This window comes from Salmo trutta, chromosome 25 (genome assembly GCF_901001165.1).
Source record: "Salmo trutta chromosome 25, fSalTru1.1, whole genome shotgun sequence".
NCBI lineage: Eukaryota > Metazoa > Chordata > Actinopteri > Salmoniformes > Salmonidae > Salmo > Salmo trutta.
Genome location: NC_042981.1, coordinates 6,960,123 through 7,032,211, shown reverse-complemented (window position 1 = coordinate 7,032,211; position 72,089 = coordinate 6,960,123). Strand labels below are relative to the sequence as shown.

Sequence of the window (72,089 nt, the reverse complement as noted above, 5' to 3'; positions counted from 1 at the left end):
AAACATAGCATTTAATGATTTCACAATCTATTAAACCAATTCCCATATGAAAGTAACAATTTGTATTTTTCATAGCCTATCATATTTATTTCGTTTATTTCGAAAGCTGTTGATTTCATAATTTATTTAGTTATGTTGAATAACTTAATAGGCTACATTTAAGTTTATAGAAATAAGCCTTCATTAAAAATTCCAAGTGGACAGACAAAAATGGCTTCCCAAATAGAAAGAATTCAAGAATTAGTTTCTATGTGTTGCAGAGAACAGGGCCTTTTCCTGACAACCATCTTTAACTCATTTAAAAGCTCTGCTGAAATGAGAGCCCGGAAAAATCCCAATAGTGAACTAGATGGTAACTTTACAAGTAAAGTTGTGGGGCTTGGAAGTTTAACAAGTTTTATGGTAACACTTTACTTGACACCCAGCATCATAACACATTATGACATGGTCATAACCATAACTTGTCATAACCTGTCATAATATGGTCATATTACTGTTATGACCCTTATATTTACACCTTCATTCAAATGTGTTTTTTCCCTGCCAAGAAGTTTCCTTCCATTTGAAAGTTTGTTTCTTAAGTCCTTTGTTGCAGTTGTAATTAATTCTTTACAGTCATGTTTTTTTTTCAGCATATTTTAAGTAACTTGCAGAAAATACACTTTATGACACTGTCATGAAGCATTATGACCAACCAGTGTCACTTTACTTGGACTAAGATAATACACTTTATGACTGTGAAGAATTATTATGACATCATCAACAAATAAGCCAAAAAGGCAGATCAAGTACATGTTCTTATGTAAATCATCAGTCTAAAAGAGGGTGTCTTGTCCTGCTCCTGAAATCTGCTTCTGCATTCAACCCAGTATTCAGCAACAGAGCATTGGGGTGGGTGCATGTCTGACATCAATTTGTGCGCAATAACAATAATAATTTAACATGGTCAATTTCAGAAACTGTTATATAACATAAACATACCGTTCACTTGTAAGTTACGGTGTAATGGAATGTTTTGCCTTGTGTGGAAGGTTGTGTGGGTTTCGTCATCTTATGTAGGTGTCATAACCAGCCATAAAATAATGCTATATATGTTACAACAGATAAAAATATGTGTCATCATGACAGTGTTATGACCATAATACGACAGTTTATGACAAGTTAAGTCAGCCGTTATGACATGGTTATGACTTTGTCTTAAGGTGTTATGACACTGTTTGTCAAGTAAAGTGTTACCAGTTTTACTTTAATTATATTTTTTGAATAGTGAAATAATTTCAAATGCCCATCCATAGTCATTAGTGGTCAATAGTTTTTGGTCAGTAGCTGTGGTCAGTAGTTGTGTGCTTGTGGTTCAGTAGTTTTGTGGTCAGTAGTTGTGGTTCAGTAGTGTTGTGGTCAGTACTTGTGGTTCAGTACTTGTGGTTCGGTAGTTTTGTGGTTGTGGTCAGTAGTTGTGTGGTCAGTTGTTGTGGTTCAGTAGTTATGGTTCAGTAGTTATGGTTCAGTAGTTGTGGTCAGTAGTTGTGGTCCAGTAGTTGTATGGTCAGTACTTGTGGTTCAGTAGTTGTGGTTCAGTAGTTGTGGTTCAGTAGTTGTGGTTCAGTAGTATTGTGGTCAGTAGTATTGTGGTCAGTAGTGTTGTGGTCAGTACTTGTGGTTCAGTACTTGTGGTTCAGTACTTGTGGTTCGGTAGTTTTGTGGTTGTGGTCAGTAGTTGTGGTTAGTAGTTGTGTGGTCAGTAGTTGTGGTCAGTAGTTGTGGTTCAGTAGTTGTGGCCATTACTTGTGTGGTAAGTACTTATGGTTCAGTAGTTGTGTGGTCAGTAGTTGTGGTTCAGTAGTTGTATGGTCAGTCGTTGTGGTTCAGTAGTTATGGTTCAGTAGTTGTGGTCAGTAGTTCTGGTCCAGTAGTTGTGTGGTTGTGGTCAGTCGTTGTGTGGTCAGTAGTTATGGTTCAGTAGTTATGGTTCAGTAGTTATGGTTCAATAGTTATGGTTCAGTAGTTGTGGCCATTACTTGTGTGGTAAGTACTTGTGGTTCAGTAGTTGTATGGTCAGTCGTTGTGGTTCAGTACTTGTGGTTCAGTAGTTGTGTGGTTGTGGTCAGTCGTTTTGTGGTCAGTACTTGTGGTTCAGTAGCTTTGTGGCCAGTACTTGTGGATCAGTAGTTGTGGTTCAGTAGTTGTGTGGTCAGTAGTTGTGGTCAGTAGTTGTCATCAGTAGTTGTGTGGTTGTTGTCAGTAGTTGTGTGGTTGTTGTCAGTAGTTGTGTGGTTCAGTAGTCATGGTCAGTAATTGTGTGGCTTTTGTCAGTAGTTGTGGTCTGTAGTTGTGTGATTGTGTTTCAGTAGTTGTGTTCAGAACTTGTGTGAATGTGGTTCAGTAGTTGTGGTCAGTAGTTGTGTGGTTGTGGTTCGGTAGTTTTGGTTCAGTAGTTTTGTGGTCAGTAGTTGTGGTCTTTAGTTGTGGTCAGTAGTTGTTGTTAGTAGTTGTGGTCAGTCATTGTGTGGTTGTGGGAGGTAGTTGTAGTCAGTAGTTGTGTGGTTCAGTAGTTTTGTGGTCAGTAGTTGAGGTCAGTAGTTGTCATCAGTAGTTGTGTGGGTGTAGTCACTACTTGTGTGGTTCAGTAGTCGTGGTCAGTAATTCTTTGGTTTTTATCAGTAGTTGTGGTCAATAGTGTTCAGTAGTTGTGTGATTGTTGTAGGTAGTTGTGGTCAGTAGGGGTGTGGTTGTGGTTCAGTAGTTGTGGTTCAGTAGTTGTGGCTTAGTAGTTGTGCGGCTCAGTAGTTGTGCGGCTCAGTAGTTGTGGTCAGTAGTTGTGTAGTTGTAGTCAGTAATTGTGTGGTTCAGTAGTCGTGGTCAGTAATTGTGTGGTTGTTTTCAGTAGTTGTGTGGTTCAGTAGTCGTGTTCCCTCCAATTAGTACGATATGCATTAGCTATCTTGTTGTGCATTTTATGTTATTGTTATGTGTCTATGGTTTATGGCTATGGGTTAAGGTTAAAGGGTTAAGGTTAGGGGAAGGGTTAGCTAACATGCTAAGTAGCTCAAAAGTAGTACGTAGTTGAAAAGTTGCTAAAATGCTAAAGTTGTCCATGATGAGATTCAAACCCCCAACCTTTGGTTTGCTAGACGTTCACGTTATATGCACACCCACCCACCCCGACCAACCACCCTCTTTTTTTGTTGCCTTATTAAGTAACCGTCTGTCTTACGTAACCATACCAAACGTATCATTTCATACTAATTTCAGTGTCCCGGATTTACGTTTACTATGTTACGTCTAGTCTATGAGACCAGGCTGCATACACAGGCCCGATTGCTTCTGCCAAATATAAGGCCCTGCCTGAAACCCAAAATAACTTCCTCAGTTAGTAAATCCATTAGCTGCTCCTCTCTGTCTGTAACTGGATCGCTTCCGCATACACTCTGCTCATGGCGACTCTGAGCGTGTGAGTGTCCATAGCAACGGCTCGACATGAGAGAGCAGTTAGCCGTTAGCTACTTTTCGTCACTCTAAACTCCGACAAAACTCAAGGAACGTTATTATTTTCTGTGAAATAATCTCTCCTCTTACATTTGACGAGGCTGAAGCACTTCTGACTTCGTGTTTTGATCTTAGTCAGATATAACTGTACTGCGTAGCAGTGCACCAGAAATTTACTGAGATTCAAAATGTCAGCGGTCAATTTAGTGATACCCAAGCCGTACCATAGTTACTGATGTGGTCAAAGTTGCTGATTTGTTTCAAAAGTTGGATTATTGAATTTACAGTGAATGGATTGTTGGAAGCGATGTCAAAATGGGGAGCTTTAGAATGCCATGAAAGTGAATAAATATTGACTTAAAGAAGGACAAAAAAAATTACAACTTAAAAAGTATAAAATATGTCAAAAAAGATGAATACAAGTGTAACAGTGTAGGTTGCGTCCCTCTCTTCGCCCCAACCCGGGCTCGAACCAGGGACCCTTGCACACATCAACAACTGACACCCCACGAAGCATCGTTACCCATCGCGCCACAAACGCCGCGGCCCTTGCAACGCAAGGGGAAACCCTACTTCAGGTCTCAGAGCGAGTGACGTCACCGATTGAAACACTATTAGCGCGAATCACCGCTAACTAACTAGCCATTTCACATCGGTTACACAAGCAAACCAAACCAGATCAGTCTACATGTTTTAAAGTTTGAACGGCGTTTCTAGCTTAAACGGTGTAGAAGGAGTTGAGTGCTAAGTAATTATAATAGAAGGAGGTAGGTTGAACATTTACGTGGGTGTTTTTTTTGCTTCGCAAGCCCCCATCATTTCTAAAAAGATAAAGGCAGGGTGCTAGGAAGTTCATGGGTCAGGTTGTGTGTGTACAGGATGGGGCCATATTTTTATGCGATTGTGGCGGGCTACTGATGGAATCTCAGCCAATCTCACCACTCTCAGCCAATGTAACCCTGTTTTTGCCCTTGGCAGACAGAGGGGCATTTCTTTTTTGTTATCAGTATAACTGATTTGAACCAAACATTGACAGATGTTCAAGATGTCTGTACATGATTGTGTTCTATAATGTTAGTGGTATTAGCTATCTTGTTGTGCGTATTATGTTTTTGTCATGTGTCTATGGTTTTATATAGTGGAGAAAAGTAAATGCAGACATTTGATATGATTCCCATATGGAATATTATTTATAATAATATTTTGAAGTATCTACCCACCGGGCACAAGCTGGTTGAATCAACGTTGTTTGAATGTTATTTGTCAACGTAGGCCGATTGTGACGTTGAATCTACGTTTTAAACACATTTGGATTTGCAAAAAGTTACCAGTACTGTTTTCATATAATTTCAACCAGCTTTGCAAACACTGCAATGAGGGTAAAACTTCAATACAATGACTTAACCTGTCTAACAGGGTTTTACAATATTCTATTAAACAAATATATAAACGTAAAGTGTTAGTCCCATGTTTCATGTGCTGAAATAAAAGATCCCAGAAAAGTTCAATATGCAAGAAAAGCTTGTTTCTATCAAATGTTGTGCACAAATTTGTTTACATCCCTTTTAGTGAACATTTCTCTTTTTCCAAAATAATCCACCCACCGGACAGGTGTGGCATATCAAGACGCTAATTAAACAGCATGTTCATTACACAGGTGCGCCTTGTGCTAGGATAATAAAATGCCACTCTAAAAGACCCAGGTGGTGATCCGTGATTGACTGTAGACCCTGCCACATACGTCTCGTGTCTGAGCCTTTGAATTGTGACCCTACTTTGTCTCTATACTGACGCTTAGCTTGTTTGATTGCCTTGTGGAGGGAACAGCTACACTGTTTGTATTCGGTCACGTTTCCGGTCACCTTGCCATGATTTAAAACAGTGGTTCACGCTTTCAGTTTTGGGTGAATGCTGCCATCAATCCACGGTTCCAGGTTGGGGAAGGTTTTAATAGTCACTGTGGGTACAACATCACCGATGCACTTGCTAATAAACTCGCTCACCGAATCAGCGTATACATCAATGTTGTTGTCTGAGGCTATCCGGAACATATCCCAGTCCACGTGATCTAAGCAATCTTGAAGCGTGGAATCCAATTGGTCGGACCAGCGTTGAACCGATCTGAGCATGGGCGTTTCCTGTTTAAGTTTCTGTCTATAGGCTGGGAGCAACAAAATGGAGTTGTGGTCAGATTTGCCGAAAGGAGGGTGAGGGAGGTCTTTGTACGCGTCGCGGAAGTTAGAGTAGCAATGATCCAGAATACTGCCAGCCCGGGTCGCGCATTCGATATGCTGATAACAAGGCTCCCTAAATTTTTTCAGATTAGCTTTGTTAAAATCCCCAGCTACAATAAATCCAGCCTCAGGATATACGGATTCCAGTTTACATAGAGTCCAATGAAGTTCTATCAGGGCAGTCGAGGTGTCTGCTTGGGGGGGGGGGGCTGTGATACACGGCTGTGATTATAATCAAAGAAAATTCTCTTCGTAGATAATGCGGTCGGCATTTGATTGTAAGGAATTCTAGGTCAGGTGAACAAAAGGACTTGAGTTCCTGTATGTTGTTATGATCACACCACGACTCGTTAATCATAAGGCATACACCCCCGCCCTTCTTCTTACCAGAGAGATGTTTGTTTCTGTCAGCGTGATGCGTGAAGAAACCGGGTGGCTGTACCAACTCTGATAACGTATCCCGAGTGAGCCATGTTTCCGTGAAACAGAGAATGTTTCAATTTCTGTTGTCTCTCTGGAAGGCAACCCTTGCTCGAATTTCGTCTACCTTGTTGTCAAGAGACTGGACATTGGCGAGTAGTATACTCGGGAGCGGTGAGCGATGTGCCCGTCTACGGAGCCTGACTAGAAGACCACTCCGTCTGCCCCTTCTGCGGCGCCGTTGTTTTGGGTTGCCTACTGGGGTCCGATCCATTGTCCTGGGTGGTGGTCCAAGCAGAGGATCGCTTCAGGAAAATTGTATTCCTGGTCGTAATGTTGGTAAATTGACGTTGCTAGTTCTTCCTGGCTGTATGTAATAAGACTTGAGATTTTCTGGGCTACCAATGTAAGAAATAATACATAAAAATACAAAATACTGCATAGTTTTCTAAGAATGCGAAACGAGGCGGTTTGGCTATTCTCTGTTGGCACTGTCATAACACTAGTAATGGCTGCAGTTTTCGCTTTGGCTATTTGTTTCAAGTGTATTATTCTATAAATAAATCTCTTTGCCAAAATTAGTCATCTATCCCATGTCTTATTCGACTAGTAGTTGTTCTGAAATGTTTATATCTTGCCTACATTTTACTCCCTCCTCTATGTTTAATATAACACATACATTAATTATTCGGCTGCCTATCCTGACATGACGTTTGTTCTATAGAAACTATTTGACTCTGACGTGTGCCACAGAAAGTATTTGACTCCAGCCACTAATTAAGGAAATTAGAAGGGGGGGGGGGATTTCGGGCAAGGCCATTTTCTTGCCTGCTGGGCAGGAATTCTTTAGGGCTGGACTGTAAATGACATGTGATCATCTGGGATTATCTAACATCTGAGAATGGGCAGGAATTCTTTAGGGCTGGACTGTAAATGACATGTGATCATCTGAGATGATCTAACATCTGAGAATGGGCAGGCATTCCCTCGGATGAAGAGCATCTCCGTCTTCCTGATTATGTGCTGTCATCCAGCTGGAAATGTCACCTGCAATGTAGGAAAAGAGATAAATTGAGTGTCCTGTGAATACGTTTATGTACGTGTGTGTGTGTGTGCGTGCATATATATATCTTGGTATATATATTTTTTATTTTAATTTCAATTATTTTCATTATTGTGTTTTGTGGTTGAGGGGTGTGGGGAGGTTGATAGGGATGGTAGAGGTGCTGGGGGTGTCCTATTGAGGGAGAAGGGACCTATTGGGGAGGGGATTCTTCATGGAGGCACATTCAGTCATAGTTTTGTTTATTATATTATTATACGTCTTTTTTTTCTTAATTTTTACAATTATTATAACAGTTTACTTGGTTATGGATGTGCACTCATGTTGACTTATATATTTGAACTTTCTTTCACATTTTTTATTTATATTATTATAATTTTAATTATATTATTACTACTGTACCTACATTCTTAAAAACTAAAACAGAAAAAGTGTAAAAAAAAAAATGTAGGAAAAGCCATGAGGGAAAAGCACGATGGGCAGAAAATGGCCTTGCCGACATCCTCCCCCCTTCTAATTTCCTTAATGTTGTGGCTAGAGTCAAATACTTTCTGTGGCACATACTACTGGCCAACATGAGCTACCAAAATGATTATGAAGTGCGCCAAAACACCGGTACACTTATTCATACACCCAGAGAGTATAACAGTACTGAGAAATGTGAGGGTAACTATGCATATGATGGTGTTCGGCAGAGTATATAGTACCCCATTCATATACGCTAACTACTTTAGAGACTATTGAAGATATTATCTTCTGACCGATGGCAGTTTTGTTAGGACCCCCGACGCTTGCTCTAAACATGAACACTCATCGCTTGAGGTACTGTTGGAGAAACATTAGGAATGTTTTTTTAAAACATTTTTTTAATATCAGCGAGAAATAATAATACAAAAAAAGCTAATTACTACACAACCTTTTTATAGGGTTACTGTTTCCACCCGTCCAAATTTCCATGGTACACGGTGACAGTAAGTAACATTATATATATTTTTTTAGATTCTTTCTCGCTGACATGAAAGATGACATGAACGATCAGTATCGAAAGCGATTATTGACATCTCTAAATGTTAAAACACCGCGTCGAAATTGTAGTTTACGCAGAGCCAAATGTGGATGAATGTAATGGCTGAAAACCCTTCATACGGAGAAGGGCTCTCAAAAGCTAGGTATAGCAAAGACTGGTTGAGCATCCAGATTTCATTGAGGATTCAATAGATTTGAAAATCAACGTTGATGGTGTTCCTCTCCAAATCATCTAGCTGCCAACTTATTTAGCTTTCATTTTTCTGTTTCTATTTATTATGGATCCCCATTAGCTGCTGCCAAGGCACTCTTCCCGGGATCCAGCAAAATTAAAGCAGTTTATACAATTTAAAAAACATTACAATACATTCACAGATTTCACAATAAACTGCGTGCCCTCAGGCCCCTACTCCACCACTACCACATAACTACAGTACTAAATCCATGCGTACGTGTGTATAGTGCGTATGTTATTGTGTGTGTATGCATGTGTCGGTGCCTATGTTTGTGTTGCTTCTCAGTCCCTGCTGTTCCATAAGTTGTTTTTTAATCTTAATTTTACTGCTTACATGATTTCCATCCATTTTGTTTCCTTATTCTCTGGAGAGACTAAACCAGTGGCTGTGGATAAATACTTGAGTGATGTCCTGTCTGAGTCATGTCCTGTCTGTGTTGAAGGTGCTCCTGGATTCATGTCCTGAAACATGCAGACTGTCTTCCTCTCAGAAAACCAAGGTGTCGGCGGCTCTGATCTCCTTTCTAGGCTTATTGCCAAAATAATTATCCCAAATTCAGTTGGCGCTTAAAGGATGTAGCTGTTTGAACACCATTTTCTCTAGAATTTTGGTTTAACAATGGAAGGTTGGAGATTGGCCAAAAATTGCCAAGAGCTGAAGAATCTAGATTACTTCTCTTCAGAAGGGGTTTTTAGTGCAGTGGGGAAAATACCTGTGTGTGATTAACAATAGCTTGCACTTCTTCAAATATGCAGTTAAAAACTGTTTTGAAGAAGGTGGTGGGGATAGGATCGAGAAGGCAGGTAGAAGGCTTAAGTTGTAATATCACTTTCCTGAGCATGTCTGTGTCAACCATGGAAAATAACTCCGTAGTGCGTGGTAGGCTAGGGCACATATCATAAAACTTGTCATCAGTTCTTGCTTGACTGATACTTATCTCTGAAATATGCTTTAAACTCATCACATTTAGATGTAGAGGAAAGTTCACATATGTTTGCGGGGGCGGGATTTATCAGGTCATCAATGGTCGAGAATAGCACTCTCGAATTATTCTGATTTAATAGTGATCAAGGTATAAAAATGTATTTGTTATTTATGCCAAGTTGCTCTCTCAGAATATCATAATGGACCTGCAACTTTGACTTTCTCCACTTCCGCTCTGCATTTCTGCAATTTCTCTTTAATTGAGTTAGTTTCCTCACTCATCCAAGGGCCTCTCCGTTTGGATGTCCTTTTTCAACTTTACTAGAGCTATGGCATTAATGGTTGCCCTTAATTTACTGTTAAAGTTATTAAGTAAACCATCACAAGAGGAAGGCAGAATAGGTGGTGGAGTATTGTTCATACATTTAATAAAATCTGTAGCAACTTCAGAGGCATTGCGTTCAGTATTACCCTGTGCTATGGGTATTAACCAGGTCCAGAGTATGGCTGTGGTTATGGGTGGGCCCAGTAGAAAGCCCCTTGGTAATAACCAGGTCTAGAGTATGGCTGTGGTTATGGCTGGGCCCAGTAGAAAGTCCCTTGGTAATAACTAGGTCCAGAGTATGGCTGCGGTTATGGGTGGGCCCAGTAGAAAGCCCCTTGGTAATAACCAGGTCCAGAGGATGGCTGTGGTTATGGGTGGGCCCAGTAGAAAGCCCCTTGGTAATAACCAGGTTCAGAGGATGGCCACAGTTATGGGTGGGCCCAGTAGAAAGCCCTTTGGCAATAACCAGGTTCAGAGGATGGCCACAGTTATGGGTGGGCCCAGTAGAAAGCCCTTTGGTAACCAGGTTCAGAGGATGGCCACAGTTATGGGTGGGCCCAGTAGAAAGCCCTTTGGTAATAACCAGGTTCAGAGGATGGCCACAGTTATGGGTGGGCCCAGTAACATGTTGGATGAAGTCCATAGAGATCAAAAGATTCATAAATTCAATGGCCTTGGAGTCAGTCTGTTTGACAACACAGATATTAAAATTGTTCTCATGGACAATAGACAATAGTTCAGATAAATCAGTAAAGTGCATGAAATCTCCAAGTAAAACAGAACGAGAACTACATTCAAATAGTGTATAATCGGTATGTTTAATAAACACAGTTTGTACAGTTTGTGTACATTCAATTTACTTTCCATGATTGTATTCTGTATATTGTGTGTTTAGAATCGCTGGAGGAATGTAGTCTCCCACCTCCAGCTACTACTGCCTCCAAGTTACAGTATGTAAGTATGGTAGCCCGCAATGATAACTAATCAGGCCCTTGTCCCTGAACCCTAGCCACTGAACAACCACCTTGCCTTTTAATAGACTGGGAGGACCTTGTACAATATTACTTCAACTGATCCTTTCAAATCTACAAGTATATGGCTAGTGGGGAGGTAGACTCAACCCAGTCCATTGTTAGTGTAGTGAAACGTGGAACTGAGCCGAAATCTGTCTGGATTTCTCGGGGTAGAGGCTTGGGAGGCATGTTGTAGAATTTTGGTTTAAAGTTTGGTAATGTTTTTAGTTTAACTTTTTAAAAGTCTTCCACTTCAGTAACATTTAAACACTTGACAAATGTGTGTAACTGTAGAATAAGACTGGATGTTATTTTATATATATTTTCTACCCAAGTCCCCAACAAAACATGCCCTGACGCACCAGAAAACCTGTGCCACTGCTACCAAGAAGCAAAACGCAAAAACGCAGCACAAGCCACCACGTAACGATGGTGAGGACGACCCTTCACAACATACTCCAACCCCTTTCTCTTGATCAAAGGTAGTCTAACTGTAAAAACAATAGGCATGATGTCCTGTGTTTTATTGCAGAGAATTATCTTGGTCTCACATGGCTTAATTAACGCTGTAGCATGAGGGCTTGAGTTGTCCTTCAGTTTCTTAATTGAGGGATCTGACCCCCCCCCCCACACACCAAATTTATGCAAAGGATCAGACACTTTTCCTGTGACAGATGCAAGTACGAAACTCTCCATTTAGAAACGGCGAAGGGGAAACGGCGAGGGGAAACGGAGAACTAAAACGCCCTGCAAGCCACCAAGTATTGATGTTGAGGGGAAACGGCAAACTAAAACGCCCTGCAAGCCGCCAAGTATTGATGGTGAGGGGAAACGGCAAACTAAAACGCCCTGCAAGCCACCAAGTATTGATGTTGAGGGGAAACGGCAAACTAAAACGCCCTGCAAGCCACCAAGTATTGATGGTGAGGGGAAACGGCAAACTAAAACGCCCTGCAAGCCACCGAGTATTGATGTTGAGGGGAAACGGCAAACTAAAACGCCCTGCAAGCCACCGAGTATTACAGGGGAGGGGAAACGGCAAACTAAAACGCCCTGCAAGCCACCGAGTATTACAAGGGAGGGGAAACGGCAAACTAAAACGCCCTGCAAGCCACCGAGTATTACAGGGGAGGGGAAACGGCGAACTAAAACGCCCTGCAAGCCACCGAGTATTACAGGGGAGGGGAAACGGCGAACTAAAACGCCCTGCAAGCCACCGAGTATTACAGGGGAGGGGAAACGGCGAACTAAAACGCCCTGCAAGCCACCGAGTATTACAGGGGAGGGGAAACGGCGAACTAAAACGCCCTGCACGCCACCGAGTATTACAGGGGAGGGGAAACGGCGAACTAAAACGCCCTGCACGCCACCGAGTATTACAGGGGAGGGGAAACGGCGAACTAAAACGCCCTGCAAGCCACCGAGTATTACAGGGGAGGGGAAACGGCGAACTAAAACGCCCTGCAAGCCACCGAGTATTACAGGGGAGGGGAAACGGCGAACTAAAACGCCCTGCAAGCCACCGAGTATTACAGGGGAGGGGAAACGGCGAACTAAAACGCCCTGCAAGCCACCGAGTATTACAGGGGAGGGGAAACGGCGAACTAAAACGCCCTGCAAGCCACCGAGTATTACAGGGGAGGGGAAACGGCAAACTAAAACGCCCTGCAAGCCACCGAGTATTACAGGGGAGGTATTACAGGGGAGGTATTACAGGGGAGGTATTACAGGGGAGGTATTATAGGGGAGGTATTACAGGGGAGGTATTACAGGGGAGGTATTACAGGGGAGGTATTACAGGGGAGGTATTACAGGGGAGGTATTACAGGGGAGGTATTACAGGGGAGGACCCATCGCTACGTAAGCCAACCCCTTGTTCTCCATCTTGATCGATGTACAGTATTTGGGAAAGGTATTCTAATTGTACCAAGATTGTTGGTACAATTGTTGTCCAATATTTGAACGCAGACAATCTTGAGCTTACAAGCTCCAGGGATAGGTCATGTGGGAGACGGAGATCTCCTTCTGCCTGTTCAGATGAGGAAGCCCCTTCACCAAAACGCTGCAAAAAAAGTCACATCCTTTTCCTATGCTGGAAGCAACTATGACACTTTTTTTTCACAACCATTTTAAATAATATTGAAATTAGGGCGTTTATTTGGAAGTGAACACATGTAAAACTACTTTGTTTCAGAAAAGTGTCCTAGATCTCCTTTAGAAGATCCGTGACCTTCTAAAGGAGTCCGGTTGAGGTATTTTGACTTCAACCTAAACGAGACAAAGGAGGATTTAATAAAAATGGAAGAGCAGATAATAGAGAATGAAATGTAATGTTTCATTGGTATGAGTTGAATAACATTATATTGCCATATCAGGAATCAAGGTAAGACCCAAGAGCAGACTGTGTGAAGTAACAATGTTTATTGTAACCACAGGGGCAGGCAAACGACAGGTCAAGGCAGGCAGGGGTCAATAATCCAGAGTAGAGGCCAAGGTACAGGACGGCAGGCGGGCTCAGGGTCAGGCGTGCGGGTAAAGGGTCAGGACAGGCAAACGTCAAAAACCAGGCGGACGAGAAAAAGAGAGACTAGGGAAAACCAGGAGCTGAGACAAAACACTGGTAGGCTTGAACAAACAAGACAAACTGGCAACATACAGACAGAAAACACGGGTATAAATACACAGGGGATAATGGGGAAGATGGACGACACCTGGATGGGGGTGGAGATAAGCACAAGGACAGGTGAATCAGATCAGGGTGTGACATGTCGTACTGGATGGACAAATCCTGTACATGTGTAATGCATTAATTGTCCTTTTGTAAAATACAGATATCTCAAAGCTTGGGGGGGGTGGACATATTTTGTGTTCTTTACAGAACCCTGACAAACGGCCTTGTGTTCTTTACAGAACCCTGACAAACGGCCTTGAGTTCTATTCAGAAGCCTGACAAAGGCCTCATGTCAACGATGAAATTTGAAAGGAAACAAAAGGAAGAGGGTCTTTGAGGACTCCAACCTTTGCAGCATCATTATAGATACAGTCAGAAACATGACCTTCTACATGCCAGTTGAATTCCTTCTCTAGCTAATATTTGTTTCCCCCCCCCCTTTTACAGCAGGTGTGAGTCTTGGCGAATCAAAAACTACAGGCAGAAATACTACAGGCAATGTCAACCTGCCTGAAACGTGCAACAGACTGCAAGGGGGCAGTGGGGGGTTCAATGAGCAACGGGAATGAAAGAGGTTTTAAGAAGTTAAAAGCATCAAAGCCTTTTGTTGGTTTATTGTATATCTGTGTCTTTACTGAAGCCTGTGACAGAAATGCATGTTTTTGTCTTGTACATCTAGCTTGTGGTACAATAAAGGTGTACATTTAATTGCATATCAGCTTTTACAAGGACAGAGGTTTACACAATGCTGTTCCACGATCCAGCTCTAATTGTGTTACACATCGTGACAGTAGCTGACATTAGTACAGACCCGTTGTCAGGAAGATACATGTTGCACCTTGGCTAGAATGGTATTATGCATATCGGGGTTCTTTTCAAGTGTGGGCAACATCAAAGGTCCTGGTTGATAATTTTGGTCATGTAGTGTATGTGGACACCTGCTCGTGGAACATCTCATTCCAAAATCATGGCATTAATATGGAGTTAGTCCCCCCTTTGCTGCAATAACAGCTTCCACTCTTCTGGGAAGGCTTTCCACTAGATGTTGGAACATCGCTGCAGGGACTTGCTTCCATTCAGCCACAAGAGCATTAGTGGGGTTGGGCACTGATGTTTGGCGATTAGGCCTGGCTCGCAGTCGGCGTTACAATTCACTCCAAAGGTGTTCGATGAGGTTGAGGTCAGCGTTCTGTGCAGGCCAGTCAAGTTCTTCCACACCTATCTCAACAAACCATTTCTGTAGGGACCTCCTTTGTGCATGGAGCCATTGTCATTCTAAAACAGGAAAGGGCCTTCCCCAAACTGTTGCCACAAAGTTGGAAGTACAGAATTGTCTAGAATGTCATTGTATGTGGTAGCATTAAGATTTCCCTTCACGGGAACTAAGGGGCCTAGCCTGAACCATGAACCGACCCAGACCATTATTCCTCCTCCACCAAACTTTACAGTTGGCACTATGCATTCTGGCAGGTAGCGTTCTCCTGGCATCCTCAAACCCAGATTCATCCTTCAGACTGCCAGACGGTGAAGCGTGATTCATCACTCCAGACAATGCATTTCCACTGCTCCAGAGTCTAATGGCGGTGAGCTTTACACCACTCCAGCCGGTGCTTGGCATTGAGCATGGTGATTTTAGGCTCGTGTGCGGCTGCTCGGCCTTGGAAAGTGAAGTTCGTGAGGAACAGTTCTTGTGTTGACGTTGCTTCCAGAGGCAGTTTGGAATGGACAGATGATTTTTACGTGTTACACCTGTGGTGGTTTATTTCTTTACTATCAAATGAGGAGAGACAAACTTATCACACAAGTCAGAGTTATACTTAAACTAAATCTTTAATAATGAGAGCTTTGCAATAGCAATGACTTGTCAACGATTCACCACCATTTCTAATGATCCGTTGAGAGTGGCAAGACAAAAGTACAAAGGTCTTTTATAGCCAAGATACACACCTTTCAACCTACATGACGAACAACAGATACATAGAATGTGTCACAAGGTTAAGACTCCAAACTAGAACCATCTCTCCCTTGTATGGTATAGAGCAGAAAAATTAACTCATGTTCTCTGGAATGCTCTTTAGGTTTTATCACCCAAAGACATCGTAAATCCCCTCTGTCAGTGTTCTCATAGAGGCCCATCCTCAGTAGAACACACACACAATAGTTAACAGAATACTCTATTCTGTCGAATAAAACAACCATTATAATGCAATACAAGCATTATAACATAATCTTGCAATTTCCATGACACACCACACGGCGGTCCCATTCTGTGAGCTTGTGTGGCCTACCACTTCGTGGCTAAACCGTTGTTGCTCCTAGACGTTTCCACTTCACAATAACAGCACTTATAGTTGACCGGGGCAGCTCTAGCAGGGTAGAAATTTGAAGAAATGACTTGATTGAAAGATGGCATCCTGTGATGGTTTGTCTATGGAGATTGCATGGCTGTGTGCTCGATTTTACACACATGTCAGCAACCTGAAATAGCTGAATCCACTATTTTGAAGGGGTGTCCACATACTTTTATATATATATATAGAGTAGTTTGTTCATCCTTATTTAACATAAAGAAGCTTACATCACAAAATGGCAACTACCTCCATGGATTGGTGTTTTTTTTTTTTACCTTTTACAAGGCACGTCAGTTAAGAACAAATTCTTATTTACAATGACAGCCTAGGAACAGTGGGTTAACTGCCTTGTTCAAGGGTAGAAAGACAGACTTTCACCTTGTCAGCTTGGGGATTCGATCTAGCAGCCTTTCAGTTACTGGCCCAACGCTCTAACCACTAGGCTACCTGCTGCCCCAAAATAATGATAATCCCTGTTGAATTCATGGATTGGTGATAATCCCTGTTAAGTTAAATAGAGTTGATTATTAGTCGAGTATAGTTTTCAAACTGGATATTACAGAGTCGGTTAATTAAGGTTAATCTCATTGATCAATGTCTCAACCAAATATTACTCACATTTCCACATTGAATTGACGTGGTGTGCACAGTGGGAGTAACCTTGGGTGGGGTCAGTGAATTGTTCTTTACTTCCTATGGTATGTAGATAAATGTGGCTGCATAGACCACTTCCTGTGTTTGTTTAAAGATAGGAAGCTCCAAAACACAGGAAATCGTGCAAGAGGCCCCTCTAGCCACTGGCCCTCTCCGGCTCCGCAGTCCAATGAATCGGTCTAATATTTTTATTTTAGCACGTATGAATATGATGTCACTGCCTGGAGACAGTCCACATCCATTACAAATGTTCTGTAAAAATACTCTTATTATCACAAGGCTAACAATCAACCCACATTTAAAGATGCAAATGGAGGGTTTAGTTGCTAATATGTCAAAGTTTTAGTTGAATGTTGACTGTATGGTTCAGACATTAAATTATATATTTATCTTTTCTCTTATAGATGTCTTACTATGAAATGAAACTGCACAGATAAACCCAGTTTTAGGCAAACAATGTTTTTGCTCATGGATTTGGGAAGGTGTGCACATTTTGTGGTACCAGAATTTCTCCCTCCTTTGCCCAGCCCTGATAGAGAGCTCCTGGCCAAGGTAACAGTTTGTATTAATATGGCGTGGCAGTGCCCTCTGCTGGTACAACAGGAGTCCCCAGAGACACTGAGCCAATCCCAAATCATCCCTCATGCCTAAACTGGTATACAGCAAGCAATATGGTGAAACTTCAACCTAGCCTATCAGAGGGCAAGGTGGAGCCATTACCAGACTGTTTACACCAATCAAATCCTCTCATATTGCCACAGGTACATAGGGAACAGCCCCCCCCCCCCATCCCTCCCATCCTGTGAATACTAAAGTAAATAATTTTTGAAGAAATTAGCAAACATTTCTAAAACCAGGTTTTCCCCTTGTCATTATGGGGTACTGTGTGTAGATGTGTGGAAAAAGTACAATTTAATATATTTAGAATTCAAGCTGTAACAACAAATGGGGAATAAATCAAGGGGTGTGAATACTTTCTGACGGCTCTGTAAGAGTGGTTGAGTGGGAGTCGGTGCAGAAAGTCTCTTGAGAAGCAAGTGTGAAGAGCCAGTGAACACAGTCTCTAAGGTGCAGGTGATTGTCTGTGGTCTATTGAACAGATGTTCTGGGTAGGGCTGTGGTGGACATGGACAGTTGCTCCAGTTTAACTCCCCATAAGAGCACTTGCCCCTTCTTCCCCTGGTCTGCTGATACAATCAGGTCCTCAACAATGAGGGGAGCGCCAGGGTTGGGAGGTTATTTATAAATAATTATCTGGCTCTGTCTCCACATCAGAAGAGTTATTTTGACCAACTGACTAAAGCCTGAGAAATTACAGGAGACTAAGTTATTCTGCCCAATAAACAAATGGTCTGGAACACTGGAATCCCAAAACTAAAAAACTAAACACTACAATCTCACTTTTCACAACTCAGTCTCAACTTTTCAAAACTCAGTACTGTATTTAAATGTATGGATTGGTTTACATTTAGAAACAAACCTGTCTCAGGCGACACAGCCTTCTCTTTTTTATGTCCCGTTCCTTTGCTCTGTCAGGGGTGTCCAGCGACTTATGGCTCTGTCTTTCAGTCCAATACCGATGTGCATCTGCATCTGAGGAGTCAGTGTGGTGTATTAGCTATGGTTCTATGTTACAGTCAGTGTGGTGTATCAGCAATGGTTCTATGTTACAGTCAGCGGTGGTGTATCAGCAATGGTTCTATGTTACAGTCAGCGGTGGTGTATCAGCAATGGTTCTATGTTACAGTCAGTGTGGTGTATCAGCTATGGTTCTATGTTACAGTCAGTGTGGTGTATTAGCAATGGTTCTATGTTACAGTCAGTGGTGGTGTATCAGCTATGGTTCTATGTTACAGTCAGTGGTGGCGACCCGTCATTCAGGGCCCCCACCTGTTTAGCATGTTATTTTGGCATTAATACGTGTCAGATATCAGTTTGCAAACAAAGCAAAGAATGTAAACAATGTAAACAAACATTGAGTTAATAAAGCTGCATACAAACTTGGTCTCTTTTTTGCTTTCTTGAGTAAGGCAGCTCCAACATGCAGGTGTTTCAGCCTAGCTCAGTGCTTTCTGTGGTGGTGGGGCAGCCAGCGGAAAATACAGAGCATAGGGGTTTGTAATGTTCTCTACTTGCGGCATGAATGGCTCAGTGTTCTGTCACTCATGGGGATATTCCGTCACCGCAAAATCTACGGGTAGAGCTTGAAAATTGAAGTCCCATGGGTGACGCCATAGAGTTACATTATAAGTGCCCATCCAAGAAGGCTCAATGTCATTGGCCACAGATAAAATTATGTCAAATCACGTTATATCTACCGTAGCTTTGATTGGACTGATCAACATCATACTTTCAAAATCTTAGCTAGCAAGCTAGTAGTAATCATCATGAATCAAGTCGACAATCTACTGGCAAATCCTTTTCAATCCTTGTCATATGAATAGAAAAATTAAGATAAATTAAAGATAAAATGTATCGGTGCTCATCGGCCGTTGGACATAAACATTACACAACAAGTTAGAAATTACAAATTCAACAATGAGTGGTTTGAAAGGAATCAGTGGCTGGGTGTGGGTGTGTGGGTGTGTGGTCACAGTCTGGGTGTAAGGGTCTCTTTTCCAAGCTTAAAAGGATAAACATTCAACATTGGCCATGCTGTCAATCCAGCATGACTTCTGCCACGCTCAAAACAACTGGAAACTGGAATATCTCAGAATTCAGTGAGGTCAAAACAACTGGAAACTGGGATATCTCAGAATTCATTGAGGTCAAAACAACTGGAAACTGGGATCTCTCAGAATTCAGTGAGGTCAAAACAACTGGAAACTGGAAAATCTCAGAATTCAGTGAGGTCAAAACAACTGGAAACTGGAAACTGGGATATCTCAGAATTCAGTGAGGTCAAGACAACTGGGAACTCTGAAAAAAAACTAGCTCCGACTGGGAAAATACGTTTTGAACGGTCATCCAACTTGGAATTGCAAGCTGGGAACTCTGGCCTCTTTCTAGAGCTCTGACCTGAAGATCACTGATGTCATCATGATTTCACCTTGTTTTTTCCCAGTTGTCTTGAAAACACCATAAATCCAGAGAATACCAGACTTATGACAAAGTTTGATGACCAAATTTGCCCAAGACGGACCGTCGCGCCACCTTCCTGTTCAAGTGGGCACAGCACAGTCCGAAAATGTATTGCATCATGCTGCATACATTTTTGTAATACGCCAGAAAGATATGTACACTGTAGCTACGATAGTAATACTAAGTGTATGTTGTGTAGTAAACTGTTAGTAGCCCATGTGCCTCACCCTAATAATTTGGTCCCTTTTCCCCTCATAATTTAGCCTACTGTTCTGACTTGGTATTTAGTATTTTATTAGGATCTTTTATTTCATTTTATTAGGATTAGCTGTTGAAAAAGCAGCAGCTACTATTCCTGGGGTCCACGCAAAGCGTGAAACATGACATTTCTAAGGCACATGTAGCATACAGTACATATCAATACATACACAAACTATCTACGTCAAATAGGGGAGAGGCGTTGTGCCATGAGCTTTTACTTGATCTGTTTTTTGAAACCAGGTTTGCTGTTTATTGGAGCAATATGAGATGGAATAATGTTCCATGCAATAATGGCTCTATATAATACTGTACGCTTTCTTGAATTTGTTCTGGATTTGGGGACTGAAAAGACCCCTGGTGGCATGTCTGGTGGGGTAAGTGTGTGTGTGTCAGAGCTGTGTTTAAATTGACTATGCAAACAATTTGGGATTTTCAACACATTGTTTCTTATAATAAGAAGTGATGCAGTCAGTCTATCATTAACTCTTAGCCAAGAGAGACTGGCATGCATAGTATTTATATCAGCCCTCTGTTTACAATAAAGAGCAAGATGTGCCGCTCTGTTCTGGGCCAGCTGCAGCTAAACTAGGTATTTCCTTGCAGCACTCACCTGCACGACAGGACAACAATCAAGATTAGACAAAACTAGAGCCTGCAGAACTTGCTTTTTGGAGTGTGGTGTCAAAAAAAGAGCATCTCTTAATTACGGACATATCTTTCCCCATCTTTATAACCATTGAATCTATATGTTTTGACCATGACAGTTCACAATCTAGGGTAATGTAAAGTAATTTAGTCTCCTCAAATTGTTCAATATCCACACCATTCCTATCCAGATTCAGCTGAGGTCTAGAACTTAGGGAATGATTTGTACCAAATACAATGCTCTTAGTTTTAGAGAGGTTCAGGACAAGTTTATCTACTGGCCACCCATTTCAAAACAGACTGAAACTCTTTGTTATGGGTTTCAGTGACTTCACTAGCTGTGGTTGCTGATGCGTACATTTGAAGTCGGAAGTTTACATACACCTTAGCCAAATACATTTAAACTAATCCTAGTAAAAATTCCCTGTCTTAGATCAGTTAGGATCACCACTTCATTTTTCCATGCTTTCCACCTGGCTACCCCTACCCCGGTCAACTGCCCGGCACCCTCCACAGCCCCAGCATTTCTCCTTCACCCAAATCCAGATAGCTGATGTTCTGAAAGAGCTGCAAAATCTGGACCCATACAAATCAGCCGGGCTAGACAATCTGGACCCTCTCTTTCTAAAATTATCTGCCGAAATTGTTGCAACCCCTATTACTAGCCTGTTCAACCTCTCTTTCGTATCGTCTGAGATTCCCAAAGATTGGAAAGCTGCTACGGTCATCCCCCTCTTCAAAAGGGGGTGACACTCCAGACCCAAACTGCTACAGACCTATATCTATCCTACCCTGTCTTTCTAAGGTCTTCGAAAGCCAAGTTAACAAACAGATTACCGACTATTTTGAATCCCACCGTACCTTCTCCGCTATGCAATCTGGTTTCAGAGCTGGTCATGGGTGCACCTCAGCCACGCTCAAGGTCCTAAACGACATCATAACCGCCATCGATAAAAGCCTTGACTGTGCTGCCATATTCATCGACCTGGCCAAGACTTTCGACTCTGTCAATCACCACATTCTTATTGGCAGACTCGACAGCCTTGGTTTCTCAAATGATTGCCTCACCTGGTTCACAAACTACTTCTCTGATAGAGTTCAGTGTGTCAAATCGGAGGGCCTGGACCTCTGGCAGTCTCTATGGGGGTGCCACAGGGTTCAATTCTCGGGCCGACTCTCTTCTCTGTATACATCAATGATGTTGCTCTTGCTGCTGGTGATTCTCTGATCCACCTCTATGCAGACGACACCATTCTGTATACTTCTGGCCCCTCTTTGGACACTGTGTTAACTAACTTCCAGACGAGCTTCAATGCCATACAACTCTCCTTCCGTGGCCTCCAACTGCTCTTAAACGCAAGTAAAACTAAATGCATGCTATTCAATCGATCACTGCCCGCACCTGCTCGCCCGTCCAGCATCACTACTCTGGACGGCTCTGACTTAGAATACGTGGACAACTACAAATACCTGGGTGTCTGGTTAGACTGTAAACTCTCCTTCCAGACTCACATTAAGCATCTCCAATCCAAAATTCAATCTAAAATCGGCTTCCTATATCGCAACAAAGCATCCTTCACTCATGCTGCCAAACATACCCTCGTAAAACTGACCACCCTACCGATCCTCGACTTCGGTGATGTCATCTATAAAATAGCCTCCAACACTCTACTCAACAAACTGGATGCAGTCTGTCACAGTGCCATCCGTTTTGTCACCAAAGCCCCATACATTACCCACCATTGCGACCTGTACGCTCTCGTTGGTTGGCCCTCGTTTCATACTCATCGCCAAACCCACTGGCTACAGGTTATCTGCAAGTCTCTGCTAGGTAAAGCCCCGCCTTATCTCAGCTCACTGGTCAACATAACAGCACCCACTCGTAGCACGCACTCCAGCAGGTATATCTCACTGGTCACCCCCAAAGCCAATGCCTCCTTTGGTTGTCTTTCCTTCCAGTTCTCTGCTGCCAATGACTGGAACGAACTGCAAAAATCTCTGAAGCTGGAGACTCATATCTCCCTCACTAGCTTTAAAACCTGTTTGGGATAGGGGGCAGTATTTTCACGTTCGGATGAAAAGCGTGCCCAAAGTAAACTGCCTGCTACTCGGGCCCAGAGTAAAATATTTGCATATTATTAGTAGATTTGGATAGAAAACACTCTGAAGTTAGTAAAACTGTTTGAATGATGTCTGTGAATATAACAGAACCCAAATGGCAGGCAAAAACCTGAGAAAAATCCAACCAGGAAGTGGGAAATCTGAGGTTTGTAGTTTTTCAAGTGATTGCCTATCCAAACTACAGTGTCTGTGGGGTCATTTTGCACTTCCTAAGGCTTCCACTAGATGTCAATAGTTCTTTAGAACCTTGTTTCATGCTTCTACTGTTACTGGGGAGAGAATAAGAGCCCATTCAACCAGTGGACTGCCTGAGACCAAGGAGTTGATTACTGCGCGGTCACGCAGGCGCGCCGTTCCTTCTTTTTCCTCTGTAATAAATACGCTATTGTCCGGTTGGAATATTATCAAATATTTATGATAAAAAGACCCTAAGGATTGATTGTAAACATTGTTTGACATGTTTCTCCGAACGGTAATGGAAATGTTTGACTTTGTCTCTGGTTATGCGCTCGCGCGTTATGCCTTTGGAATAGGGATCTGAACGCGTGAACAAAAGGAGGTATTTGGTTTATCGAACAAAATGAACATTTCTTGTGGAAGTGGGAGTCCTGGGAGTGCATTCCGACGAAGATCATCAAAGGTAAGTGAAGATTTATAATACTATTTCTGAGTTTTGTTGACTCCAGAACTTGGCGGGTAACTGTATAGCTTGCTTTGATGGCTGAGCTCTGTACTCAGAATATTGAACAATGCGCTCTCGCTGTAAAGCTATTTTGAAATCTGACAGCGGTTGCATTAAGGAGAAGTGTATCTATAATTCTTTCAATAACTGTTGTAAATTTTATCAATGTTTATGATGAGTATTTTTGTAAATTGATGTGCTAAATATAAATATGAACTTTATCGAACAAAACATACATGTATTGTGTAACATTGAGTCCTGGGAGTGTCATCTGATGAAGATCGTCAAAGGTTAGTGATTCATTTTAGCTGTATTTCTGGTTGTGATGACTCTCCTTGCTTGGAAAATGGCTGTGTAGTTTCTCTTGTCAAGGTGATGTCCTAACATAATCTAATGTTATGCTTTCGCCGTAAAGCCTTTTTGAAATCGGACAATGTGGTTGGATTAACGAGAAGTTTCTTTAAAATGGTGTAAAATAGTTGATTGTTTGAGAAATTTGAAGTATGAGATTTTTGTTGTTTTGTATTTCGCGTCCTGCTATTCCATTGGCTGTTGGCGAGGGGTCCCGCTGGCGGAACGGGGTCCCGCTGGCGGAACGGGGTTCCGCTAGCGGAACGTCTGTCCTCAACAGGTTTTAAGCACCAGCTGTCAGAGCAGCTCACAGATCACTGCACCTGTACATAGATGGGCTGTTTACAGATGGGCTATCTACCTACCTCATTTTGGCCCATTCCCCCTGACAGAGCTTGTGTAACTGAGTCAGGTTTGTAGGCCTCCTTGCTCGCACACGCTTTTTGAGTTCTGCCCACACATTTTCTATGGGATTGAGGTCAGGGCTTTGTGATGGCCACTCCAATACCTTGACTTTGTTGTCCTTAAGCCATTTTGCCACAACTTTGGAAGTATGCTTGGGGTCATTGTCCATTTGGAAGACGCATTTGCGACCAAGCTTTAACTTCTTGGCTGATGTCTTGACTGATTTCTTTTGATCTTCCCATGATGTCAAGCAAAGAGGCACTGAGTTTGAAGGTAGGCCTTGAAATACATCCACATGTACACCTCCAATTGACACAAATGTCAATTAGCCTATCAGAATTTTCTAAGCTGTTTTTGATCTTGGGAAATCAATGGGAAAACAAATAAAGAGCAAATAGCCATTTGTCTCCTTTGCTGTATTTTACTAGGTTTGGTTAGCTAGCTAGCTACCAAGCTATCTGTTCTTCCACCAAAGTTGGGTAGCTAACATTAGCCAATTATTTTTTGGTAGCCAGTTAGTTTGTGTTAGCCATCTTTGACCTACATAGTTTGTGTGTATGCATTGATATGTAGCCGATGTGTGCCTTTTTTAAATGTATGTAGTTCTGTCCTTGAGCTGTTCTTGTCTGTTGATGTTCTGTATTATGTCATTCTGTATTATGTTTCATGTGGATCACAGGAAGAGTAGCTGCTGATTTTGCAACAGATAATGGGGATCCTAATAAAATACCAAAATCTTCACAGGAACATTAGCTAGCTAACTATCATGTTTGGTCAAAAGAGCAAATTGCAATTTCTTAATCCTACAACTAAAATCCAAGTAACATGATCGTGGTAACTACAACATTTGTTAGCTAGCTAGCTAGTAACTCTAGTTATTGATTACTTTGGCTGTAGTAATTTGCTAATTGCTAACGTTACATCTGCTACTGTGCTAACTAGCAGAGATGGCTAAGTATGCTAGCTAGATTGCTTTGTTGACAAATAATAGGACTGTTCTTGATGTTTTTTTTTGGGGGGGGGGGGGAGTAAATCAGCTTTCATATTGCAGATGGGATGTGGCTTCCATCAATGTAATTGTCTGCATAATTTCCAATCCCCATATATATTTTTTATAAATATATATAGTACCAGTCAAAGGTTTGAACACGGCTTCTCAATCCAGGGTTTTTTATTTTTTACATTGTACAATAATAGTGAAGACATCAAAACTATGAAATAACACATGAATCATGTAGTAACCCAAAAAGTTTTAATCATTATCAAAATCTATTTATATTTGACATTCTTCAAAGCAGCTACTCTTTGCCTTGATGACAGCTTTGCAGACTCTGCTAAGTGGTTCGGCACTGACAGACAGACGGTCCATTCAACCGGATGCAGAGCTAACCCCATGCATCGTTACAGTCTTTGTCTTGTTATGTGCTAGTTGGAAAACATGCATTTCTCATGTCATGGTTGTGTAAATTGGTTCCAGAAACAATCAACATAATTTCAAGCCCGCTGTTGAGGTTTGGGGCAAGGCATTGCAATCTGTATCAGAGGCACAGTTTATTCCAGTTCAGAGAATTATGGTAGTGGTAGTACCAATTTGGTAGTACCAATTTTTAAGCAGGGCTGCTTTTTGGAGGTGAAACCAACGAGCATTGGGAATTTGAGAGCAAAGATACAATTTATTTCTTAAATTGTAGCGGTAAATTTATTTTTATTATTCAAATTTGTGTGTTTATTTTATAAAAATGTATCATTCTTTTTATATGTTTTATTATCCCTTTTTTATATGGAACTTTGCATTGTACTATGAAACTGCTTAATTTAAAGTGATTAAATCTCATTCGTCAACCATCCTTTTTAGCTTTGCCTTTAATCAATGAAGCCTTTGTTTTATTGATATGCTTGTTTTTCCCCTCATTTTATTGTTTAAGTGTGTTGAGGGGATGGCTGCCGTTTTACAGGCTCTAACCAATTGCACTATTTTGTGTGTTTTTTACAAGGTTTGTAACTTATTTTGTACATATTGTTAATGCTACTGTCTTTTATGACCGAAAATATCTTCTGGATATCAGAACAGCGATTACTCTCCTCAAACTGGAGGAAGATTTCTCTTTATGTAAGGGGTGCGTAACTGGTGGCAGGGAAGTCAGACGCAGGAGAGCAGTACTGCTTAATAACCGGAGCAGTTTAATTATCAAAACCAACGGCATCCAGAAATACAAAGTATGGGTACAAAACCCATCGCACACCAGTCAAAATGTGCACAAGCACTTACAAACAATTTCACACACAGACATGGGGGGAACAGAGGGTTAAATACACGACAAGCAATGAGAGAAATGTAAACCAGGTGTGTGGGAAAACAAGACAAAACAAATGGAAAATGAAAGGTGGATCGGCGATGGCTAGAAGACCGGTGACATCGACCGCCGAACGCCGCCCGAACAAGGAGATGAACCGATTTCGGCGGAAGTCGTGACACTTTAGTAAGTCTGCCGCAAAGGATATAATGTTGCTCCCAGACAAGGCCCAAATCCCAGTCATTCGCTTGAAGAAAATCAGGAAAAACAGGGGCCGGAGATCAGGGTGCCTGGTGAGAATTTGTCATCAAGTGGGTAACCCGCCTCTACCATCTGTTCTATTGGCCAAAGCGCAATCACTGGAGAATAAACTGGATGAGCTCCGTTCGAGACTATCCTACCAATTGGACATTAAAAACTGCAATATCTTATGTTTCAATGAGTCGTGGCTTAATGACAACAGATATAATATATACAGTGCTTTGCAAAAGTATTCACCCCCTTGGAATTTTTCCTATTTTGTTGCCTTATAACCTGGAATTAAAATAGATTTTTGGGGAATTTGTATCATTTCATTTACACAACATGCCTTCCACTTTGAAGAAGCAAAATATTTATGAAACAAACAAGAACTAAGACAAAAAAACGGAAAACTTGAGCGTGCATAACTATTCACCCCCCAAAGTCAATACTTTGTAGAGCCACCTTTTGCAGCAATTACAGCTGCAAATATCTTGGGATATTTCTCTATAAGCTTGGCACATCTAGCCACTAGGAGTTTAGCCATTCTTCAAGGCAAACCTGCTCCAACTCCAAGTTGGATGGGTTCCTGCTGGTGTACAGCAATATTTAAGTCATACCACAGATTCTCAATTGGATTGAGGTCTGGATTTTGACTAGGCCATTCCAAGACATTTAAATGTTTCCCCTTAAACCACTCGAGTGTTGCTTTAGCAGTAAGCTTAGGGTCATTGTCTTGCTGGAAGGTGAACCTCCGTCCCAGTCTCAAATATCTGGAAGACTGAAACAGGTTTCCCTCAAGAATTACCCTGTATTTAGCACCATCCATCATTCCTTCAATTCTGACCCGTTTCCCAATCCCTGTGGATGAAAAACATCAACACAGCATGATGCTGCCACCACCACGCTTCACTGTGGGGATAGTGTTCTCGGGCTGATGAGAGGTGTTGGGTTTGTGCCAGTGTTTTCCTTGATGGCCAAAAAGCTACATTTTAGTCTCATCTGACCAGAGTACCTTCTTCCATATATGTTTGGGGAGTCTACCACATGCCTTTTGGCGAACACCAAATGTGTTCGCTTATTTCTTTCTTTAAGCAATGGCTTTTTTTCTGGCCACTCTTCCGTAAAGCTCAGCTATGTGGAGTGTACGGTGTGGTCACTCCACAGTGTACGGAGTGGTCCCATGGACAGATTCTCCAATCTAAGCTGTGGAGCTTTGCAGCTGCTTCAGGGTCATCTTTGGTCTCTTTGTTGCCTCTCTGATTAACGCCCACCTTGCCTGGTCTGTGAGTTTTGGTTGGCGTTCCTCTTGGCAGGTTTGTGGTACCATATTCTTTCCATTTTTTAATAGTTCTCCGTGGGATGTTTAAAGTTTCAGATATTGTTTTATATTCCAACCCTGATCTGTACTTCACAACTTTGTCCCTGACCTGTTTGGAGAGCTCCTTGGTATTCATGGTACCCCTTACTTTGTGGTGTTGCAGACTCTGGGGCCTTTCAGAACAGGTGTATATACTGAGAGCATGTGACAGATCATGTGACACTTAGATTGCACACAGGTGGACTTTAAGTAAGTGACTTCTGAAGGTAATTGGTTGCACCAGATTTAGGGGCTTCATAGCATAGGGGTGAATACATATGCACTCACCACTTTTCCATTTATTTATGAATTATTTGAAACAAGTTATTTTTCACCAATTTGGACTGTTGTGTTAGTCCATTACATGAAATCCAAATAAAAATCAATTTACATTACAGGTTGTTATGCAACAAAATAGGAAAACTGACAGGTGGGGTGAATACTTTTGCAAGGCAGGGTATTTGTATTTAGTATGGATCCCCATTAGCTGCTGCCAAAGCAGCAGCTACTCTTCCTGGGGTCCAGCAAAATTTAGGCAGTTTATACAATTAAAAAAAATTACAATACATTCACAGAATTCACAACACTGTGTGCCCTCAGGCCCCTACTCCACCACATATCTACAGTACTAAATCCATGTGGATGTTGTCACAGGCCGGCTCATAGCCTGTGGCAAAACTGAGGGGACATGAACAGGTATAGGCCAATCAAAAGGTTCTTTATTGTAAACCAAACAACTATGAACTTTAAACAAAGAAAAAGGAATGAGGTGTGGAAATGTCATAATGTAGGTAAGGTGCATGGATGCATGAATCTGTGTGTGTGTGAACATGACTGAATGGAAACTAAGTAAACCTACAAAGGAACAAACAAAACAGGTTCATACCTGGAGGAGCAGGGAGAGAGAGAGAGAGAGAGGTTAGTGAAGCAGTTTTAAATACCCTGAGCCCAGGTGGCTCCAATCACTAACGACCCTCCTCTGCCTGCAGGAGGAACCGCCCCTGCACTGCAGAGGGGCCGTGACACCCCCCTCCTTAAAATGAGGGTCCCACCCTCAACCCAAATTACAACCCAACATATTCAAAACAATCCAAAATCCCCCCCCCCAAAAAAAAACAGATACCAGTCCCGGCTCCTAGCAGTAGCCCGTGTCCCCTAGCTGACTGTCCCCCCTCAAACTCAGCAGCCCTGGTACCTGGGAGCAATATAAGAGGAAAGAGGCGCAGACAGCCCGCAGGGGTCAGCAGAGAGAAAATACAAACTAGGTTAAAGGAGCACGGGACAGAGCATCAGCAATGATATTATCCTTACCACTAATGTGTCTAATATCGAGGTTGAATGGTTGCAAGAACAAAGCCCAACGCATCAGGCGCTGGTTGGGATTTTGCAGGGACTTCAGAAAAATAAGGCGGTTGGGGTCAGTGAACACAGTTAAAGGGGTCAAACCAGAACCAACATAGACTTCGAAGTGCTGTAAAGCCCAAATGAGACCTAAAGCCTCCTTTTCAATTACAGAATAGTTTTGCTGATACTTATTACATTTCCAGGAAAAGAAACTGACTGGACATTCACATTGTCATCATTTTCCTGGAGAAGCACAGCCCCAGCACAGATTTGACTGGCATCTACCTGCAATTTGAAAGGTTTCCCAAAATTTGGTGCTACCAACACCAGTGCCAAACACAACAGAGCCTTAACTGCATCAAATGCCTCTTGACACTGGGTGGACCAGAAATTCAGCCTTGGCCTTCAACAGAGTGGTCAGTGGGGACACAACTACCAAAAAGTTTAGAGAGCACGGTAGTACGCTGCCATTCCCAGGAAGCGCATCAGTTCTTTGTGGAGGGCTGTGGGAACTGCTTCACAGCCTGGACCTTGGCTTCCACGGGACAGACAACACCCTGACCAACAACCTTGCCTAGGTATGTGACTGTAGCTTTGGCAAACTCACACTTTTCCAAATTGACTGTCAACCGGCCCACACCAGTCTTTCGAACAGGGCCTGCACTCTACAGACATGCTCCTCCCAGGAGTCTGAGTAGACGACCACGTCGTCCAATTGCAGTCTCTTCTCAGATACACAATAAAATCTGTTTGATAGGCTTAGCATCTCCGATGTCCATGTCACGCTCAATTAAGTGGGTTTGCGATAGTGTCAGAAAACAAAACAGGGTAGTTTCTAATAAGAGCTACCAATTCATCACGTTTCTCAGAGTCTAAATGATGTACACAAAGCCCAAGGTTTTGCAAAGTCTGGGAGTTTTTCAACCGACCTTGTAAGACCTCATCCGAAACCCTAACTACCTCCTCTTCTACCCCCTCCAAAGTTAAAGCCACAAGATGCAGTGACTGGAGCAGCAGTCAACGCTGACCTCACCGCTGGAGTGCCTTCCACTGCTTAGATCACGGGAGTGATAACATTTTAACAGGTTCACATGGCTTACAACCTGGTTTGGCTTGCTTGTGCGCTGACACGTATGACAAGTTTTAATTAACTGAGCTACATCCCGCTTTAAACGTGGCCAGAAAAAAATAACGGAGTATGCGATCATAAGTTTTATGAACACCCATATGACCTGCTACATCACCATGTGAAGTTTGCAACACTTTATTTCACAAAGTAGTAGGTACAACTATTTGAAAGACTGGTTCTCCTAGACCCTGATCATTTTACATTTACATTTAAGTCATTTAGCAGACGCTCTTATCCAGAGCGACTTACAAATTGGTGCATTCACCTTCAGATATCCAGTGGAAAAACCACTTTACAATAGTGCATCTAAATCTTTTGGGGGGGGGGGGTAGAAGGATTACTTTATCCTATCCCAGGTATTCCTTAAAGAGGTGGGGTTTCAGGTGTCTCCGGAAGGTGGTGATTGACTCCGCTGTCCTGGCGTCGTGAGGGAGCTTGTTCCACCATTGGGGTGCCAGAGCAGCGAACAGTTTTGACTGGGCTGAGCGGGAGCTGTGCTTCCTCAGAGGTAGGGAGGCGAGCAGGCCAGAGGTGGATGAACGCAGTGCCCTTGTTTGGGTGTAGGGCCTGATCAGAGCCTGAAGGTACGGAGGTGCCGTTCCCCTCACAGCTCCGTAGGCAAGCACCATGGACTTGTAGCGGATGCGAGCTTCAACTGGAAGCCAGTGGAGAGAGCGGAGGAGCGGGGTGACGTGAGAGAACTTGGGAAGGTTGAACACCAGACGGGCTGCGGCGTTCTGGATGAGTTGTAGGGGTTTAATGGCACAGGCAGGGAGCCCAGCCAACAGCGAGTTGCAGTAATCCAGACGGGAGATGACAAGTGCCTGGACTAGGACCTGCGCCGCTTCCTGTGTGAGGCAGGGTCGTACTCTGCGAATGTTGTAGAGCATGAACCTACAGGATCGGGTCACCGCCTTGATGTTAGTGGAGAACGACAGGGTGTTGTCCAGGGTCACGCCAAGGTTCTTAGCACTCTGGGAGGAGGACACAAGGGAGTTGTCAACCGTGATGGCGAGATCATGGAACGGGCAGTCCTTCCCTGGGAGGAGGAGCAGCTCCGTCTTGCCGAGGTTCAGCTTGAGGTGGTGAGCCGTCATCCACACTGATATGTCTGCCAGACATGCAGAGATGCGATTCGCCACCTGGCGAATCGCATAGTGTGGAACCCATAGTGTGGAACCCATTTCCTGACCAACAGCCCATCAAGAAGAAAATAACACTGAGCACTATTCCTCACCACTGAATCAGGAACAACTTTCTCAAACAGATCAGCCAAGGTAGTATCGGCCTTTTGCTCAGCCATCAATGAATCTCTAGAACTAGTCAACTGTTCTGTCTGGAGTTTGACTGGCAACTCAAGACTTTCTGGCTTACTCTCAACCTTATTATGAGAGGCAGCGCGGGTAACAGCACAAACTGGAAATACCTCAAGAGACAGTTGCGATCTGGAGATACCCTTGCTGGGGACACTGAAGGTTGCTTCGTAAAGATGTTTAGTTTGCCATCTGCCCACACCTTACTACCCGCCAAGTCATTCCAAAATCATGTGGACTCCCTCTACTGGCAACTGGGGTCTTACCCCAACATCTACATCACACTCTACCAGACCACATTTTAGGGTAACTTCATGTAAAGGAGAAGAGAATGGAACTAAACCCATACCACGTACCATTACACATCTGCCAGTATCAGACTCCTTAGAGAACGGCAAAACAGATTCCAGAATAAAATAATCTAAAGCTCCAGTTTCTCTTAAGATCTTGATTGAAACATTTTGGTTGCTATCTACCAGGGACACTACACCATCTGAAATAAAGGCTGAAAAATCACAGTGGGAAGACTGAGAATCAAACTCAACTAGTGGCTGAAAAAGCTCACCCTGGTGGTCAGAGGCTGAAACAGGAGCTGCCATCACAGCAGGTTTAACTTGACCTGACTTTTTTGATTTAAGTAGAGGACAATCCTTCTTCCAATGTCCTTCAACTAAACAGTAGCGACAGGTATTAGCATTAACCGGTGCTTTAAGTCCTCCAGACCCAAACTTCTGCTGAGGCCTTTGGAAATAAGCTCCAAAAAAGTTGACCTACTATTCCTAGAAGTAAAAGTTATTTTTAATGATACATGTCACTGTTTGACTCAAAATGGCTTTTATGTGTTAGCCTGTACTCATCTGCAAGGACTGCTGCATCACTTGGAGACATTACATTCATGTATGTAGCAACCTGGTCAGACAGAATTTTTGAACTGTTCTAACATAATCAAATTAGACAGATCCTCAAAAGTACTAACTTCAGAAGCTGTACACCAATGATTAAATGCAGAAGTCAAATAACGAACAAACTAAGAATAGGTTTGTGAATCTAACTTTTTCCTGTAACGAAAATGTTGACGATATGCCTCTGGCACAAGCTCGTAGACCTTCAGAACTGCTGATTTAACTTTAGCATACACTTTACTGTCAGCTACACTCAGTGCTACAAAAGCCTCACGTGCTTTACCTATAAGTACACATTGCAACAACATAGTCATGTCCAAATCTGACCAAGCTCTAGCTTCCGCAATACGCTCAAATAAAGCAAAGTATGTGTTTGGATCTGACTGACTCATCAAATTTAGGCAACAAACGAAGATTCTGTGAAACATCAAACTGTGGTAGTCCTTCTGGTCTATTAGCATTTCTAAATCGCTTTATCTCCAACTGCATTTGCAACAACTCGCTCTGCTGCTCAAAAGTTAATGAAGGGCTAGACTGAACTTGTACCCTCACTACTAGCAGACTGACCCGAAAAAACACCTATTTCCATAAGACCCTGCTTTAATTTCGCTTTAACAGTCTAATTTCTTTATCAACAATCTCAATCTGATAATGTTCAGCAATTTCAATTAACTGCTCCTTAGTACACAACTCTAAGGCTATCTCTAAAGGAGCTTGAAACAAAACTACTCAGAATGGAAGACATTTTCCTCAACCAGGACAACTATTAAAAATACTCCAACAAAAAAAAACACAGCTCACCTGCTGTCAGTCTGGGTTCAAGGACAGGAGCCACACCCCACTATCCTCCAAAAACGACTAACTAACTGGCCCTGGTCTTCGTGCAGTCACGTGGTGGGATTTTATGCACACAAAACCAGTGGAGTGGAAAAGACAACCAGGACTGGCGCCCCCCATAACCACAGAGGTGCTCCCGAGCCGATGTAGGGGAAAAGGAAAGCTCTACCCACGTTCACTGCCACCTAAAACAAAAACACCACAAGCCTCCTATTGACAATCGCTGATAAGCCTGAACAGGAGAGGACTCCCACTTGAACAAAAACCCAGAGTGAATTGCTAGCCAAATTTAGCTACCAAGTTAACTGAACCCAAAAAAAAACACATGGCTCTCAACGCTCTCCCCAATAACATTCGCCCCAACCAAAACATCCCCTCAAAGAAAAAAATACTGGCAAACTAAACTAACCCAAGTTAATTATAAAACAAGTCAAATAAGCCAAATTACAAATAAACGTATCAATAATAAGGCAAAGACAATCTAGACAAAACCTTAACCAACTATGACAAAGTGTTACAGAAAACTAAAATAAGACTAAAGTACAATTAACTTTAAATTACAGACGAGCCCCCACTTGTCACAGGCCGGCTCATTGCCTGTGGCAAAACTGAGGGGACATGAACAACAGGTATAGGCCAATCAAAAGGTTCTTTATTGTCAACCAAAAAACTATTAACTTTAAACAAAGAAAAAGGAATGAGGTGTGGAAATGTCATAATGTAGGTAAGGTGCATGGATGCATGAATGTGTGTGTGTGAACATGACTGAATGGAAACTAAGTAACCCTACAAAAGAACCAACAGGTTCATACCTGGAGGAGCAGAGAGAGAGTGGTTAGTGAAGCAGTTTTAAATACCCTGAGCCCAGGTGGCTGCAATCACTAACGACCCTCCTCTGCCTGCAGGAGGAACCACCCCCTGCACTGCAGAGGAGGGGCCGTGACAATGTGTAGTGAGAATGTTATCGTATATATATATATATATATATATATATATATATATATATATATATATATATATATATATATATATATATATATATATACACACACACACATATATATACATACACATACATACATATATATATATACACACATATATGTGTGTGTGTGTGTGTGTGTGTGTGTGTGTGTGTGTGTGTGTGTGTGTGTGTCTGTGTGTGTGTGTGTATATATATATATATACATTTATATTTATATATATATATATATATATACACACATATATATATACACACATATGTGTGTGTGTGTGTGTGTCTGTGTGTCTGTGTGTGTGTGTGTGTGTGTGTGTGTGTGTGTGTGTGTGTGTGTGTGTGTGTGTGTGTGTGTGTGTGTGTGTGTGTGTGTGTGTGTGTGCCAATGTTTGTGTTGCTTCACAGTTCCAGCTGTTCCATAAGGTGTTTTTTAATCAGTTATTTAATCTAATTTTACTGCTTACATGATTTCCATCCATTTTGTTTCCTTATTCTTGCATCAGTTACTTGATGTGGAATAGAGTTCCATGTAGTACTGTGTGCCTCCCATAGTCTGTACTAGGTGGTGTCAGAGGAAGGCCCCAAAAATTGTCAAAGCCTCCATTCACCCAAGTCATAGACTGTTCTCTGTACCGGAGCGCCAAGTCTAGGTCCAAAAGGCTCCTTAACAGCTTCTACCCCCCAAGCCGTAAGACTGCTGAACAATTAATCAAGTGCATAGGACCCCACCCCCCCACAATTTGTTTTTACACTGCTGCTACTCACTGTTTATTATCTATGCATAGTCACTTTACCCCTACCTACATGTACAAATTACCTCGACTAACCTGTACCCCCACACATATAGCCTCATTATTGTTATTTTATTGTGTTATAATTTTTTTTTTTTACTTTAGTTTATTTTGTAAAGATTTTCTTTACTCTATTTTCTTAAAACTGCATTGCTGTTTAAGGGCTTGTAAGTAAGCATTTCACGATAAGGTCTACACCTTTTTGTATTCGGCAGATGTGACAAATACAATTTGATTTGTTTTTGATATTTTAAATGCACTTCAAATAAAGTTTGAATTGAAGTTTGATTTGATATTGAATCTTTAATTGATGATTGTGTGAATATATACCTCAGAGTCTATCATTCTCCTTAAGACATTTTAAAATGTATGAAAAACATGTTTGGAATAGATTGCTCTCCTTCCAGACTCACATTAAGCATCTCCAATCCAAAATTAAATCTAGAATCAGCTTCCCGTTTTGAAACATAGCCTCCTCCACTCATGCTGCCAAACATACCCTCGTAAAACTGACCGTCCTACCGATCCTCGACTTCGGCGATGTCATTTACAAAATAGCCTCCAACACTCTACTCAGCAAATTGAATGCAGTCTATCACAGTGCCATCCGTTTTGTCACCAAAGCCCCATATACTACCCACCACTGCGACCTGTATGCTCTCGTTGGCTGGCCCTCGCTTCATATTCGTCGCCAAACCCACTGGCTCTAGGTCATCTATAAGTCTTTGCTAGGTAAAGCCTAACACCTTGTCTAAAAATTAGACAAGGTGTTAGGGGCTATTAGCATGTGTAAAGATCCATGACCTTCCAGAGTCGACTAATCAAGACTGTTTTTATTCTGACTTCTCAATACTCTGTTTTTATTCTGATTTCTCAATATTGAGCTTCTACTTCTTGTCATTAAAGATATTCTGATTTACATGTACATACTCCAGAAACAGGCCATTTCATGCAGTGAAACGGATTAGATTGGTGGAGGTATAGGCGTGAGTGTCACGTCCTGGCCAGTATAAGGGTTAATTAGTATTGTAGTTTGGTCAGGACGTGGCAGAGGGTATTTGTTTTATGTGGTTCAGGGTGGTGTGTTTGTTAAAAGAGTGTTTGAATAAGTATTCCGGGGTTTTTGGGCACTGTTTGGTTTTCATGTATTTCTATGTTTAGTCTAGTGTGTGTGGTTCTATGTTGAGTTAATTGGGGTTGGACTTCCAATTGAAGGCAGCTGTTTGGTGTTGCCTTTGATTGGAAGTCCTATATTAGTTGGGTGTGTTTGTCTTGTATTTTGTGGGAGATTGTTCTGTGTTTAGCCTTGCGCCTTGCCAGACTGTTGGTTGCTCGTTCATTTTCTTGTTTTGGTATTCATTTTGGAAGTTAAATAAACGTCAAGATGAGCCTGCACATACCTGCTGCGTTTTGGTCCTCCTTAACCAACGACAACCGTGACAGAATCTCCCACCACCAAAGGACCAAGCAGCAGAGGAAGGAGCAGAGGGAATTTGGATTGGATACATGGAGCAAAGACCGTGAATGCTACCGAGGAACACGACTGGCGATTAAACCCGAGAGGCAACCCCAATAATTTTTTTTGGGGGGGCATATGGGTAGTTTGGCGGGGCAAGTTTGGAGCCCCAGGCCAAATCCCCGGACTGTTTCTCGGAGGCCAGTTAATGGACAGGTCTTATGCTTCGGGGTAATGGGTGTTATGGCGAGGCCAAGTGTTTTTAGGCCAGTACGCGCTATACCAGCGCCCCGCAGTTACCAGGGGGTAGTAGGCATTCAGCCAGAAAGGGCGATGCCAGGTTTAAGCTCGAGACCGCCAGTAAGCCTCCATGGTCCTATATATCCTGTTCCCGCTCCACGCACTAGCCTAGAGGTGCGTGTTCCCAAGCTGGCATATCCGGTACCAGCACCACGCACCAGGATTATAGTGCGTCAGCCCGCCAGTCAACAGTCACCAGATCTGCCCGCCAGTCAACAGTCGTCAGTGTTGCCCGCCAGTCAACAGTCACCAGATCTGCCCGCCAGTCAACAGTCGTCAGTGCTGCCCGCCAGTCAACAGTCGTCAGAGCTGCCCGCCAGTCAACAGTCGTCAGAGCTGCCCACCAGTCAACAGTCGTCAGAACTGCCTGCCAGTCAACAGTCGCCAGAGAGGCCAGACTGCCCCGAACTGCCGGAGAGGCCAGACTGCCCCGAACTGCCGGAGTGGCCAGACTGCCCCGAACTGCCGGAGTGGCCAGACTGCGCCGAACTGCCGGAGTGGCCAGACTGCGCCGAACGGCCGGAGTGGCCAGACTGCGCCGAACGGCCGGAGTGGCCAGACTGCGCCGAACGGCCGGAGTGGCCAGACTGCGCCGGACTGCCGGAGTGGCCAGACTGCGCCGGACTGCCGGAGTGGCCAGACTGCCCCGGACTGCCGGAGTGGCCAGACTGCCCCGGACTGCCGGAGTGGCCAGACTGCCCCGGACTGCCGGAGTGGCCAGACTGCCCCGGACTGCCCAGACTGCCCCGAACTGCCGGACTGCCCAGACTGTCCCGAACTGCCAGACTGCCCAGACTGTCCCGAGCTGCCAGACTGTCCCGAGCTGCCAGACTGCCCCGAGCTGCCAGACTGCCCCGAGCTGCCACACTGGCCAGACTGCCCCGAACTGCCAGAGTGGCCCGACTGCCCGGCACGGCCAGAACCGGAGCCACCTCCTGATATAGGTGGGTTGGGGAGGGGGGGTGTAGCACAGTGCCGTCGTTGACGGCAGCCACCCTCCCTTCCCTCCCTTTTAGTAGAGGGGAAATTTGTTTTGTTGTTTGGGGTTGTTGTTTTTTTGTTTTTTGTTAGCACCTTTTAAGGGGGGGGGTACTGTCACGTCCTGGCCAGTATAAGGGTTAATTAGTATTGTAGTTTGGTCAGGACGTGGCAGAGGGTATTTGTTTTATGTGGTTCAGGGTGGTGTGTTTGTTAAAAGGGTGTTTGAATAAGTATTCCGGGGTTTTTGGGCACTGTTTGGTTTTCATGTATTTTTCTATGTTTAGTCTAGTGTGTGTGGTTCTATGTTGAGTTAATTGGGGTTGGACTTCCAATTGAAGGCAGCTGTTTGGTGTTGCCTTTGATTGGATGTCCTATATTAGTTGGGTGTGTTTGTCTTGTATTTTGTGGGAGATTGTTCTGTGTTTAGCCTTGTGCCTTGCCAGACTGTTGGTTGTTCGTTCATTTTCTTGTTTTGGTATTCATTTTGGAAGTTCATTTTGGACGTCAAGATGAGCCTGCACATACCTGCTGCGTTTTGGTCCTCCTTAACCAACGACAACCGTGACAGTGAGTGAGTTTCCACTATATTTCTTATACTTATAGTTTTCTTTCTAATTAGTGAAGGGAATTGGACAAGGCCACACTTTTTATTCATTTATTTTATTTCACCTTTATTTAACCAGGTAGGCTAGTTGAGCGCAAGTTTTCATTTACAACTGCGACCTGGCCACGGTTAAACAAAGCAGTGCGACACAAACAACAACACAGAGTTACACAAGGAATAAACAAACATGCAGTCAATAATACAATAGAAAAGGTCTATATAGTACAGTGTGTGCAAATCAGGTAGGATAAAGGAGGTGAGGCAATAAATAGGCCACAGTGGCAAAATAATTACAATATAGCAATTCAAAACTGGAGTGATAGATGTGCAGAAGATGAGTGTGGCTGTTGACTTTGGGAGAGATAATTGGGACACAGCCACAGGCCATCATTCACATGAAAAACATTTATGTCTGGTTGCAGTTCCGGATTATCCAGAACCCAATTTGCCCGTGGCTGTTAACATGGAGTATTACTCTGCATGTGCAGGATTTTTTTTTTTTACATAGATGCTGCCTACCTAGCTTGGGACAGACTCTTTTTACTTCACCTTGATATGAAGTGATTTTTGTAACAGGTTAGGGGAATATTTTCCCTAACCCTTTTCCAAACCTTAACCTCAGTCTTCTAACCTGCTATGTTAATGCTACTAACCTGGTGAGTAAATTCTCCCAATCTGCTACGAAAAAGTCACTTCGGCATCGAAGTGGAATGAATAGAGTGTTTCTCTGTGTAGCTTCTGCTCAGTGCTCCCACGCCACTGCCACTTCACCATTACTGTCATGGGGGGGGGACTTCATTTTCACCCTTAGTGACATGGAGGGGGAAACGTCATGTTCACCCTTAGTGTCATGGAGGGAGAAACTTCATGTTCACCCTTAGTGACATGGAGGGGGAAACTTCATGTTGTACACTAAAGATATGGTCGGCATGTTCCAACTATACATTCCATGCCTCAAGCGCTATTCCATGTCATTTTTTCATGTTGTAGCCTACACAAAATACATGATCGACATGTTTGTACAAACTTTGTTGTCCGTTGTAACAGTATATTTACGCAAGCGTATCCAACACATGCAAGACATACAGGCAGTCAAAATAGGGATTATTTTCTCATTGCAAACATTGGCTAGTTCCTTTTTTTCAGCAATTCTCACTAAGATATGGCAACATAGCTATGAAGATTATCACCACAGATAGTAGACAGCCTAAAGCAGTAGTTGATGAATTATGCCTAGATTGTTCGGCTGCCCAGAGGTGGAACAGCTGGGGAGCCTACTCGTGCGGTACTTGATCATTGAGTGATTAAAGCGCAGGTCGTTTTTTACCCCAATGCAAAACTCAAGTGGGGAGTAAAACATTTTTTTTTTTTGTGGTTAGTGTCTACGATGTGGCAACAACTATAAAGGTGAGCTTACATCATCACACAAAACACAGATTGTTTTTGCTCTGATGCAATGTGTTGGGACTGCATTCAGGTTGTGCAACTGCAATATCCATTATAGCAGAGAGAGAAGGGAGGCTACGGAGTCATAGTTCAGAAGAGGCTGAGTAAAGAGAGAAATGTAAAGGGAGGGGGAGTGTGAGCAGTAGCTACGTAGTGTGTGTGTAAAATAACACATGCGTAGAACCTGATCCCAATCCTTAGCTTTGAGGGGTGGGTTCTGAACAACAATGGCAAAACATATGTACCCCCGAAAAATATTTTAGGGGAAATTATACATCCACCCAATAGGGCACTTTGGAGACTAAGTGCTAAGGGGCATGTGCTCTTCACAGGTAGAGCCCTGTCAGTTTAGGACCACCACACAATGTAATTATTCCTATGCTGAGGAATGTTGTTAGATAATTGCATAACATGCATGTATGATCCCACCATGTGTGCAATTACAGGCAATGTTCTTTCAATGCGTATGTTAAGTCATATACTCTGAGACTTCTGTTGTCAAAGTCAAGGGAAGCTTATTGTAGGAGTGCTACAGACAACAAGTCTTCTCCTTTGTATACCTTGTGTTGTTATTTGATAGTCAGCTTAAAAGTGGTTTGTGCAAGAACTAGCAGGTTTGTCATTTAAGTCTCCATGCTGTCAATCAAGTTGCCCCCAAGGCCTTGTCAGTGACTCAACAGAAACTTACATCCTCAAATGAACAAAGACAAGCACGCGAGTGTGAGAGCAGGGGAAAACCTGTTGCAAAAGGGACAGAAAAAAAAACTGGTTCAACTTCGCACCACAAAAGCTGACCTTAGGAGACCCCCAACATGATTTACAAGATGACTGACATCTTGATTGCTCTATGAAATGATTTTTGACAAACATACAGTATGTTATTACATACACTGTACTATGTGACGCCAATGCAGGTGAAAACCTGGAAATTACCATTGGTTATTTATTTAGTAAATTTATTGTACATGTTATTATCAAACATGGACAGTAGCATAGGATGATTCATTTAAATTGTAATTTAAAAAAAAAATATATATATATATATATATATATATATAATAATAATAATAATAGTTTCAGAAATACAAGACTGCTTTAGACATTCCAACTCATTTTATGTGACCAGTTTATCTGAGGGAGGAGGCCAGTGATAAACGGAGAACATTTTAATAAAATGACATTTTAAAATCTGCAGAACAAGTTTATGGTACACGAGTATGGTTGTGAGTATTGTGGTCTTGTCAGCATTAGGTATGTCATGATTCATTTACTTTCTGCGTTTGTTGTGTGTGTATTTCTTTTCTCCCATGGCAGTTACTCTAAATGTCAAATTTTGTTTTGGCAAATCATTAAAATGCCAAGTCTTGCTGAAGGAAGAAAAGACAAGCCCATGCAGGTGAGAAAAAATATGCTTGGACTAACATCTGCTGCCTACAGTGAAAGGACATTTCACAGGATCGAACAACTGACTGTAGCCCAAATAGTACCCAGGCTTCACTTTATTATTTGCCTTTTGTAAACTATATATTTTTATTCTCAAGTTAACACTTTTAAATAGGCTAGCCTACACAATATTTATATAGCCTATCTAATTTAGCAACAGACATCAGTTGGCATTTGCCCTTTTCAAGTCTTGTGAACCTATTCTCTCTTTCTGTATTTTCAGAAGTTTCTCTTCTGATCTAAAGCAAAAATTAAAGTGTATGGCTATATGACTGACGAAACAAGATATGCCACTACCCTATCCAATGGAAAGCTATGGTAATATGAGATATGGTAATATGAGAAGCTAGGAAAGCAATGTATGTATTGGAGACCTACCTAATGTGGGCATGGCTTGTGCCACACCCACATTCAGTAGTCTACAGTACATTAGAAATTTCTGGAACCTTCAGGTATATAAGATGATGATGACCTGAATTAGTTTCTAAAAGATTGAAAACTTTGAATATAACAACCATTCCTGCGATATTCTGAGGTGAGGCACTTTACCTGACTCTGATTTACAGCCAGTGTTATTAATGGTTTGTGTAGGCTACAGGCGCCTGAAACAGACATGTTCATGTTACATTTTACCATGGCTTATGTATTCATGTGATCTCTGTGTGACTCAAACATTACAACAAAATATTTTGCTCAGAGTAGTCTTTTCTTCATCTCTGATGAAATACTGGTGATCTCAATTTTGTATTATTTAGTGATCACATATATCTGAACTGTTTCTCCGACTTCATGAGACAAATGAGCTTGGAATGAGACTTACGTTTGACAAATATCAGAAATTGATGAGATCTTATCATTGTACCCTCCTCATGAGCACTATCATGTGTTATTTCTTATAAATTACATATTTCTGTATTTCACTTTCAATACATTTGCTAAAATTTCAAAAAACATGTTTAACTTTGTCATTATGGGGTATTGTGTGTAGACAGGCAATTAGAAAAAATATATATACACTGCTCAAAAAAATAAAGGGAACACTTAAACAACACAATGTAACTCCAAGTCAATCACACTTCTGTGAAATCAAACTGTCCACTTAGGAAGCAACACTGATTGACAATAAATTTCACATGCTGTTGTGCAAATGGAATAGACAACAGGTGGAAATTATAGGCAATTAGCAAGACACCCCCAATAAAGGAGTGGTTCTGCAGGTGGGGACCACAGACCAATTCTCAGTTCCTATGCTTCCTGGCTGATGTTTTGGTCACTTTTGAATGCTGGCGGTGCTTTCACTCTAGTGGTAGCATGAGACGGAGTCTACAACCCACACAAGTGGCTCAGGTAGTGCAGCTCATCCAGGATGGCACATCAATGCGAGCTGTGGCAAGAAGGTTTGCTGTGTCTGTCAGCGTAGTGTCCAGAGCATGGAGGCGCTACCAGGAGACAGGCCAGTACATCAGGAGACGTGGAGGAGGCCGTAGGAGGGCAACAACCTCCAGCATGACCGGTTTGGCGGTGGGTCAGTCATGGTGTGGGGTGGCATTTCTTTGGGGGGCCGCACAGCCCTCCATGTGCTCGCCAGAGGTAGCCTGACTGCCATTAGGTACCGAGATGAGATCCTCAGACCCCTTGTGAGACCATATGCTGGTGCGGTTGGCCCTGGGTTCCTCCTAATGCAAGACAATGCTAGCCTGTTGGGGATAGGGAGCAGTATTTGCATGGCCGGATAAAAAAACGTACCCGATTTAATCTGGTTACTACTCCTGCCCAGTAACTAGAATATGCATATAATTATTGGCTTTGGATAGAAAACACCCTAAAGTTTCTAAAACTGTTTGAATGGTGTCTGTGAGTATAACAGAACTCATATGGCAGGCAAAAACCTGAGAAGATTCCTTACAGGAAGTGGCCTGTCTGACCATTTCTTGCCCTCCTTGATCATCTCTAACAAAAACAGGGGATCTCTGGCATGACGTGACACTTCTTACGGCTCCCATAGGCTCTCAGAACCCGGGAAAAAGCTGAATGATGTAATTCCAGGCCCAGGCTGAAACACACTAGCGCTTTTGGCAAGTGCTCTATCAGAGGGCCATCAGACTGAGGCTCGTGCATGAGGGGATAGCATGCTTTTACTTTCGCTCTCTTTGTAATAAAAAACGATTTCCCGGTCGGAATATTATCGCTTTTTTTACGAGAAAAATGGCATAAACATTGATTTTAAACAGCGGTTGACATGCTTCGAAGTACGGTAATGGAATATTTAGAATTTTTTTGTCACGAAATGCGTCGTGCTCGTAACCCTTATTTACCCTTTCGGATAGTGTCTTGAACGCACGAACAAAACGCCGCTATTTGGATAAAACAATGGATTATTTGGAACCAAACCAACATTTGTTATTGAAGTAGAAGTCCTGGGAGTGCATTCTGACGAAGAACAGCAAAGGTAATAACATTTTTCTTATAGTAAATCTGACTTTGGTGAGTGCTAAACTTGCTGGGTGTCTAAATAGCTAGCCCTGTGATGCCGGGCTATCTACTTAGAATATTGCAAAATGTGCTTTCACCGAAAAGCTATTTTAAAATCGGACATATCGAGTGCATAGAGGAGTTCTGTATAATTCTTAAAATAATTGTTATGTTTTTTGTGAACGTTTATCGTGAGTAATTTAGTAAATTCACCGGAAGTGTTCGGTGGGAATGCTAGTCACATGCTAGTCACCTGCTAATGTAAAAAGCTGGTTTTTGATATAAATATGAACTTGATTGAACAGACATGCAGGTATTGTATAACATAATGTCCTAAGATTGTCATCTGATGAAGATCATCAAAGGTTAGTGCTGCATTTAGCTGTGGTTTGGGTTTATGTGACATTATATGCTAGCTTGAAAAATGGGTGTCTGATTATTTATGGCTGGGTACTCTGCTGACATAATCTAATGTTTTGCTTTCGTTGTAAAGCCTTTTTGAAATCGGACAGTGTGGTTAGATTAACGAGAGTCTTGTCTTTAAAATGGTGTAAAATAGTCATGTTTGAGAAATTAAAGTAATAGCATTTCTAAGGTATTTGAAAAACGTGCCACGGGATTCAACTGGCTGTTGAGTAAGTGGGACGCAAGCGTCCCACCTAGCCCAGAGAGGCTAGACCTCATGTGGCTGGAGTGTGTCAGCAGTTCCTGCAAGAGGAAGGCATTGATGCTATGGACTGGCCCGCCCGTTCCCCAGACCTGAATCCAATTGAGCACATCTGGGACATCATGTCTCGCTCCATCCACCAACGCCACGTTGCACCACAGACTGTCCAGGAGTTGGCAGATGCTTTAGTCCAGGTCTGGGAGGAGATCCCTCAGAAGACCATCCGCCACCTCATCAGGAGCATGCCCAGGCGTTGTAGGGAGGTCATACAGGCACGTGGAGGCCACACACACTACTGAGCCTCATTTTGACTTGTTTTAATTAAGGACATTACATCAAAGTTGGATCAGCCCATAGTGTGGTTTTCCACTTTAATTTTGAGTGTGACTCCAAATCCAGACCTCCATGGGTTGATAAATTGGATTTCCACTGATTATTTTTGTGTGATTTTGTTGTCAGCACATTCAACTATGTAAAGAAAAAAGTATTTAATAAGATTATTTCTTTCATTCAGATCTAGGATGTGTTATTTTAGTGTTCCCTTTATTTTTTTGAGCAGTATATATATATTTGATCAGTTTTTCATTCAGGCTCTAACACAACAAAATGTGGAAAATTCAAGGGTTATGAATACTTTCTGGAGAAACTGTTCATTTAGAATGTCGTTGCATTCATACATTGTTAAGCCTCCATCCAGTGGTGTAGTAGAGGGTAGGTATACTCAGGTATACGCCATATACCCACTAATGTTTCAGTGGGCATTGCCTATACTAACTAACTCCATCTCATATGCTAGGCTATTTACAAATGTGAATGTCTTAGATATTCCCTAAACCTCAAAAGTGGGCTCCTGATGTGGTTTAAGCAACCCTAAGTCTAAATATTGCTGTTACATTGCACAACCTTCAATGTTATGTCATAATTATGTAAAATTCTGGCAAATTAGTTCGCAATGAGCCAGGCGGCCCAAACTGTAGCATTTACCCTGACTCTGCTTGCACTGAACGCAAGAGAAGTGACACAATTTCCCTAGTTAATATTGCCTGCTAACATTAATTTATTTTAGCTAAATATGCAGGTTTAAAAAAATATACTTCCGTTTATTGATTTTAAGAAAGGCATTGATGTTTATGGTGAGGTACATTCGTGCAACGATTGTGCTTTTTTCGCAAATGCGCTTTTGTTAAATCATCCCCCATTTGGTGAAGTAGGCTGTGATTCGATGATAAATTAACAGGCACCGCATTGATTATATGCAATGCAGGACAAGCTAGTTAACGTAGTAATTTCATCAACCATGTGTAGTTAACTAGTGATTATGTGAAAATTGATTGTTTTTTTATAAGATAAGTTTAATGCTAGCTAGCAACTTACTTTGGCTCCTTGCTGCACTCGTAACAGGTGGTCAACCAGGTGGTCAACCTGTCAACCTGACTGTGAAAGACCAATATGGGATTTGTAATTTTAGGTAATTCAGAGTGTATGTCACTGTTTCACATTTCATTTTTCACACAGGGTACATTCCTTCACTGGGCGGGCCGTTTGGCAAATTTTGGGCAAATTAGAGTATAAACACTTTTCTAGGCACCACTACACCACTGCTTACTACCTAACGTTACCTCTGGTATACTGTACCTAGCTAGCTAAACTCGCCTCAGCCTGTGCTGCTGTCAAAACAGCGGCAACATCACACGTAAGCTGGGTTTAGCTAGCTAGCTAGTATACCACTATTTTCAACCCGCTAGTTATGATTTAGATAACTAGCTACGTTATTTAATTTTTATGTTAGTTAGGTAGATTCTTCGGCTCACCGTGAATGACGTTAGCTATATCTAAACTCTGTTAGCATGTGTATCTAGCTAATGTTAGCTGCTAGGTAGATTATCTAACTAGCTACTCAGTTTGATTTAGCAAGTCAACAAGGAACCTATCTGGAAACAAATAGTTGTTAACAAAAAAAATGCAGTAGTGAGGCTGTGAAAACTGAGCCATGTTTGAGAAGGAACATCCAAATCCTTGGAGTCATAGTATAGTCATATTGACTATTATTTGAGATCTTGCTCTAATTTAATTGTCTCGGGCATGGAGACATAAACAGGAGAGTTAAATTAGACTTACTTAAGATCATTTATACATCTCTTATTTTGATCCGAGTAAGACAAATATGAGATATTATGTGATTGTTTCTCCTGAGCAGAATTTGAGAAATATGAGAAAATTAAATCTTTGGAGGGTGGGGATGAGATATCGTCTTCCTATGAGAATTCTCTTAAAAAACCTATAAGAAAAACGTTCACTGACATGGGCTAGTTGATCTGGACATTTCTGACAAGATATAAATAGCTTTCTAAGGTCTGCAATGACTGACACGACAAGAGGAAAACTGATGTACTACCCTATTTAGAAATTGCACCTTGTGCATTCAACTATTACAAGTAGGTTGAAAGCCCGACTGAGTTCATAAAAAAAAACGAAACAAAAAACACTGTGATAAAGCTGGATGGCATTTTGAATTGTGCTGTAGCGCGCAGCACAGCTGTTTGACAAGCATAGCCACATACACGATATGACCAAAAGTATGTGGACACCTGCTCATCAAACATCTCATTCCAAAATCATGGCCGTTAATATGGAGTCAGTCCCCCCCATTGCAGCTATAACAGCCTCCATTCTTATGGGAAGGCTTTCCACTAAATGTTGGAACATTTCTGCTGGGACTGGAGTATTAGTAAGGTCGGGCACTGATGTTGGACGGTTAGGCCAGGCTCGCAGTCAATGTTCCAATTCATCTTAAAGGTGTCCAATGGGGTTGAGGTCAAGGTCTTTGTGCACAGGGGAATTGTCATGGGCATTCCCCAAACTGTTGCTACAAAGTTGGAAGCACAGAATTGTCTAGAATGTCATTGTATGCTGTAGCGTTAAGATTTCCCTTCACTGGACCTAAAGGTGCTAGCCCAAACTAAGAAAAAAATCCCCAGGCCATTATCCCTCCTCCACCAAACTTTACAGTCGGCACTATGCATTTGGGCAGGTAGCATTTTCTTGGCATCTGCCAAACCCAGATTCATTCATTGGACTGCCAAATATTGAAGCGTGATTCATCACTCCAGAGAACGCGTTTCCACTGCTCCAGAGTCCAATGGCGGCGAGCTTTACACCATTCCAGCCGACGCTTGGCATTGCGCATGGTGATTTTAGGTTTGTGTGCGGCTGCTCGGCCATGGAAACATATTTCATGATGCTCCCAACGAACAGTTACTGTGCCGACATTGCTTGCTTCCAGAGGCAGTTTGGAACTCTTGCTTCCAGAGGCAGTTTGGAACTCGGTAGTGAGTGTTGCAAACCGAGGACAGACGATTTTTACGCGCTATGCACTTCAGCACTCGGCGGTCCTGTTCTGTGAGCTTGTGTGGCCTACCACTTTGCGGCTGAGCCGTTGTTGCTCCTAGATGTTTCCACTTCACAATAACAGCACTTACAGTTGACCGGGGAAGATCTAGCAGAGCAGACATTTGACTAACTGACTTGTTGGAAAGGTGACGGTGTCACGTTGAAAGTCACTGAGCTCTTCAGTAAGGGCATTCTACTGCCAATGTTTCTCTATGGAGATCGCATGGCTGTGTTCTAGATTTTTTTACACCTGTCAGCAATGGGTGTGGCTGAAATAACCAAATTCACTAAGTTGAAGGGATGTCCACATACTTTTCTATAGTATATAAAATTGGTGAAGTAGGCAAATATTTGACATCATTGTCAACATTGACTTTATTGTCTGTGAAACCAAATTTTATTTTTTAAATATGGAGTATTACACTTTTAAATACACAGCTAAACTTGCTGTAGGCCAGTGGTTACCAAACTTGTTATAGTCCCGTACCCCTTCAAACATTCAACGTCCAGCTGAGTACCCCATCTAGAACCAGGGTCACCGCACTCTCAAATTTAGTTTTTTGCCATCATTGTAATCCTGCCACACACACTATACGATACATGTATTAAATGTACCACTCAACATGCCTCAGACACCTCTTTTGTCCCACCTCCCACACATGCGGTGACCTCACCCAGCATAACTACCGCGTCCAGAGATGCAACCTCTCTTATCATTACTCGGTGCCTGGGTTTACCTCCAGTGTACCCGCACCCCACCATACCCCTGTCTGTACATTATGCCTGAATCTATTCAACCACGCCCAGAAATCTGCTCCTTTTATTCTCTGTTCCCAACGCACTAGACGACCAGTCTTGATAGCCTTTAGCTGTACGCTCATCCTACTCCTCCTCTGTTCCTCGTGTGATGTGGTGGTTAACCCAGGCCCTGCGTGTCCCCAGGCACTCTCATTTGTTGACTTCTGTAAGAAGCCTCCTCCCTAAGTTTGTTTTACTCACTGCTTAAGCACACTCCGCCAACCCTGATGTCCTTGCTGTGTCTGAATCCGGGGTTAGGAAGGCCACCAAAGATTCTGAGATTTTCATACCCAATTACATTTTCCGCCAAGATAAAACTACCAAAGGGGGATGAGTTGCAATCTACTCCAGAGATAGCCTGCAAAGTTCTGTCATACTTTCCAGGTCTATGCCCAAACAGTTTGAGCTTCTAATTTTAAAAATGAATCTCTCCAGAAATAAGTCTCTCACTGTTGCCGCCTGTTATAGACCCCCTCAGCTCCCAGCTGTGCCCTGGACACCATATGTGAATTGATTGCCCCCCATCTATCTTCAGAGTTCGTTCTGTTAGGTGACCTAAACTGGGATATGCTTAACACCCCGGCAGTCCTACAATCTAAACTAGATGCCCTCAATCTCACACAAATTATCAAGCAACCCACCAGGTACAACCCTAAATCTGTAAACATGGGCACCCTCATAGATATTATCCTGACCAACTTGCCCTCCAAATGCACCTCTGCTGTTTTCAATCAGGATCTCAGCGATCCCTGCCTCATTGCCTGCATCCGCTATGGGTCCGCGGTCAAACGACCACCCCTCATCACTGTCAAATGCTCCCTGAAACACTTCTGCAAGCAGGCCTTTCTAATCGACCTGGCCTGGGTATCCTGGAAGGATATTGACCTCATCCGAGGATGCCTGGTCATTCTTTAATTACTTGGAGAAGATCTGCAAATAGGAGTGGGACAAAATCCCTCCTGAGATGTGTGCAAACCTGGTGGCCAACTACAAGAAACGTCTGACCTCTGATTGCCAACAAGGGTTTTGCCACCAAGTACTAAGTCATGTTTTGCAGAGGGGTCAAATACTTATTTCCCTCATTAAAATGCAAATCAATTTACAACATTTTTGACATGCGTTTTTCTGGATTTTGTTGTTGTTATTCTGTCTCTCACTGTTCAAATAACCCTACTATTAAAATTATAGACTGATAATTTCTTTGTCAGTGGGCAAACGTATAAAATCAGCAGGGGATCAAATACTTTTTCCCCTCACTGTACGTGCAATGCCGTCGGGGGTACGCCAAATATAAATGTGATTCACAACAACAACAAAAATCTTCACATTTTCAAACTGTACATTTGTATTTTCTAACGAGGCTATACATTTGGGTGAGGTTTTTTTCCTCGCCAGAGTCGCCTCTTTTCACTGCCAAAATCAAATTAAACCATCGTGTTCAGCGAAATAAAAACACTACGTCAAATACAGGTAGCCTAGTCAAATAATTAACATCCAATCACATTAACCATTACTCTCTCATGGGAAACCTTCACTCTTGCGCAGACATTTAGAAACAAAACATGACAGTTTTAAAAATAAGCCACAGGAGTTTTTTGAGCGAGAATAAAGATTACTTTTGAGTGGTAAGACATGTATAAAAGCAACAGATACCATTAATAAGAAGGGGCTAGAAGCGTCTTATATGATGAGCTACCGAGTGGCTAGGACAGACAAGCCCCATACTATTGTAGAGGACTTAATTCTTCCTGCTGCCGTGGATATGGCTGGGACAATGCTGGGGGAAAAGGCCCAAACAACTATACAGACAATGCCTTCATCAAACAACACTGTTTCACAACGCATCAGTGACATGGCAGGAGATGTTTTGAAACAATTACTGCTTTGCATACAAGCCAGTGAATTCTATGCGTTACAGCTGGTTGAGTCAACAGACAAGGCGGGCCTGGCACAGCTCCTGGTATATATCCGCTACATTTATGGCGGGTCAATTAAGGAAGACATCCTCTTCTGAAAACCACTGGAATCCAGGACTACAGGAGAGGGTATTTTTAAAGTACTGGACAGCTTGTGACATCAAAGGGACTTTGGTGGTCAAGATGTGTTGGTATCTGTACTGATGGGACAAAAGCCATGACAGGGAGACATAGTGGAGTGATAACGAGCGTGCATGCAGTTGCTCCCGACGCCACTTGGGCAGTTTTGGAAACTTTAGAGTTTTCTATCCACATCTACTAATCCTTTGCAAATATTTGACTCTGGGCCGGGGTATTAGGCCGTTTACTCTGGGCACGATTTTCATCCAAAAGTGAAAATACTGCACCCTAGCCCTAAAGGTTTCGAGGCTGATGTTTGGCCACTCGAACCTTCAGCTCCCTCCAGATTTACTATGGGATTAAGGTCTGGAGACTGGCTAGGCCACTCCAGGACCTTAATGTGCTTCTTCTTGAGCCACTCCTTTGTTGCCTTGGCCGTGTGTTTTGGGTCATTGTCATGCTGGAATACCCATCCACGACCCATTTTCAATGCCCTGGCTGAGGGAAGGAGGTTCTCACCCAAGATTTGACGGTACATGGCCCCGTCCATCGTCCCTTTGATGCGGTGAAGTTGTCTTGTCCCCTTAGCAGAAAAACACCCCCAAAGCATAATGTTTCCACCTCCATGTTTGACGGTGGGGATGGTGTTCTTGGGGTCATAGGCAGCATTCCTCCTCCTCCAAACACGGCGAGTTGAGTTGATGCCAAAGAGCTCCATTTTGGTCTCATCTGACCACAACCTTTTCACCCAGTTGTCCTCTGAATCATTCAGATGTTCATTGGCAAACTTCAGACGGGCATGTATATGTGCTTTCTTGAGCAGGGGGACCTTGCAGGCACTGCAGGATTTCAGTCCTTCACGGCAAAGTGTTACCAATTGTTTTCTTGGTGACTATGGTCCCAGCTGCCTTGAGATCATTGACAAGATCCCCCCGTGTAGTTCTGGGCTGATTCCTCACCATTCTCATGATCATTGCAACTCCAAGAGGTGAGATCTTGCATGGAGCCGCAGGCCGAGGGAGATTGACAGTTCTTTTGTGTTTCTTCCATTTGCAAATAATCGCACCAACTGTTGTCACCTTCTCACCAAACTGCTTGGCGATGGTCTTGTAGCCCATTCCAGCCTTGTGTATGTCTACAATCTTGTCCTTGACATCCTTGGAGAGCTCTTTGGTCTTGGCCATGGTGGAGAGTTTGGAATCTGATTGATTGATTGCTTCTGTGGACAGGTGTCTTTTATACAGGTAACAAGCTGAGATTAGGAGCACTCCCTTTAAGAGTGTGCTCCTAATCTCAGCTCGTTACCTGTATAAAAGACACCTGGGAGCCAGAAATCTTTCTGATTGAGAGGGGGTCAAATACGTATTTCCCTCATTAAAATGCAAATCAATTTATAACATTTTTGACATGCGTTTTTCTGGATTTTTTTGTTGTGATTCTGTCTCTCACTGTTCAAATAAACCTACCTGTCATGTCCTGACCATAGAAAGCTGTTATTTTCTATAGTAGAGTAGGTCAGGGCGTGACAGTTTTTTTCCAGTTTAGATTTTCTGTTAAGTTCTAGTTTTTGTATTTCTGTTGGGGTTTTTGGGATGATCTCCAATTAGTCAGCTGGTCATCGTTGTCTCTAATTGGAGATCATACTTAAGTAGTTGTTTTTCCCACCTGGGTTTGTGAGAGATTGATTGTGAGTAAGTGTATGTTGTAACGCTTTGTCACGGTTTGTTCTTTTGTTCATTCAGTTTATTTGTATGTATTGCATAGTTTCACAGTTTAATAAAGAAAATGTGGAACGATACACACGCTGCGCTTTGGTCCGCTCCTTTATCCTACGACAACCGTGACAATACCATTAAAATTATAGACTAGACTATTCCTTCTTGCATTTTTGGGGGGACTTTTCATGTGATTGGACGTAGGCTATGTATTATGAATAAGACCCTTTAAAATGTAAAATAATATCTGTAAAAATGAATGTACAATGTAGTGGCTAATTTCTGCATTACCAAATGAGGAGAGTTGCATACTTCACACACCAGTCAGAGTTATACTTAAACTACATCTTTAATAATTAAGAGCTTTTGCAAAAGCACTGACTTTCAATGATGCACCATCTCTAATGAACCATTGAAAGTTATTACACAAAAGCACAAAGATCTTTTATAGCCAAGGTACACCCCTCTCAACGTACATGACGAACCACAGATACATAGAATGGGTCACAAGGTTAAGGTTTTTATGAAAGATATCTATAAAACACAGCAGACAGCAACTGCTGTGTCAACAAGTTTCATTGTATTGACCAGTGTCTGGTCCTCCTACTCCAAACTGGAACCGTCTCACCCTGGTACAGTATAGAACAGAACCATTAGCTCATGTCTTCTGGAATGCTCTTTAGGCGTTAATTCCCAAAGACATCATACATCTCCTCTGTCAGTTCTATCTCATAGAGGCCCATCCTCAGTAGAACACACAATAGTTAACAGAATACTCTATTCTGTCGAATATTACAACCATTATAATACAATACAAGCATTATAACATAATCTTGCAATTTTCCACGACAACAATTTAATACTGTATTAACTTCTATGGGAAACGTGGGACGTCAGCGTCCAGTGGTATACCGTGGTATACCGTGGCGCGAAATACAAAAACCTTAAATGCTATAACTTCAATTTCTCAAACATATGACTATTTTACACCATTTGAAAGATAAAACTCTCGTTAATCCAACCACATTATCCAATTTCAAAAAGGCTGTACAGCGAAAGCAAAACATTAGATTATGTCAGAGTACCCAACCAGAAATAATCACACAGCCATTTTCAAAGCAAGCATATATGTCACAAAAACCCAAACCACAGCTAAATGCAGCACTAACCTTTGATGATCTTCATCAGATGACACTCCTAGGACATTATGTTATACAATACATGCATGTTTTGTTCAATCAAGTTCATATTTATATCAAAAAACAGCTTTTTACATTAGCATGTGATGTTCAGAACTAGCATACACACCGAAAACTTCCGGTGAATTTACTAAATTACTCAGCATAAACGTTCACAAAATACATAACAATTATTTTAAGAATTATAGATACAGAACTCCTTTATGCAATCGCGTTGTCAGATTTTAAAATAGCTTTTCGGCAAAAGCACATTTTGCAATATTCTGAGTAAATAGCTCGGCCATCACGGCTAACTATTCACACTCGCCAACGTCGAGGCTCAGTAAACTCAGAATTACTATTAGAAAAATTGGATTACCTTTGCTGTTCTTCGTCAGAATGCACTCCCAGGACTTCTACTTCAACAACAAATGTTGTTTTGGTTCCAAATAATCCATAGTTATTATCCAAATACCTCTGTTTTGTTCGTGTGTTCAGGTCACTCTCTAAAGGGTAACGCGCGGGTGCATTTCGTGACAAAAACATTTAAAATGTTTCTTTACCATACTTAGAAGCATGTCAAACGTTGTTTAAAATCAATTTTTATGCGATTTTCCTCGTAAAATAGCGATAATATTCCAACCAGACAACCTTGTATTCATTCAAACAGGTGAAGAAAAAAATGTCCAAGTCTCGTGAACGCGCATCTCCAGTCTCTCTGAGCCACCAGGCAGGCCACTCACAAACAGAGCTCCTGAACCTTGCCCAGAGACAGCAGACGCCCCAATCCACTTTCTGTCGCCTTCAGAGAGCCAATGGAAGCCTTAGAAAGTGTCACATAACAGCAGAGATACTGTAATGTCGATAGAGAGGCAACAGAAGGACCACAAATTGTCAGACAGGCCACTTCCTGCTTGTAATCTTCTCAGGTTTTTGGCTGCCATATGAGTGCTGTTATACTCACAGACAGCATTCAAACAGTTTTAGAAACTTTAGAGTGTTTTCTATCCAAATATACTAATTATATGCATATTCTCGTTTCTGGGCAAGAGTAGTAACCAGTTTAAATCGGGTACGTTTTTTATCCGCCGTGAAAATACTGCCCCCTAGCCCCAAAAGGTTTTAAGTAGTTTTGTATATCTGTTATTGTTGCTTGTCATCAACACTTAATAATGCAGTATGTTATTTATATTTAGGCTCCACCTATTAAATCAGAGTATTTCATCATTTCACCCTGCTAACAGATCCTGCATACAGTACAAAAATGCCTCCTCCCGGTGTGTGTATGAGTATAATGCAGGAGCGCCACAAGCAAAAGGGTGTTGGGAGTCTTGCCAACCCAGAGAAACACAGCAACCAAGACTTTCAGCAGCTGACGCAATACTGTTTGGCCAGGGGAGTGAGGTACATCGATGAGATGTTCCCCCCAGACCATAACTCCATTGGTGATGGGGTACTTCCCCCTGATGACATGAGCAGAGTGGTGTGGTTGAGACCAGCGGTATGACATCATCCAGATCTGCACACATAACAACACAGTATTAACTGATTTTATTAACACAGAGTATTAACTGATTTTAATTTGTAATTATGAATAGAAATTATAAATATTATTAATAGGTGAAATGTGTGTATTCACTCTTCCAGAAAATGATGCACTATCCAGATTTTATCGTTGATGGACTTTCAAGGTTTGACTTTGGGCAAGGATTGGTTGGTAAGTGGAACAAACACTCAAACTGTACAATTGTATCTTCATCTCTTCATTCAAAGACTCAATCATGGACACTCTTACTGACAGTTGTGGCTGCTTTGCGTGATGTATTGTTGTCTCTACCTTCTTGCCCTTTGTGCTCTTGTCTGTTCCCAATACTGTTTGTACCATGTTTTGTGCTGCTACCAGTGGAATGAAGTACTTAAGTAAAAACACATTAAACTACTACTTTATCTGTACTTTACTTTACTATTTATATTTTGACAACTTTTACTTTTACTTCACTACATTCCTAAAGAAAGTAATGTACTTTTTACTCCATACATTTTCCCTGACACCCAAAAGTTCTCGTTACATTTTGAATGCTTAGCCGGGCAGGCAAATGGTCCAATATCAACAGAACATCCCTGGTCATCCCTACTGCCTCTGATCTGGAGGACTCACTAAACACAAATGCTTCATTTGGAAATTATGTCTACGAGTTGTATTGTTCCCCTGGCTATCCATAAAATAAAAAAAAACAAGAAATCTGGTTTGCTTAATATAAGCACTTTAATACTTATGTATATTTTTTGCAATTACATTTACTCAAGTATGACAATTGGGTACTTTTTCCACCACTGGTTGCTACCATGTTGTGCTGCTGTCATGTTGTGTTGCTACAATGTTGTTGTTACGTTGTGTTTCTACCATGCTGTGTTGACATGTGTTGCTTCCATGCTAGGTTGTTGTCTTAGGTCTCTCTTTATGTAGTATTGTGTTGTCTCTCTTGTTGTTATGTGTGTTTTGTCCTATATTTTTTATATATATATATATATATATATATATCTTAACTGACTTGCCTAGTTAAAAATAGGTTAAATAAAATAAATAAAAAGTGGATTTCTTAGTAAGCAAGCGTCAACATATACCACACCATGCCCCTTGCATTTCAAATGTCATGATCTTCAAAAACTTGTCATTTATTTCTCCAGGAGATTGCTGGTTTCTTGCTTCCATTGGGGCTTTGACGTTCCAGAAGCACATCCTGGAACAAGTAATACCCCTAAATCAAAGCTTTAAAGAGGATTACTGCGGAATATTCCACTTCAGGGTAAATAACCTTGGGCTAAATAACTTATTAAAATGACCATCATCCTTTTGAGGATGTAATGTATTGACACATAATACATTGTAATGAAAAGGTTCTGAGATTTATTGAGAACTCTTGAATTATATTGAATGATGACTGCTTAGGCTGCACCTTTCTCAAGCCCCATAGAGAGTAGTCTCTGTAGGAATCATTTTCCTTTCCACCCATCTTTCAGTTCTGGAGGTTTGGGAGGTGGGTGGAAGTTGTGATCGATGACAAGCTACCAACAGTTGACGGCAGGCTCATTTTCGTTCATTCAAAAACTCCCAATGAGTTTTGGCCCGCCTTGCTGGAGAAAGCCTATGCCAAGTACGTGAGCCACATCAGTTATTTATATAAGGAACTGTCTTATATAAAATGAACAAACATCACCTTAATTGTTGGTCTTATTTACCTGTTTCTTCTGGCAGGGTGTGTGGCTCCTATGCAGACATGAATGCAGGGACCCTTTCAGAGGCTATGGTGGACTTCACTGGAGGGGTTCACATCACGTTCAAGCTCACTGACGCTCCATCAAATCTGTGGGACCTCCTGTTCAGAGCTGCCAAGTCAAAATCGCTGATTGGGTGTGGCACACCTCAAGGGGTAGCTTTGATGAAGCTTTGAACAAAATACTTCATAGGGCAGGTAGTCTAGTGGTTAGAGTATTGGGCCAGTAACTGAAAAGTTGCTGGATCAAATCCCTGACCTGACCAGGTAAAAATCAATTGTTCTGAACAAGGCAGTTACCCACTGTTCCCCTAGTAGACTGTCATTGTAAATAAAAATGTGTTCTTAACTGGCTTGCATAGTTAAATAAAGGTTTAAAAAATTCAACGCATGTGTTATTAAGATACCGCAAATCATCCATTGACGTCAATAACATATCTGTAGAGTAATATGAGACGTGGCGTAGTTTAACTTGTAAACACAAAAGATATGAAAGGTTGTGTTCATATTGTGTTCTATTTTGTGACTGAAACCTCTGTTCTGTTACGGTCCAATTACTTCACTTTATAATACCTATAATACCTGTGTCAATTGTTCTGTAGGAAACATCAGCGAACACGGTGGCACCCAACGGATTAGTGAGGGGTCATGCTTACACCGTCACAGGAGTTAAACAGGTACTGTATGGAACTAACAATCTGACAGAAATGCTTAGGCAATATCCAGTTCTTCCTGGAGGGAAATTTGAGCGTTTGTGTGGTATGATTTGTTGCACAACCCAAAATGAACCCTTTTCCTTATGTTCATTCTGGTTTCTTCTACAGATCTTGAGCCAAGGCATGCCAGTGAATCTAATCCGCCTCTTCAACCCCTGGGGCCGGGGAGAGTGGAAGGGAGACTGGAGCGATAAGTAAGGATTTACAGTATAGTCTGACTGTGACATCTCATCACACCCATTGTCTTCAAAAGGTCTTTATGAAATGTCAGCTAATCTCCCTTACCTTTTACATTGTATTCAGAAGTCACTCACAAGCAGATTTTACATTGTTGTCTCTTGTTTTGTGTTTTTAACTTAAATGACACATTTCTAGTTTCCCTAAAGCTTATTTAATCCCCCCTGTTCTTGAAAAACAAGTTGTTCTGTCAAAAGACTGATAATCCAGTCCGACCTTTACATTTTCCCTCAGCTGACCTTCGTGTGAAGGTGTTGTATGTAATGGTGCTGTATGTACTGGTGTTGTATGTAATGGTACTGTATGTACTGGTGCTGTATGTAAAGGTACTGTATGTACTGGTGTTGTATGTAATGGTGTTGTATGTAATGGTACTGTATGTAATGGTGTTGTATGTACTGGTGTTGTATGTACTGGTGTTGTATGTAATGGTGTTGTATGTACTGGTGTTGTATGTAATGGTGCTGTATGTAATGGTGTTGTATGTAATGGTGTTGTATGTAATGGTACTGTATGTACTGTATGTAATGGTGTTGTATGTAATGGTACTGTATGTACTGGTGTTGTATGTAATGGTACTGTATGTACTGGTGTTGTATGTAATGGTACTGTATGTACTGGTGTTGTATGTAATGGTACTGTATGTAATGGTGTTGTATATAATGGTACTGTATGTAATGGTACTGTATGTAATGGTGTTGTATGTAATGGTGTTGTATGTAATGGTGAATGTAATAGTATGTTCCGTCATGTAAGGTCATAAAAGTCTGCCAAATATTTGCATACAGCAAGGTTTATGGTTTTTGCGTTCACTATTGAGTTTACGACATGATGTAGCTGTCTGTGACTAACAGCATGACATTTGAAAACTACTTAAGACTTTTCCCAAGAGCCTTTTCCCAGTTCACCAATTGATGTATAATATTTGCTTTCCTGTCAGTTCTTCCATGTGGCAAACAGTGAGTCCTGACGATCGGAAGATGTGTCTGTCAGTGGAAGAGGATGGTGAATTCTGGTAAACCATATAATGCAGAAATGTGTTTGCAGACCATGTTAATAAAGTGCAACTGACACATGCAGCATATCAAGTGATGATATTTCAACACCTTATCATTCACAATTTTGCTTGTCTTCTCAGGATGACAATGAAACATTTCTGTGAGCACTTCGTAGACGTGGATATCTGCTGTCTGTGCCCTGATTTTCTCGATGGCAACTCCACTTGTCATTGGACCCCCTCATTCCATGATGGCAGATGGGTTGCAGGAACCACTGCTGGTGGTTGCATGAATTTCCCAAGTAAATCTTACCTTGGTTGACATGGAATTATATGCAGTTCATGATGACTACAACATTTCCTGAATCTACAGTCAAAATATCCATATTTTTTTGTGTTGTCTTCCAGACAGTTTCTGGACCAATCCCCAGTATCGGGTGAAGATTGGGGGATTGAGCAGGGAATGCTCTGAGACACAGGGGGACAACAACATGTTGGTGTCTCTGATGCAGAAGCCTGACAAGAGAAACAGACGCCTGGTCAAAAGTCTCCACATCGGCTTCTCCATCTTTGAGGTCAGTGCCCTTCTTTGGTGCACATGTTTCATAAGCCGTATAACACTATTCACATACGACCCACATATCACACCTCTCACACATGACCCAGATGATAAGCCCTATAACACTTCTCACATGACCCAGATGATAAGCCCTATAACACTTCTCACATGACCCAGATGATAAGCCATATAACACTTCTCACCAACGACCCAGAAGCACTATATTTGCTGCTGAAAATGTGTATTTCTACAAAGAAACTGAAATGTCTAGACTTTTATCTAAAGCAATTAAAACAAGTTTATCTACAATTTTTTTTTTAAATCATTAAAACATTTAAAAATATGATCCAGACACAATCCAACATGAACCTACAAGTATAATGTCATCCCATAAGAGTAAATTCAACAGCCCAGATATGTTATTGTTCCTGCTATTGAATTGTATATATTTTACTTTCTACAGGTGCCTGACCAAGTAAGCCACTTTATACATCATTTTCACAAATACAGTTATACAGGAGCTAACAAAATACACTGTTGCACTAGATAGGCCTGTGCATTCTCCTTGGTCTGTAGTTTATGTTGTACTATGGATGTGCAACCTGGTCTCAGAGCATTTCACATTATTCTGTATGTAAATCTGAGAACCCATTTATTATGATATGTTACTTTTGGTATAGTTACATCCCAAAGTTGGTAAAAACAAAAGGAGGTTGGTTGGGTAGGCATATAACGTGAACATCTAGTAACCCAAAGGTTGCGAGTTCCAATCTCCTCATGGACAATTTTAGACAATTAGCAACTTTTGAACTACATACTACTTTACCACTACTTAGCATGTAGCTAAACCTTCCCTGAACCCTAACCTTAACCCTTTAACCTAACTCCTAACTTTAACCCTAACCCCTAGCCTAGCTAATGTAAGAGAGCTAGCTGATGTTAGCCACCTACCTAGAATTCACTACAGATTGTACGTTTTGCGAATTCTTAACATATAATATGAATTGTAATTCGTAACATATCATACGAAATGGACCTCCACAAATTAACACATACCATACGAATCGTAACATATCATACCAAACGGAGTGTCTCAGATCTACTTATGGAATAATAGGAAATGCTCTGAGACCAGGTTGGGTTGTTGCACAACTATTATATAACATATATACGACCAAGTAGCTTTGTTTAATTGTTGCATTACGGTTCAAAAGTAACATTTTATAAAGACATATTTTAGCACATCATTTTGTAATTTGTGGTTTATTGTAATCTCAGTTCAAAGGACAGAGTGGGAAGTTTCCTGCCTCCTTCTTCATCAACAATGTGCCTGTCGCCCAATCGAAGAACTACCTGAATGCTCGGGAAGTGATGGAGTTCTTTAGGCTGAAACCTGGTGAATACCTGATTGTGCCATCAACCTTCAAACCAAATGAAACCGCCTCCTTCATCCTGTCCATCCTCTCCAAGGCAGAGACACACATCCAGTAAGCACAGCTCCCACCCCATAAACACATGAATAATAAAGTAATGTGAATTTATTTTTCAAAATTATTATTTTATTTTTTATATAGTCTGTGATCATAGCTAACATTAGGTCTCACTATAATTCATGTATTCCTAACAGAAACAAAATGGTACATTTTTTTCCTCAGTGAAAACTCCAATGACCAAGATATGGAGGATATCCTGTTTTCCCCGAAAACCCCAAAGGTATTTAAGGCCAAAAGTGTTTCATCCCTCTATATTTATGTAGGTGTATTTTAATGTAACACTGGTTTTGCTTTGCTTCCACCTCCTTTATAACTCATTAAAACACTATTTAAATTTTTTAGACCACATCTACAGACACTTTTGAATACAACGGAGGAGATGTGGATGACAAAAGAACTCTGTTTCAGAAGTATGCTGATGAGGCAAGTTCAGAGTATTTTGATTTTTAACAACAAAAAAAGTATTGCAATGTCAAATTAAAGACATAACGGGGCAGATAAAAAGCTGTAAAAGATGACTAATCGTTTACTTGAACATTAGAAAAAGTTTTAGTTCAAGTTCAAGCATTGGCCAATTAAAATTGTTGACGTAGTTGCACTTGATCAAAGGATACATGTTAGCTGTTCCCATTACATTATCTGGGCATATTTAGCCCTTTGCTAACCTCACCAGGTGGCAGTGTTTATATCCGGTTCAAAACTGACACTGCTACATAAAGAATGGTCACTACTATAGGGTTACATACATTACATAGACGTGTAGGCCACATTTACATGTACAACATTTTACAACCATCTATTTCGTCACGTATGCGTTATTTGACCCAAGGATCAACAGTGGAGTGTTTTTTTCCTCTAATAAAAACCTTGCCCCGAATGGGTTACGAACTCACGGCATCTCACTGTTTCTTGGCTTACCACCTTAGTGATTCACACCACCAATTAGTGACAGCAGTAAGAGGTACATTTGACAAGATCTTGAGCCTCTTCTACATTTATTTTTTGTTTTACAACATACGGATCGAAACGTACATGTTGTACGTTTCTCCTACATCTTTACTGCTGTGGAAGCACATAGATGTGTGTGGAACGGATAGGCAACAACGTGGGATTTTGTCATGTATGTGAAAACGAGTTTTGTCTAACATAACGTTAGTAAAGTAGCCTGGTCATGGATGCAATGATCATGCATAGGGGTGTACACTTGAGACAGACCAAGTGAATATGAACGAAAGTAAACCTTGAATTTGGAAGTTTAAATACAGTATATCCCTCTGGTAGGCAAGTTTACCTATTTTAACAAATGCCATTTATTTGTGTCTAATTTTTTTTGAAAGGTCCAGTGCAGTAAAAAACATGATTACCTGTGTTTTATCAGCGAGGAAAGATTTACTCCGCTCAAAATGTGTCCGCGAGAGATAAGCCCTTTTATGAACGGAGGTCCATGAGAGAGTGTCGATTTGCGTGAGGCTTATTAGATCGAATAGAAATGTCATAATTTTTAGGCTGTTTCAAATGTACTGATGTACACTGAGTATACAAAACATTAGAAACACCTGCTCTGTCCATGACATAGACTGACCAGGTCAAAGCTATGATCCCTTATTAATGTCACCTGTTAAATCCACTTCAATCAGTGTAGATGAAGTGGTGGAGACAGTTTGAAGAAGGATTTTTAAGCCTAGAGACAATTGAGACATGGATTCTGTATGTGTGCCATATAGAGGTTGAATGGGCAAGACAAAATATTTAAGTGCCTTTGAACAGGATATGGATAGTAGGTGCCAAGTTCACCGGTTTGAGTGTGTCAAGAACTGCAACGCTGCTGGGTTTTTCATGCTCAACAATTCAAATCAAAAATGGTCCCACCACCCAAAGGACATCCAGCCAACTTGACACAACTGTGGGAAGCGTTGGAGTCAACATAGGCCAGCATCCCTGTGGAACGCTTGCGACACCTTGTAGAATCCATGCCCCGACGAATTGAGGCTGTTCTGAAAAAAAGGGAGTGAAACTCAATATTAGGAAGGTGTTCTTAATGTTTTGTACACTCAGTGTACACTCAGCAACTTTAGGGGAAAAAAACGACTTAGTTGAGCCTGTTGTTCACACGCGTATCTGCCCTGTTATTGGTTAGAATGGTCCCAACTGATCTTGCCTGCCTTCAAACATTGAGGACATGTCTTTCCAATGTTAGAGCGGTCATTCAGCCATCTTGTCAATATAATAGATCATCTTTGGTTTTATATATATTTCCAAACTATGATGTTGAAATAATACTGTGAAACTGTGAAAATTAAGATAAGGCTCTTTTACTGTAAGATATGTTTAAAAAGGCTACCTGAAATGTTTGCCTGTTTTGGTGGGATGGAGTTTTGGCCTATATTGACATCACCAGGTGGTAAATTAGTTAATAGACCAATAAGAATGAGACTTCCAAACCGCTCTGCCAATAATAGCTCGTTTTTAGTTTTCTCCTCCCCACTCAGACAGTCATAGCAAAATTCTTGCTTATGAAATTGCTATTTTCTAAAAAGCAATTTTTGTTTCTTTTTGACCATTTTAATTTAAAAAAATCACAGAAAGGTACTTAATTGTTACACAGAAATGATTTGATATTGAGATAAAAAATGCTGCATTGTCCCTTTTAAGATCTTTGAAAGGTTGACATGGAATTTGTTACAGGAAATAATCACTCCCACCTGGCGAGATTAGCATACGGCTAAATGTGCCAGATTATGAAATGGGAACGGCTAACATATAGCCTTTGAACTACGTCGACGATTTTAATTAGCTGATTCTTAAACTTGAACTAAAGCTTAAACTTTTTCAAATTTTAACAAGTATGGCCCCATTGTTTTTAACTAATTGTATTTTTTTTAATATAATAACAGTATCATTTTCTTTTTACTAAAAAGTTTGAGCAGGTGAATGCTGAACAGCTTCAGAGCTGTCTGAATGAAAATCTGATCCAAGGTATGTAAAGAGAAAATCTACTGTAATTTACAGTGTTGGGAAACTGATATGGAAAATCGATATCGATATCAGTAGCATTTTTTCGAACCAAAATCAATATCTTAACGGTTTGAATAAATAACAATGCAACTTTCGCGGCTTTATGAAGTTCAGACAACTGCTTGCTGATTGCTCATTGGGCCAGGTGTGAATGTTCTGGGCGTCTAAACTAGCCAACCAGTAGGAAGCCCGTTGATAGCCCATCAGCAGACAGTGAAGTACGCTATAAATTGAGAGCATATGAGAAGGTTTTGTGCATGCAGAAACAGTCATGTATTTTTCTTTTACATAATGTACATTAATTAACAGATATCACGTTATGCCTTGCTCATATCGATATCATATCGAATAATCGATATTGATGCCCATCACAAGTTCTGAATAAAAACAGGAGTTTGTACACAGAGAATTGTTTAAATAAGATCTGGATGGTTTTCTAATGTGCCACCTTTTCACATTTTACACAGGAAATGCAAAGAAAACACAAGGCTTCAGCTTGGAGTCCTGTCGCAGCATGTTGGCCTTGATGGATGTATCCTTCATGAGTTTAGTGACAGTCTCCCATGATGTTTTCTGTTATGAAACACCTTGAACAGTACTTTACAAGAGTACATTTTTCAACACTCCCATGTAACAGTAAAATCTGTGAATGAATGTACGAGTCTCTATGGTGTAGACTAGAGAGAGAGAACTAGTTTCCTTTTTCATCTTCATGTAATCTGAAAACCAGTTTACAAACCCAGCAATCTCAATTGGAAAGTGAAAATACCGCAAATAAAGTGACACCAACATAAAACAGACCACAAACAAACAGCGTTATCCCACTACAGGTCAAAATGTCAAGTGTTTTTTAATCTGCCCTTGGATATTCCCTTAACCTAGGGGTTACCAAATTTGTTTGGCCCACTACCTCATTTTGATATCTGAAACTTCTCACAACCCCATCAATGCAAAAATGCTTTATTTAATTAACTGCCAATGGTAACTTATATTTTGATCGGGGTGTATTCATTCCGCCGATTCTGTTGAAAAACCTTCCTTAAACCTTTCTTATATTTTGATCGGGGTGTATTCATTCTGCCGATTCTGTTGAAAAACCTTCCTTAAACGGAAACAAGCGAAATAAAATGGGGATAAACATACCTGAATTTGTCCAATAGAAACTTTAATTTGCTCACTAATGATTATTACTCACTAATGATTACACCCTAGATCAGCTAGATCCAGGCAAGCGTGTGCAAGGTGGTATTGAATGTGTCACTGTCTCACCTTGATTATTCACTTTTATATCTTGACCTGTGTGCACCTACATTGTAAACTTTCATTCATAGGCTAGGTTGTAGCAACCTCATGATGGGTATAGGGAAAATTCTAGTATCATGTAGTAGCCTAAACCTATCAATGTTACATTGAACTGGGTGAATGGAATATGAATGACAGTCATCCAATATACTGTAGTAGAAATAAGGCCATGCTCATATGAAAAATAGCATCCTCCCGCATCCTAAATGGCACCAACCGCCACTGACGTGAATGCATTTGGTCACATGACAGCTCGATCAGCTGTATGATTTCACTTACCGTCTTGTCAACTGAGCCAGGATCACAGTCAAACGGATTGGGAAGTAGGTCCCAAAGTGCTCTTCCAAGCGTTGGAGGTGAGCAGCCATCACTGGTGTGGGACAATTACTGATGCTTTTTATGTTAGAAACATGCACAGCTGAGGGAAGGTTTGCTTTTGAAAGATGCTCTCTCCAATAAGAAGTATTTCCTCTGAATCCAATGATTCGGTCACTCATCTAGCCTTAATGGCCATGTACTGTTATAATCTCCACCCAGCACAGCCAGAAGAGGCCTGGCCACCCCTCAGAGCCTGGTTCCTCTATAGGTCTCTTCCTAGGTTCCTACCTTTCTAGGGAGTTTTTCCCAGCCACCATGCTTCTACATCTGCATTGCGTGATGTTTGGGGTTTTAGGCTGGGTTTCTGTATAAGCACTTTGTGACATCTACTGATTGTAAAAAGGGCTTTATAAATACATTTGATTGATAGAATGTTTTTGTATTTCCCCTGCATGTTTCAGTTCAGTTCGTTCAGTTTCCAAATCTTTCTGTCATGCTCTGATCCATTATCTCCACATAGTTTAGTGAACAGGAATACGCGTAGTGGATGTGGTTTGATGTAGTTTACAATCGAAGTTACCTGCTGCAGTACATCTCAGAGTAATGTGCTCAACTCTTTTGGATGCCAGTTGCTCTCGGTGTGTCATATAATGCGTCCATATGGCAGAGGGAGACACATTCATAACTAGAGTGCAGAGGCCTGCTCGCCGTCCCGCCATAGATCAAATAAAAAACCTGAGTCAAATCAAACTTTATTTGTCACATGCGCCAAATACAACAAGTGTAGACCTTACCGTGAAATTCTTACTTACAAGCCATTAACCAACAGTGCAGTTCAAGAAGAAAATATTTACCAAATAAACTAAAATAAAAAATAATAAAAAGTAACACAATAACATAACAATGAGGCTATATACAGAGGGTACCGGTACCGAGTCAGCGTGCAGGTTAGTTGAGGTAATTTGTACATGTAGGTAGGGGTAAAGTGACTATGCATAGATAAACAGCGAGTAGCAGCAGTGTAAAAAACAAATGGAGGGGGGGTGTCAATGGAATAGTCCGGTGGCCATTTGATTAATTGTTCAGCAGTCTTATGGTTTAGGGGTTGAAGCTGTTAAGGAGCCTTTTGTCCTAGTCTTGGCACTCCGGTACCGCTTGCCGTGCGGTAGCAAAGAAAACAGTCTATTACTTGGGTGACTGGAGTCTCTGCCAATTTTATGGACTTTCCTCTGACACCGCCTATTATATAGGTCCTGGATGGCAGGAAGCTTAGCCCTAGTGATGTACTGGGCAGTACGCACTACCCTCTGTAGCGCCTTACGGTCAGATGCCGAGCAGTTGCTATACCAGACAGTGATGCAACCAGTCAGGATGGTCTCGATTGTGCAGTTATCTGACAAAGGTATTGATGTGAGTTTCTGTGCCTCTGCCTCCGTACACATGTTTTCGCCATATAATTTGTGGACGGTAATATTAAAGTCTCTGCAATAGTGTGTGGTTTCATAGCGTAGTGGGCCTTGCCATTCACCGTGAGAATGATTCAAGTGCAACGGTCAAGTGCAGCCTTTTCCCATGATCTGGTAGAATTGTATCTAAAATGTTGTATTCTGCCTTTGTAGATTTCCTTAACCATTCCTTCTCCAGACATCAATCACTGGAAAACTGAACATTGCTGAATTTCTACGTCTATGGAGAAAAGTTACCGTGTACAAGGTAAATTAATTAGCAGGTCTGTGGCAGAACATGTATCGGGTTATAAATATATTATTATTATTAAATTCTTCAAATTTTCCAAGTACAATTTACCTGAAAGGATTATTTTCTTACATCATCCAGGACGTCTTCAACCGTACAGTTGTAGACCGTTCTGGAATGTTGTCATTGAGTGAACTGAGGAACGCAATCATGGCTTCAGGTAACTTTCGACATGACAAACTAACAAACAAACAAAAAAAAAAGATTTTAGGGCTTAATGTAAAATCAGGAAAACTTAACATCAGTGCATGATTTACGCACAAGTCTGAGTTAGGATAATCAGGTTAGCAGTCAGTCCTTATTAAATTTGAAATAATCCAAACAGATGGGATAGGCTATACCGTAACTCCAACTAGAGGCCTTCACAGGTCCAAAAAGTTGGACCTGTTCTGAAATGGACCTGGGGCTGTCCCATCCATTTTTTAAATATAGAGACCCATTCCAAATGGACCTAAGGACAACTAGACCAGTTCCATACAGACCTGGTCAGATCCAGACCCAATCCGAGTGAGGGAAGCAGTAGAAATGTCAATTTTTAAGCTACTTTATTAACCAGAGCTGATAAAGCGCCAGGGAGAGGAGGTAGAGAGAGGTTAGCTCTAGCAGAGGCCGTGCTGTGTGTGTAGGATAATGCGAGTGTGAGCGAGTGACACTGGTGCAGGGAGAAGGGAGAGAGAGCAACCAACCAAGCTGACTCACGCTATAGTAGAATAATAGCTGCCATAGCTAGGTTATTTATCATCCAATACGATTACATAGTACCTGTCTTGACTCCATCAAACTGCATAAATTCTCTGCAAATAGTCTGGGTAGCCATTTGATTAGATGTTCAGGAGTCTTATGGCTTGGGGGTAGAAGCTGTTTAGAAGCCTCTTGGACCAAGACTTGGTGCTTGCCGTGCGGTAGCAGAGAGAACAGTCTATGACTAGGGTAGCTAGAGTCTTTGACAATTATTAGGGCCTTCCTCTGACACCGCCTGGTATAGAGGTCCTTGATGACAGGAAGCTTGGCCCCTGTGATGTACTGGGCCGTTCGCACTACCCTCCGTAGTGCCTTGCAGTCGTAGGCCGAGCAGTTGCCATACCAGGCAGTGATGCAACCAGTCAGGATGGTCTCGATTGTGCAGCTGTAGAACCTTTTGAGGATCTGAGGACCCATGCCAAATATTTTCAGTGTCCTGAGGGGGAATAGGTTTTGTCATGCCCTTTTCACGACGTTGAGGGAGAGGTTGTTGTCCTGGCACCACAGGGCCAGGTCTCTGACCTCCTCCCTATAGGCTGTCTCGTCGTTGTCAGTGATCAGGCCTACCACTATTGTGTCATCGGAAAACTTGGTGTTGGAGTCGTGCCTGGCCGTGCAGTCATGAGTGAACAGGGAGTACAGGAGGGGACTGAGCACGCACCCCTGACGGGCCCCTGTGTTGAGGATCAGCGTGGCGCATGTGTTGTTACCTACCCTCACCACCTGGGGGTGGCCCGTCAGGAAGTCCAGGATCCAGGTGCAGAGGGAGGTGTTTAGTCCAAGGGTCCTTAGCTTATTGATGAGCTTTGAGGGCACTATGGTGTTGAACGCTGAGCACAATTTGGCCCATTGTCTGGCATGATCGGTAACATCTGTATTTTTACAGGGGCTAGTTTGTTCTTTGAACCTTCCACACTTGTGGCATTTAATTCAGTAAGTTGCCTCATTCCTGTCACAACACCCATCATAATTTCACTCACTGCAGATACCTCTACTATTAGGGTAAGACTAAACATTAGGCCATTTACATGACAGCTGATGCATAATACATCTTACCCAGTGAACTAAAGGTGTGAGATGTGAACCCAGTCTGCCTTTCCTCTCCTCTACAGGGATCAGGGTGGGTGATGACATGTTAAACCTGATGGCTCTGCGCTACGGTGGATCTTCTGGAAACATCAGCCTGGAGAGTTTCATCAGCCTAGTCCTACGCATGAACTGCATGGCCAGTAAGTCCACAAATGAATAGTTCACAATACATCTTTGTGCATGTACACAAGACACATTCCTCATTATGTCTGTCATGGCACACACAGGGTGATCCTAGTTAGTTTGCTAGATCAGGGTCCGTCCGTCCGTCGGTGCACGTTTTGGTTTTTACCATAGCACTACACAGCTTATTTCAATAATCAACTCATCAAGCTTGGATTATTTCAATAAAGTGCTATGGCAAAATAGCACTTTACGTGCACATTTGGGGGGGGGGGGGGGGGGGGGGGGGGGGGGTCACGACCGAGTTTGGAAAACCCTGATCTAGCAAACTAACTAGGATCACCCTGCGGGTGCCATGGCAGACATAATGAGGAATGTGGAAACCCTGTGCTAGATGAGGGTTTGAAACCATGGTACTGTTAATCTACATTGTAAATAATGTAATTCATGCCCTTCTCAACAGAAATATTCAGACAGCTCAACGATGGAGGGGTCATATCTCTTCAAGAGAATGAGGTAATAAACATTTAAAGTTACTCATCACCAGGGGTTTTCAACGCCAGTCCTGCAGTACGTTTTGAACCTTTGAGTGTATGCCAACGTTATGAAATGGCACACCTTTCTAGTTGTCAAGACAACAGAGAACAACGGGAGATTTTTATTGCATTTCATTTGGGGACATTTCTCATTGGAAGATGTCCCAACTTGATACTATTATAGCTTCCCTGTGGCTCAGTTGGTAGAGAATGGTGTTTGCAACGCCAGCATGGTGTGTGCAACGCCAGGGTTGTGGGTTCGATTCCCACGGGGGGCCAGTACAAAACTAATTTAAAAAAAATACATGAAATGTAATTAAATGTATGCATTCACTACTGTAAGTTGCTCTGGATAAGAGTGTCTGCTAAATGACTAAAATGTAAATTATATACACTACATGATGTTTCTTGAATTCTTTTTTTTCAGTGGATGTACATCTCCATGTATACGTAAACTGCAGACCAAATAGGACGGACAGAAGACTGCAGTTGGAATCGTGAGATTTGAAAAATGTGCTAAAGGTGGTGCTTTGCTGGACAAACCATTACCTTTGTGCTGCAGCAGTTTCAGGGTGATTTGTTGCCCTTTTGAGATATGAATTTCCTGCAGTTCAAAGAGAGCACTTAAGATTGGGTGCTTTAGTAAGTGACTGTACTCTTGAAATTGACAGGTTCATAGGCTATAAAACATAATGGGTTACATTCTGGTACATTATATTTTATATCTGCTAATGTGGTAGTTTGTGTTTTTGTTTCTGGGTATACTGTAAAGGTTATTACATTCCTAACTGTATATGTGTAGGGCAGTGGTCTCCATCTCTAATAGTTCTGGAGAGCTACTTGAAAGAAAAAAAAACCATTTCAAATGTAACCTTTATTTTTAATTAGGCAAGTCAGTTAAGAACAAATTCTTATTTACAATGACGGCCTACACCGGCCAAACCCGGATGCTGCCCTATTGGAGCGCCGCCCTATTGGACTCCCAATCACAGCCGGTTGTGATACAGCCTGGATTCAAACCATGCTGTCTGTAGTGCCTTAAACCACTGCACCACTCGGGAGCCCACTTGGGAGCCTACTACTGTTGGTGTTCCAGCTTTTGGTCCAGCCCTGCACTAACACAGTTGATTAGACTGATGGTGGTCCAGACTGAGGATCACCTGTTTATTTGAAACAGGTGTGTTAGTGCAAAAAAAAAACAAAAAAAAACACAGAATAACTACACTTTTAACTATTCAAAACTCAAACTTTTTTTCTATACCAGCAACTAACATCCATTGGATTCTATATTTGTTTTTATCTTTGCCTAGTAGTGTATTCTCTGCATATTTAGAATGTCGACTACTTTTCATTATCCATGTAACCATGGTGATATATTGGTTGTTGGGTTTTATATTTGTTTTTTTTGTTAAATAGAAATGCAGTCACACAACTTCTCCTATGATGGTTCTATTGTCTACAGAAGTATTGGATTAGTAATGCCAATAAAAACAAAAGGGGGGGAAAAACTCCTTGTTCCACCTTGTTCTACTCTTTATAACACCTTCATTGTATTGCCTTGTATTCGGAAAACAAGGTTGCATGTTATTAAATGATTATGATGTCATCCAAGGAGATTGTAAATGGACACAAGCTTGACAAGACGTAAAAAATTATTCCTGCTGTGCTTTGAGCGAGAGGCAAAACGAGTGTTCACTCTGCCCAAAATCTGTCCATGTTAAGCAGACAATTAATTATTACCGAGTGGCTACGGTTGCGGATTTTCTGGAACCTGATTTGCCGTGGCTATTGATATGGTGATTTGTGCGCATGTGCAGGATATTTGTTTATATTTCTGCTGCCTACATATCTTCTGCTTAGTACTCCTCTAGCCTAGGCTAAATAAATAGTATTCATGTTTGACCTATGCTTTCCATGCCTCAAGTGCGATTTCATGTTATTGTTTCATGTTGTAGCCTACACGAAAGACATGGTCGACATGTTCATACACACTTTGTTGTAACAGTATATTTTGGCAAGCATATCAAACATGAGCCGCTCCTACAAGACTTCTGGACCGCGCACGCCACAGCTCGTGCAAGGCTACTTATATCAAACACAAGCGAGACACATCCAGGCAGTGAAAATGGCGATTATGTTCTCATTGTCATTGCAAACAAGTCTTTTTTTCCCCCAGCAACTCTCGCTAAGATATGGCAGCATAACTGTGAATATTATCATCACAGATAGTAGGCAGGCTAAAGCAGTAGTTGATGAATTACATATGGAATAATAGCGCAACAGGTCCAGTGTGGTGAGATAATAGAGCC

General features: G+C 41.8%; 2 protein-coding genes across 2 annotated transcripts in view; one reads left to right on the top strand and one right to left on the bottom strand.

Moving 5' to 3' along the window:
- LOC115161934 (complement component C1q receptor-like) overlaps positions 1 to 29 on the bottom strand; it is a 2,984-nt gene extending 2,955 nt beyond the window's left edge. The window contains exon 1 of the mRNA XM_029712778.1: positions 1 to 29. This exon is cut by the window's left edge and continues 2,955 nt beyond it. The gene's annotated coding sequence lies outside the window, so the exon portion shown is untranslated.
- Positions 30 to 41,785: 41,756 nt separating this feature from the next.
- On the top strand, positions 41,786 to 71,688 carry LOC115161931 (calpain-1 catalytic subunit). Its single transcript, XM_029712775.1, has 22 exons — positions 41,786 to 41,903; positions 54,869 to 55,125; positions 55,272 to 55,341; positions 56,313 to 56,431; positions 56,646 to 56,779; positions 56,881 to 57,055; positions 57,502 to 57,576; positions 57,724 to 57,809; positions 58,793 to 58,867; positions 58,991 to 59,151; positions 59,258 to 59,424; positions 59,872 to 59,883; positions 60,687 to 60,895; positions 61,064 to 61,121; positions 61,244 to 61,324; positions 63,820 to 63,877; positions 64,384 to 64,448; positions 67,181 to 67,249; positions 67,373 to 67,451; positions 69,145 to 69,261; positions 69,708 to 69,760; positions 70,208 to 71,688. Exons 2-22 carry the CDS (start codon positions 54,889 to 54,891, stop codon positions 70,232 to 70,234), a joined length of 2,127 nt encoding a protein of 708 aa, XP_029568635.1. The 5' UTR covers positions 41,786 to 41,903; positions 54,869 to 54,888; the 3' UTR covers positions 70,235 to 71,688.
- Positions 71,689 to 72,089: the final 401 nt, after the last annotated feature.

What these genes read in the sequence shown, in the direction of transcription:
- LOC115161931 (XM_029712775.1), top strand. Translation starts at nt 54,889, where the DNA reads ATGCCTCCTCCCGGTGTGTGTATGAGTATAATGCAGGAGCGCCACAAG. An exon ending in GGTGTGGCACACCTCAAGGG is followed by an intron (nt 57,056 to 57,501) that starts GTAGCTTTGATG and finishes ATTGTTCTGTAG; the next exon opens with GAAACATCAGCGAACACGGT. An exon ending in AAGGGAGACTGGAGCGATAA is followed by an intron (nt 57,810 to 58,792) that starts GTAAGGATTTAC and finishes CTTTCCTGTCAG; the next exon opens with TTCTTCCATGTGGCAAACAG.